Source organism: Pezoporus flaviventris, unplaced genomic scaffold (assembly GCF_033815535.1).
Source record: "Pezoporus flaviventris isolate CSIRO_AGI_PZ_B2104156 unplaced genomic scaffold, CSIRO_AGI_Pfla_v1 ptg000569l, whole genome shotgun sequence".
Lineage (NCBI taxonomy): Eukaryota > Metazoa > Chordata > Aves > Psittaciformes > Psittacidae > Pezoporus > Pezoporus flaviventris.
In genome coordinates, this window is record NW_026893116.1 from 102,180 (window position 1) to 170,090 (window position 67,911).

The 67,911-nt window shown below is 52.2% G+C and overlaps 1 long non-coding RNA gene across 1 annotated transcript; it reads left to right on the forward strand.

The window, feature by feature from the left end:
- The first annotated feature begins 32,097 nt into the window (after positions 1-32,097).
- Positions 32,098-53,625, forward strand: LOC133264030 (uncharacterized). The gene is made up of 3 exons (XR_009741593.1): positions 32,098-32,339; positions 52,139-52,255; positions 53,500-53,625. It is a non-coding gene; the product is annotated as an uncharacterized LOC133264030 (long non-coding RNA).
- The last annotated feature ends 14,286 nt before the right edge of the window (positions 53,626-67,911 follow it).

The window sequence follows — 67,911 nt, forward strand, 5'->3', positions numbered from 1 at the left end:
AAATATGCGCAGCATGCCCTGCCTCCAGACCACCCTTGTTTATTGAACAACATGAGAGACTCGGGATCTGCTGGTGGCTGAGGGCAGGAACCCATGGCCCGAGGGGAAGAAATTCCCAGGGGATCTGTGCTGCCTCCTTGGACAGGGTAAGGGCTGGGGTGTCCGGAGCAGCGGTGTCCCTGGCGAAGGGAAGCAGAGGGAAGGAGCAGCGCTGGGTTGCAAAGGGAGCCGAGGCCAATCCTGCCGCAGGGCAGATTCCCTACGAATGTGAGGAAGGGAAAGAGGAGTGTGGAAAAGAATGAGTGAGAAGGGTGGGGATAGGGCCCAGGGCATGAAGAGTCCCAAGCAATAATGTCTCAGGTGTGTATATATCTATTTATATAAATAGATGGGGACTGTTCTGGAGGTTGAACGAAGGTTCAGTGATTTCAGGGGGAGGGATGACCCCGAGGTTAGAGATTCCAGAAAACCTCCTCTCCTTCCATGGTTCTTGGTGCAGCTTTAATCAAGCCGTTGAGTTCTTTTCCCTTTCTATCATCCGTTCCTTGGAGGAAGGGTCTGCATCTTCCTTTGCATCGCAAACATTACCTGTCTTAGGGCTCCAGTGAGGTAACTCATCTGGAAACTGTTGTGACCCTGCAGGTAACGGGATATAATGGGAAACGTCCATACAATAGGAAGAAGAATGTTGAAGTGGAAATGGACAATGGAAGCTTCAGGCAACGGACTATGGAAGGTTCAGGCTTCCCACGTGGCCATCCTATATCAAAGCTGAAAACTCCAGTGGAGGTGGGGGAAGAAATGAATCTTTTGGGATCTGTTCTGTTTTGGTTAAGTTTTGCTTTGCATGTTTTCAGCCTGGAGAAAAATAATTGATCCTGCTGGTTCTAGGTTGGGTATTTCACTAACTCTGGAGCACCAAAGGAGGCCAGGAGCTGAGGTTCAGCCTAATCTACATCGGGAAGGCAGAAAGGTGTTAGTGATGTTTAACTTGTACGGTGACACAAGGGGCAAGGCTTTGATGGGGTCTTCTCAGCAGCAGCTGGTGGCAGAGGAGGAGGTGCTCCAAAGGCAAAGCAGCCACCTCCTCCAGACAGGAGATGAAAGGAACAGAGACAGGGCATTGGCAGCTGGATGGAGGTAATCATTGTTTCAGCAAGCCTTAAAAGCTTTGTAATCCCCATCTCCCTGCTTTTGTCCCCATGTCTTTGAGTCTTCGCTGGATGCCAAAGAAAGATTTCTTCGAGAGGCAATCCCAAGAAACGATGCCCCCGGTTTTCCTTGTGCTTTGGTACCTTTTCCATCGCTTACCCAGGACCCATGGCTCCACTTTTGCCAAAATGCCCATGCAATAGGGTTCCTTTTTGTGGCCATCCCCTCCTTGGCTTTACACAAGGCTGCCAGTAGTTGAGTTCAGTTTCCATGCCCATTCAACCCCTGGTCTAACCATAGAGCCTGCCAGCGAGGATGTTTCTACAGTTCCCATGAGCATAAAGCACATGTCAAGCCATGAACAGCACTGGCTTCCTGTTCTCCTGGCTGGCATTCAAACCAGGGAAGAGAAGAAACATCTTCAGGCTCATTCCCATTCTCTCTTAGCCATCTGGTCCTCTGTTGCTGGAGCCTTCCCTGCCTTAGAAGGAGGCTCGGATTGGCTCTTTGTGGTATCTCCCCTCCTGCCAGGCTCCGTCTCCACTTTCATCCTCGGTGCCATGCCCGCCTCCTCACCCCCTTTGATTCTAGGACCTGAAGAGAAGACTGCTTTAGGGAACGTCTTGTCAAGCCCACCTCCCCCCTCCTCTTCCTCCCCAAGGAGCATCGTCTCCCTGTGGTGCAGACGGAGCCCGGAGATCAAAGCCCAGACCGTCTTTTGCTTTTTAAGCCGGGGGAGGAATGCGCGATGCCTCCTGCTCTGGGAGCTGTCGCCAGCCCCAGCAGCGTGCTCCTCTCCGTAGTAACCCGAGCCTCGCATCCCTGGAGGCGGCTCCGGGATTGACGGGTGACACGGAGCCGCTCCGAGCAGGCAGAGCCCTCTGCAACAAGTCTGACTTTGCACCGAGAGCTCTCTGTCAGGGATTTGGAGATGTCTGTGGTTAAGATGGGATGTGCCTCCCAACAGGCAGCTTGGAAAGAACCTACCTGGATGGAATTAACCCTTTCCAGAGCTGTCTTTCTTTTCTGCTCCCAGTTGGAGCGATGCGTGGCTTACCCTCTGCTAGCTGCGAGCCGTTTTCTCTCTTCCTTACTCTTGCCCATCACACAACCCCCTTTCTCAAGGCTGCTATGCCATTGGGATCACTGAGGGGCAGGGCTGCTGAGGTGACACCCGCATGCAGGCTTTGTCAGCTGGGATCTCACTCATTAGAGCCATAAACTGCCATCACCTGAGCTGAAAAATGGCTCTGGCGTTTCCCAAGTAGCAGAAGAGCCTGTGAATCACCCCTTGGAAAAGTTCATGACCCGTTTTGACCTTGAGGAACCAATAACTTCTGCTGTGAATAGCACAGAGCATGGGAGATGTGTCTGGCATCCAGCTGGTACCTTCACTGGGACAGATTCAGGCTCACAGTCTCTATATGTGGCTTTTTCCCAACCCCAGCACTATTCTGGACAGGGATTGCTGGCATCCATAAGGCAGAAATGATGGGATTCCTAAACCCTGAAGCTTCAGGTAGGTTTTCTGGGCCTCTGTTCCTGATGGGGAATGCTGGGAGCAGCCAGTAAATCTCTGGTAAAGACTTTGCTCAAAGGGATTGTCCATTGAATAAAGGGAAAGGAAACAGCACGAGTAGATGGGGAGGAGGTGAATCCTCTGCCCTTATCGCACGCTGGTTGAGAGAGCTCAGCCAGAGGAGGTGTGTACAGTGAAGTGAAGCAGTCCTATGTGTTTGTGGGGTTTATGCAGATCCTGAGGGCGCTCTTGGACTGCTGGAGACAAGTCCCTCCTCTGGTACATTCCAGTCGGTATATCAGGCCAGTCATCTCCTCGCCCCAGACCCCTTTGTTCACATCGCTGTCTGTGTGGACTGGGACGCTCCTTAGACAAGGGCTGTCTTGCTCTGGGCATGTACTGAGCCTCAGGGGCACAGCACCACTGCTTTTGAAGCAAGGAATAAGCCTCAGAACTAGAAGGGTTTCCAGTCTCCATGCAAAGGATTCACTGAGCCTTCGAGATGCTCTAACCGGCTCCCCATGGCAGATCCTCAGCCTGATTTCCCCAGCTGGGGAAACTGAGGCACAGAACGGCACTCCAGGGTCATATGCTGATTCTGTGGCTGAGCAGGGAATGCAGACAAGGTTTCTTGCCTGCTGGGCCTGTGCTTTAGCCACAATCCATCTCCCTGCCCAAGGCCTTTTCTGTGTTCAAAGTGTTCCACAAACAATTGAGGTCTTTGAACTCCTCCTCATCCTGGTTAGTTTGAAAGTGGAGGCAGGGAAGGAAGCACCTTCCTAAACTTAGCCCCCAGCCAGCCAGTACTTTTGGGAGCTGTGTTTGATTAGGCCTGGGGAGCAGTAATTTGGTCTGAGGTTTGTAAAAGGTCCTTTCCTCTCTGGTTAGGAGGCTGCTGCTTAGGAACAGTAGGGTTAGGTACTGTCGTCTCCAAAGCACAGCTTGCTTACTGCTCAGGGAGAGTTACTCAGGCTTGCTCCATCGCAGCTCCTGTGCTTGTGAACGTGCTGCTCTCCATTACACCACTCTTTCCCCTGGTCTCCATCCCTGGTGTTTCTCTGTTAGATGCACAGGGGAGAGAGGAAAGCAGGGGCTGTGCTACCTTTTGGAGCTGCTGTCATCACGAAGCAGTGATGGAGAGAGGGTATGGGCAATAGGAAACAACTAAATCTGTCCCGAGGATGCTCCCTCATCACCGACTCCTGTGCAACAAGACAGCGAGGCCTGAGAAAGCTGGGGTTTTCATGGGGAAAATGAATCCCAAAAGGAAGTGTTGGTCAGGGTGCTGTTGAGGTTGAAGGAAGGGTGAACGCTTAACCAGCCATGCCTTCCCAGTCCAGCCTTTCCCAGCTTCTCCAGCACTTCCAAATGTCACGTCCTTCCAGCTTCCTGCCAGAGCTGAGAGGGAAAGGGCTGAAGCTTGATGAGAAAAGCTGAGCTCGAGGTATTTCCTGCTTGGACTGGATGCTCGCCACGCGTGAGGCTTTGCATGGGACTCACAGCCCAGGAAAACAAAGTGGGGTAGTTCAGGTGGAGAGCAGTGGAGTTCCTTCACGCTCTGCAGGCAGGCGAGGAGCCAGCCCCACACTGTCTGAAGTCCTTTGGGATCAGTGTGACAAGCCAGCACTGAAGGCAATTATACAGCGAGCAAAAGTGAACTTGAGTTCTGGGTTTCACTGCCCGGGGATCACTGCAGGGCTCTCAGCTGAGAAGTCTGGCTTTTTACCCAATTTGTGGTGTTATCACTACCAATGCAGTGCCAATCTTCCCTTGGGTCCTTTCCCAGGACCCACGTGCCAGGTGTCCAGATATTGGGCAAATGAAAATGCTCCAGGTTTGCCCACAAATCGATTGAGATGAGCTCTTAGGCAGAAGCTCTTCCCTGTGAGGGTGCTGAGGCGTTGGCACAGGGTGCCCAGAGAAGCTGTGGCTGCCCCATCCCTGGCAGTGTTCAAGGACACAGGGGCTTGGAGCAAGCTGCTCCAGTGGAAGGGATCCCTGCCCGTGGAACCGGATGAGCTTTAAGGTCCCTTCAACCCAAACCCCTCTTTGATTCTGTGACATCCAGCGGCTGTGCAAGTTCCTCATCGTCCTCACACACCTTCCTCTGCAGTCACTGCCAGCTCCTGAGTTCAGGGCTGCGATTCTGAGCAGGAGAGTGGCGAAATGGATGTCCCAGGACGGAGTCTGGGTCTTCTCTACGTGGGGAACTTGAGCTCTGCATGGAGCAAGGCACTGAACAAATCACTGACTCCCAGCGTGCCGCAGCACCTGACCACCAAGAAGGGCAGCAGCACTCATAGAGAAGAGCTGCATGGCTGGGACCAGAGCCCACCTCTCCCTGAACACCCTGGGAGCACCGACTGCAGTGTACACCAGACGTACACGTGGGGATGTCCCATCACAAGCACGTGTGTGAGTGACTTCCACCTTCAAAGTGACTCGAAAAACGCAACAAATCCGATCACGACAGGGAGCTGTTCCTGCTGGTTGGGAGTTCCAGCTGTGGGAGATGTGCATTCCCTTCCGTGCTTTGGGAAAGCTTAATAACGGATGGTCTTAGCAAAAGGAAACCGTGGACAAAAAGGTAAATCTGGCTTTGAAGTGATTCCTGATTAATTATGAAGCACCGAGTGCTTGCTTTTTGCAGATAGTTTTTCCATAGCAACACGAGCTTTATTAACGAAATCTGTCCGTATTATTTCATTATTTCCCTTCCAATGCCATATTCTGACCTGAAAACCAGGTTTTGAGCCTTTTTTTGCTTCCTCTTCGGAGCAGATGGAAACGCACATGACTGCATCTCCATGAATTCAGCTGTTGTTGGTTATGAGCAGCTGAGGTTCCGCTCCCATGTTTTTAAATAATAATAATAGTGATGCTTTCAAGATGCCCTCAGGCCCCTGAGCCTCATTTATCTTTTCATCTGTGTTTACACAGTTAGAACAACGTGATCTATAGCCTGATAAGGGCTTTTGGTCATTGCAATAATACTTACAAGTAATATGAGATGATTGGGAAGAAAAAGGGGAGCTTGCAGTAAAACAGTTGGAATGCCTTCACTTTTAATTAATGGCAAAGTCTGTAATATTAAGAGAGGTTTCAGGTCAGAAATTGCAGCTGGCTCTTACTTTGCCTGGTGACGCTCCCAGCCACAGCCTGGCTGCTGCTGTCCAGGCCACAGAGATGCCAATGAGACCAGAGGCAAGGAAAGCCAAGGATTTCATCGCTGGGCTACCAAAAAGTGCTAGAACCGGGCTACTGGCAGCTGTTGGGAGCGAGGGTTTGTAGGTTCGAGCATCTCAGGGCTTCTCACAATTGGTTCTGAACATTGTGCTGGGTCTTGCTGGCACAGAGCAGGATGAGAAAGCTTGTCTGCTGGTGCAAAAAGGGGAGCAGTTGGTGCCTTTAGCCTATCCTAACAGATTTTGGATGCTAAGCCTGTTCCCTAACCTCATCTCCTGTTATCCATTACCCCTTACACCGAAGATAAAGGCAGGCGTCCCAGGACAGCAGTGTGAAGGCAGGCTCTTGAAGGATACTGGTGCACCCGTGTCAGACAACGCAGCAATTCTGTGCTGCACAACATCCCGTACAACAGCAACAAGAGTTTGTTTGTGTAGGGACACAGGAGGGGAATTTTGCATGGGAATGAGTCACTGCAGCGCTGTGGGGAGGATATGGACTGCCCCAAGTCCAGCTTCTGGCTTGGTTGTGGGTTTTCTGGCTGGTTTGGATAGGGCTCATCCCTCCACAGCGCCTTAAAACCTCCCAGCCCCTTCCCATCATCTATGAGCTTAGGATCCTGGCTTTTCCTTGCCTGGCAAGGCACACAGGTCTGTAGGCACTGTAAACCCACATCACAGAAGCTGATTGTCGGTATCGACCCCATGAGTCTCCCGAGGAGCGCTGCAGCCTTTCCCACCACAGGTTGAGAGTCTTCCCCATCCAAGAGGTCTCTTTGCACTTCCAGCCCTAGGGAAGACTTCCCTTTTCCTCCCCATCACCGCAAGATGTCTCTGTTCAGCCGCTGCAAGCATTTTTGCAGAGGGATGGGTGGTGATGCTGGGGGGAGCTTCCGCCGGCGGAGGGAGATCTTGTTTGGCTTAGAGAGAGAATTAACGCGGAAAATCTCATCCGCTTCCCGAAGATCTCTCACTTGATCTCCCTGGCGTCCCCTTTCATGCGCTGTGCTAAGCTCTTCGGTGGGCCGCACCCTGCGGAGAGCTCTTCATCCCCTGGCACCGCAACCAGAGCCTCCCAGAGCTTCTGATTGCCTTCAGAAAGACTTTCTGGAAGCCCTCGAGCGAGCGGCTCTGCTGGGGGATCGCGCAGCTCCCGGCGCCTTTTGCATCTCCTCACATGCCTGAGACTTCAAAAGCTCCTGCCTGGATTTCAAGCATTGCTCAGCAGGGGTGCTCGGTGGGAAATAACAGGTCCTCAACCGGAGGGAGCGTCGAGGTCCCCGAGTCCTTGTCCTCTCCTCTGGATGGTGCAGTGCAAGCGATCCGGGGCATCCACCGGCTGCAGTTGTGTGGTCCCAACCAGAGCAGGGGACAGCAAAGGCTGTTCATGGAAGCAAACCTCTCCCATGAGTATTAGAAGGGGAAAAACAAGGGGAAGCTGTGGCTGCCCCATCCCTGGCAGTGCTCAAGGCCAGGTTGGACACAGGGGCTTGGAGCAAGCTGCTCCAGTGGAAGGGGTCCCGGCCCGTGGCAGGTGTTGGAGCTGGAGGAGCTTTAAGGTCCCTTCCAACCCAACCCATTCCAGCATTGTGTGAGTCTATGAAAAGCCATGAAGGTGGAAATTCTTGGTCACTCGCTTTGCTCTCCAGGAGGGCACCCTCCTGACCTTGCTCCACAGCCCTGCGGGCAGCCCCTGCTCTGTTCCTGTTTGTCAGCACTGCTCAATGAGTTTGGACCCTGGAGCCATCCCAAGGGATGGGGCCTGGCTCGGGTTAAAAGTCCATGGGGCATGATGCCATGTGGCTGTGTCATTCAGCTGGCTCCTGCCTCATCTGCTTGGGTGGGTGACAGGAGGAGGAGGTGCACAGCTGATGGGGATGCAGTGGGTTGCAGGACCCAGCTGATGAGGCCACAGGGAAAACCAGGGCATTGGGTTACTTGGCCACCTCTGTTGTGAGTGGGGAGCCTAGACTGAACGTCTTGCATCCAAAAGCATCCTTCTGCTGGTTCCTGAGGGGAGCAGAGAGGTGCAGAGCAATCACCGCCCTATCTCAGCCACTGCTGCTGGGGTGGACAGGAGATGGTGCTGTGACCCTTTAGTGGCTGCGCTGGGTCTAGCTTGGGGCTTGCATGTGTGTGGCTGGTCTCTGATTCTGTGGCACTGGTAGCAGCAATTCCCTGGTGGCAATTGCTACAGATCCCAAGCTGGTCGCTGTTCTGGAGTCCAATGGCATCCACCTCCTTCTGCTTCCTTAGGCATCCTCTTAGCAAAAGCCTAGAGAAAATATAGCCTCCACCTCTGCCTTCCATGGCTTTCAATTCCACTGCTGGGAACGGGAGATGCTTGAAAATGGGGGGTACCACTTTAACTTTGCCAATCTGTGCCCAGCAACCAGAGGGACCCAATCCATCTTAATCATGTAATTTGAACATCAGAGGAACTGGCTGGAGTGCAGCTGAGGCACGGAGATGGGACACGACCAGAACAAGGTCCCTCGCATCCATCTCAGCTCTAACACAGCATCACTCAGCGACAGGCTTCAAAGTGACTCTGAGAGGCCAGAGAATTGCAGCGGGTGAGGTGACACTGTGTATGACAGCCCAAATGGCACAGGTGAGTGCTGTAACCCCTGGGCAATACTGTCATGGTATATGTTCCCTGCTCTGAGCCTCAGTTTTCCCTCCTGGAAGTGATTTTGGCCTCCACTTGTAAAGAAAGGTAAGTTGGATGGAAAGCACAGACCCACGTGTGCTAAGGATTGTTGTTATAAAGAGTATGGCCAGTGCATGGTCCTATGGTGCCAGTTTGGTTCTTGCTGGGGATGGTGCCAGCTGCTGGCACATCTGGAGGCATGCTGGAGGCAGCCCCTTTGGGAAACGAGCCTCCCAGACTCTGGGATAAGGGGATGCAGGCAGAGGGTGCAGTTCAGGTCTGCGTCTGGAGCAGTGTTCTCATTCCTGCTCAGTGGAAGCGTACGTGGTAGGGGAGAACCTCAATAGGTGGCCTTGGTGGGGCGGAGGATGTTGCTGGAGCGAGGATGAGGTGCTGAGAGCTCCCAGGCAGCTCTCTGGGGACTGGAGCCAGGGAAAAGTCTCTGATCAGTGCACGTTAAAGGCGCCTGGTGCCGAACCCCTTATTAGCACATCCAATCCTAATTGTGTTGTTTGCATGTGCTGTTCTGTACTTGCCTTTCTAACAACAAGGGAACTGACAGGAAAAGCAATAGGGATGCTCACGGCAGTCTGGGCTTGGATCAGCTGCAGAGATGTTGATTTCTGATAAGGTGCAGCCGTGGTGATTTATATCCCTTCCACTTCCTTCCTCGTGGGGATGAAGACATCCCGGAGGAGTCCTCTTCTTCCCAACGCATTCTTGGGTGATCTCATCTCGCTCTGCCCCTGCCTGTGCTGGCACCAGCGAAACCAATGTTTGTGCTGTGCACATGATCCCAGCTTCACGGTGGCGGGGAAACCAAGTCGTGATGGGCATGGGGGTTACCCAGGGTGTACCAAAGAGACCTCATCCGGCATTAACTGAGCTCATGGAAGGACCCTGCCAGTGACTTGGACACAGTGGAGTCCCGCTGTTCCCCTCTTTTCCATCCCATCTTGTGGAGCAGGAGACAAAGGAGCTCCTTTTAGTTCGTGGCATCCTTTCAACCCCAACGAAATCATGACAGATTTGGCCACTTGGGAATTTAACCGTAGGCAATAGAGCCCAGGCTGGAGGTGGAAACCCTCTGTGACCCTCGGCTCTTCCCAGAGTCTTTCTGGACTGCTCCTCAAAGTGGGGTTGATGGGGATAAGAATATTCCCTTTGTTTAGTGAGGCTGGAAGCCTTGCAGGGCTGGGCTCTCTCTGCGAGCATGTCTGTGCAGTGCTCAGCACAGTGGGGCCTGGAACTGGGTGAAGGCCCCCAGGCATTATCCTCATATAAATAATAATGAAGCAGGGCTAAAGATAAAGTTTAACCCAGAACACCGAAAGGAAAACAATGCACAGGGCTCATTAGGAGGCACTGGAGCCGCAGAGAAGATGAGATTGACGGTGATCTTCCTGATTTCTGACTCATCTTTAAGTGCAGGGGGCCCCACAAAATACTTGGGATCCTGGATGCTCTTCCTGAGGAGCATTGCCTTAGAGTTGTACCCCCATCTGCGTCAAATTCCCTCTGAGTGCTTCTCTGTCTCTTGTGTGGATGCATGGGGAGCATCTGTCAGAGAAGAGACCTCATCTAGAGATAGACATGACCAAAACCCGTCACCAAACCTCTCCCAAAACCTGTGTCATGTGTTTCCTTTGAATCACAGAACCACAATGGTTTGGGTTGGAAGGGACCTTAAAGCTCATCCAGTCCCAGGGACACCTTCCACTAGAGCAGCTTGCTCCAAACCCCATCCAAGTGGGCTGTGGTTACCTGCCTTTGGGCTGCAGGCACTGGGTGGGATGGTCCATGTCAGCGCTCCATGGTGGGCCGTGTCAGGGTCCTTTTCTGCTGGAGATGCTGTTGGTACCATCCTCATCTCTGGCACAGGCAGAGCTGTTGGGTTTTTTTTTTCCAGAACTGAACAAAGCCTTTTTTGGTGAAAGCAAAGGCACCAGGAATGATGTTTCAGGGCACGATGATCAAAAGAGAACCCAAAACTCCTCATGAAGTTGGATTGAATTTGGCAGTTTAGTTTGGAGAGGGCAGGAGGGAAAACCTGGAGGAAGTTCAAATGTTTGCTTTGCTTTAAAAAGATCAGAAATGAAATTTAATTTTCGGGGTTCAAAGCAGGGTTTTCGTTTCAAATTCATCTGGGGTTTGTATTCTTCCAAGGGGAAAAAGACACTAAAATAACTTCAGGTGAAGGTTATGCTCCAGCTTGGAGCGCTTCTTCTTTTAGCTCAGCCAGCAAAGAGATGAATCCCGGACATGGATTGCTATGAGGAAAAGCGGAGGGGGTTCCTTGCCATCTTGTATCCAAAGATAAAGTAAGAAATTGCCAACTGCTTCATCAGACAGGAAAGGTGAAGTAATAGCGATGTCCTCATGGTACAACTGATCGCATCGTGCCCGAATACACAGCAAAGACCATCATGTCCATTCAAGGGAAGGAGCCTTTTGAGGGCGCAGGACACCTGGAGAAGCAGATAGGAGCGTGTGAAAGAGGCAGCTGCCCCTCGGGGAGCTCTGTAAGGACCCAGAATTGGACCAAAGAAGCACCTGACTCATACAATCAGTTCCCCTTCTAACGGAAACACCCTGGCAAGGCCCCAGAGCGGGGCTAACCACCGAGGCCAGAGCAGCATCACCCCAGACACTGCCACGGCTGGGAGGGAGCCGCTCGTTGGTGCTTTTCACATTTAATTACTGTTATGAAATGCTTTCAAGTGTGTTGGTAAAGGAATGGGAATCTTCTCTCTCCACAGCTACTGGCGTGCGGTGAGAGGCCGGCTGCTGGGATCATGCTGTGGAATGACTGTGGTGGGGCACAGGGGGTGGGATGAGGGTGCTGGGGTGGGGAACGATGGGCTCTGATTGTGGAGAAGGTGGGGCGGGAGGGAAGAGAGCTAAATCCTGCTTCTGAAGCTCGGGAAGGGACCCTTTATCCTCCCCAACGCTTCACTGTCCTACACAGAGACAGCCAAAGGGCTGAGGAGCCTGGTGTCTGCAGAATACCCTGTGGCAGCGCAGGTCTTAGGGCTGGGGAGTGGAATCAGAGCTGGGTTCACTCCTGGCGCTGACTTTCTCCTCTTCTAGCCTGTCTGAACCCCATTTCTGCCCAGGTTCATGCCTACATAGCCACTTCCCCAAGGCTCCAAGTCTGCCAGACACAAAGTCACCTCAGTCCCAAAGCCACACAAGTGGCTTAGCACGGTACCGAGACAGAACGAATACACTCAGGCCAGTTTGCCTGGGCTTAGCTCTGTGCTTAGCATCCCTGTGTGCCCCACCACTGCTGTCCCCATGGACCAGAGCACGGGTGTCCTCCTCCACCAAACATCACTCACCCTTCTCCCTCTCAAATCCCCATGGTTCCCCCCAGCTCCGCATTACCAGGGGATGGCTCAGGTGTGGAGGTGGCATCCCCGGTCCCAGTGCTCCCCTCGCCTCCTCCCTCCCACCCTCTCCCCTTTCTCAACCCGGAGCCGGTTGCTCTGTGCAGCCGTCCCCCTGCTCCCATTCGGGCGGCAGCCCGGACCTGTTCTTCCAACCCACACCACTCTGGCACCTTCAGGATTTAGGAGAGGTCTGGCCCGGGGCCTTCCCACTTCACAGGGCACCTCATGCCCTGGAATGCAGCTGATCTGGCTCTTGCCTCCCTGCGAGTGCTGGGGCAGGCTCCTCCGCGGAGCCAGCCGGGAGCCCAGGGCTCCTCTCCCCTGCCGCAGCCCTCCCAGGTAGACCGCATCCCTGCGGCGTGATGGGAGAGCACGGAGACAAAGAGGCACCGGGGGGGAGCCCGGCCATCCTCTCCTTGTTCTTTCCAGGGGGATGGAGCTCCGAGGCGGAGTGGAGCAAGCCCGGGGCTCGCAAGTGCTGACGCCGTGCGAACGCTGTGGGATGCGCAGCGCGGAGCAGAACCGGTCCCTTCCGCGCCAGGGCTGCTCCCGTGCTCATCTGTGCACGAAGGAAGAGCAGTTTCTATGTGGGCACATCAGCAGTGTGCCTCGCTGGCCCTGTAGATAGAGGGGTATGAACTGTACCGTCTATCAGGTTACCACCAGGGATTGATTTACTGCTCCCAGCAAAGCGCCCGAGAGAAATTCCCCGATGGTGATGCAAGGTCAGGCCATGGAAACTTGCAAGCCTCTTCATCCCGCTGGAATGAAGAGCAGCATGTCATCTCCCCCGGGCCAGGGTGGACGCAAGGTGCTTGTGGACACAAGGTGCTTGCACAGCTTGGAGCAGGCAGCAGGGCGGCTGGATGGGCTCCAAGCAGGGCGAAGGGTGGCTGGGGTCCATGGAGCAATATGGCCAGTGGCATCGCTGAGGCTGGGAGGGGACAAGGAGTGACTCTAACAAAGTTTAGTCAATGGTTTAGGTGGCATTAAAGCCTCTATAGTGGAGGGCTGAAGGACTGCTGGAGATTGGGTATCGTCCTGTAAAGAGCCAGAGTGAAGAATAACAACACAGCCCAGGATTGCCTGTGATTTCCATCCTGTGATTTCCATTCTGATAGGGAAATGGGGACAGAAAGCAGCAAGTCGTTCCCATCGCGATCATCTACCTACTGACAGGAGCTGGGAGGAGAGCCCAGCTCTCCCAAATCCTTATCCGTGGCTGTATTGCCCTGTCTGGGGAGGGGAGGAGCAGAGGCGGGATGGGAGGAAGGTGATGTGAAGAGCAAAGCAGGCTCTGCTCCGCAACCAGAGGCTGACACGGGCAGGTCTGTGCCTGGCAGCGGGCAGCGGAGCAGATGATGCTGCACAGGAAGGACTGGGGAGGCCAGGAGTGAATGGAAAGGGAGAAATCAGCCCTGCAGGGTCTGTGAGTTAGACCCTGGGCATCACCTGAGCTGGGGCTGAGCCTTGCCTGGCTCATGGGTTCCATGGGTTTGTAGCCAGCCGAGGGGACCGGTGAGGAGGTGACAGAACCCCTCAGCAGTGCCTGCAGGAATCAGACCTGTTTTTCTCTCTCCTCTCACCCACCCTTCACCGCTTTGCCACAATACAACAGCAGGAACCGGCAGGCAGCCCCAGGTCTGAGCCGATAGAGATCTTCTCTCCCTGTTACTCAGCAGCCCACAGATCCTAAGCCCCTGAGAAGCAGATACCCTGGGCTGCCTCTTCTCCCTATCCCATATCCTTGTCCTTGCTCTGGTGGGCAGCCCTGCAGCTGCCAGGGCTGATCCAGGCAGAGAGGTCCACGCTGTGGGGTCTGTAGCCACATTCCCAGGCACTGGAGGTACAGGTTGGTACAGTTTGGGTTCACTGTGCCCCTGCAAGGAGGGTTTATATGGGATGGGAAGAGATCAGAAGCAAAGCTCAAGCTAAACCGTGCAGCCCTGAGCTGTGAAAGCCAACACAAGGGTGAGAAGCCTGTAGCTGGATAACGTCTGTGAGTTTACAACTTCACCCGAGCTTTTGAGGTCAGAAACTGTGGAGCTGAGGGGACAGCTCCAATTCTGCCCTTACATTTCCCTGCCTTCCCCTGGCTGACATTCCCCTTCTGAGATTCCTTCTGTGCGGCCTGAAAGGGAAAGGTAATGTGAGGGCAATTAATGGCATTACCAACTGAATGCAGAGCTATTATTTCTGTGTGGGGTTAAGTATACACTGGCACAAAATCACTGCGAATCTCATGTGCATAGAAAGCGCCTTGGCACTAAGCCCAGCCTGAACGTAGAAAGGGACTAAAACCCAGACTGGGCTTCCAATTGCAGGACCCTGCCGTGTCAGTGGTGCTGACTGGGCAGAGATCTGCACAGGGAACGGTGCCCTCATCCCTCCCCTCCGTCATAGGGATTGGGAGCTGGTTCCTCATGACTTGGGTGTCAGAGCAGACCATGGGAGAGGTTTCACATCACAAACGCAGCTGGGGCTCATGTGGCTGCTGGCTCAGCAGAGCGCATGGGATAAAGTGACTGATGCTGCTTTAGAAGGAATGGAGCACGCTGGAGAAGTGTCCTAGGAGAAGACTTTCCAGCTCTTGCAAGTGTTCAGGACTGCCTCCCTGATACCTTTGAACCAGTTTGAGGTCTGGATTTCCAGGAGAGCTCCACATCCACCACCCCCAGGCTTTGCGTTTTCAAAGAGCTCCTTCCTGAAGCAGCTACACAAAGGCTTCCGAGTGAGCTCAGCATCAAGCGCCAGGCACTGGGCTCCTTGGGAACGCTTGGCTGAGCTCCTTGCGGAGCCGAGCAGGAGCATCTGGCCCCGCGGACCTTGCGCTGAGCTGCGTTATCTATTCCCTGTAGATGGCACCACCGCATCTCGGCTGTCCCTGCAGGGATGATTCCATCGCAGCTCAGGATGAGTACGGCAGATACTGGCACTGCCCCAGGATCAAACCCCACCGGGATGACCAGAGCAGCGTGAGCTGCAGCTCAGCCCAGCATCCTGAGGGTCCTTGGCAGCCTGCGCATCCCTGCTGGAGCCTGCAGCCTTCGTTAGCTGGATTACAGTTACCAGGCTACTGTACAGCTGGAATTGCAGCATGGATTTAACTGGCTCTGCTGGGAGAAAGCATTAAATTAGGGCTTGGTCCCAGTCCAGATCAAAACTCTTGATCGGTTTGGTTGGTGGACTTAAATTGCATCTTTGCTTCCTATAGCAGGGTTTGTCTACCTGGGGACATTGAGGAAGGTTAATCTGCATTCACTTTGAAAGCGGATAAATTAAACCACATTAAACATACTTATTGAGAATTAAAACAGCTTTAATGTGGTTTGGTTTAATTGACTTTGAGAGTGCGTTGAACTAGATTAAATTAAACCCATTTGAATTCTGAAATCTGAATCATGAGTTTAACGGGCTTTAACTGATCAACGTGAAATTCAGACTTTTAATGAATCTGGATTCATTTCCCGGAGTGGCTCCATGTCGACAAGCCTGGTAGTGAGGGAAAACCACAGAGACACGGCTGGGTTCTGTGTAATCACGTTTACTATCTGCAGGACTGCGTGCATTGTAGCTGCTGGGGCTGTAGAACGCTGGAGAGAGACCTGAAGGAGCTTTAAAGGACTTAGCTGGAGGTGAGGAGCCCATGTTTTAGGCTGCTGGAGGTCCTGGGCCAGCTCTGGTCCAGAGGGATGCAAACACCATGGAGCCTCTCCAGGCTGTTGGTTTGCTGGGATTTGGATCTGCCCCAGAACACAGAAAGTATTTAAGGAAACGCTGCCCTCTGATCCTCCTGTGGGCAGTGGTTGGCTAGGAGAAGCCCTGCAAGAACTCACTGGCAGCACGTTTTGGGAGCCTGTTTTGCCCATTTTGAGGGTTTTTTTTTCTGCTCTTTGTCCCTAAATCCAGAGGGGCTGCCCCACTTCGGGGCTGCTGGCGCTCGCTGCTCAGCCCCGGATGCCTGCTGCATTCCTTCCAGCTGATGGCTGGCTTGGGCTGGTCAGAGCCTGGGGTTTAACCACCCTCTAGACCACGCATCGCGTCTGACCAGGCTGCCACATGCGCCCGTGTGGCATGCGTGTGGAGGCTGGCTTCCAGTAAACAGCGCTTCCCTGGATTTCAACACGTTCCTCCAGCCGGAGGTGCCTCTGAAATCCAGGTCATGGCATTGGGGATGCAGGTAGGGAGCAGAACAGGGATACAGTGCAGGCAGGGACCAGAACAGGGATACGGTGCAGGTAGGGACCAGAACAGGGATACGGTGCAGGCAGGGACCAGAACAGGGATACGGTGCAGGTAGGGACCAGAACAGGGATACGGTGCAGGTAGGGACCAGAACAGGGATACGGTGCAGGTAGGGACCAGAACAGGGATACGGTGCAGGTAGGGACCAGAACAGGGATACGGTGCAGGTAGGGACCAGAACAGGGATACGGTGCAGGTAGGGAGCAGAACAGGGATACGGTGCAGGTAGGGACCCGAACAGGGATACAGTGCAGGTAGGGACCAGAACAGGGCTACGGTGCAGGCAGGGGCCAGCTTCGAAGGCAGAAGTCCTCAGGCTCTAGTTCTGCCCCTGCTCCTGCTGGGCTCTGGAGCCCTGGCAAACCTGTCAGTCTCCCCATCACCAGAGAGGAGATAACATTGAGATGGCCATTATCAGAATTAGTTGATGTGTGATTGGTTCTTTGGCATTATAAAGCACCAGATAACCATTAAGGATGATTATAACCTGATTTACCTTACCATTGCCTGTCACTTGGTACAATTTCTCAGCACTCCAGGTAAATACTGACATCTGGAGCAAAGACCGGAAAACTGATTGTTTTCAATGCAGCTCTCTGTGTCCCAAATGGGTAGAAACTCCCAAGGCTAGGAAAATTCTTTACTTTTTGGAAGAAATCTTTAGGGCTCTGTTTGTCTCAGGCCTTTAGCACTGATTACAGCATTGGTGAGCACACGCACACAGCACAGAGCGGACTTCTGTGATTTCTATGCTATCATTGAGAGGCAAAACAAGAGCAGAGGCCGGATAGAGCCGAGTCAGTGCCCAGAGGAGCAGCGCTGTTATTTCCAGATTTAAAATAAAGAGAAATGGATATTACTGAGATTTGCATAAGGCCAAAGAGAGAACGCGTGGAGGAAACCAACTCCTCTGTTGCTCACTCCGGTTCCCTTCTTGGCAAATTTGCTCTCCTGTGTTTTTATGACCATGTCACCACCTAACACGCAATAAAGAGCACGGGATCCTTGTTTGTTTTGCATTCACCACAGCATCATTGGGCAAGGATGTCCCAGAGGCAGCGTGTCACCCAGGGAGTGTTCCCCACGCTCAGCAGTGCCGGCCGGGACCAGGCGGGATGGAAGAACCGGGTGGGCAGGAGACGGGATCACCCCACCCTCGGTGGGCATTCCTATTGCCAAACCTCACCGAGCTTGATTGGGGTTCAAGAGCTGCCTTCCTCCTGCCCAGAGATCCCAGCTGTGTCTGGAGCAAGGCCAGGAATGAGGGAAGGCAATGGTGAGTTGTGTGGAGGAGAGGGAAGGGCTGGCATTGTAATCCAGCTCCGTATGCCCTTCCCTCAATGTGCCAAGCAGTCTCTCTGATCCTCTGGCAGCCTTCAGGAAAAATCCTTGTGTCCTTCTGCATCCCACAGGCTTCTGCAGAGCCTCAACGTCCCCTTTGCTCCACGAGCCATGGGCCAGAGGCACCGGGCATCGCTGCTGCCCTGTGTGCAGCCGGGTCTGGAGCAGAGGGGAGCAGAGGATTTGTGATGCTGCATTTACCCACAGAGAGTTAAGGGCACAAAGTGCTGCCCTGAGCATGGCCTTGGATGTAAAAATGCCCTGCAAAGAGGCAGCATCAGAGCTTCCATGGGGAGGTATTTGCATCACTACCTTATTTCCCAGATCTCGGCAGGTCCCATCTAACTGGTGCCCCTGCTTCACTCTTGCTTCTCTCCATCCTTCTGCTCGGAGGTATTTGCGTACAACATGACTCACAATGCACTTTATTTATGGTGTCTCAATCCTTTCCATCTCAGCTCTTTTCTATTGTCAATCTCCATGTCCTCTCTTTGTCTCATTTGGATGACAAGGCCTTCCAGGCAGGAACAGTATCTCTCTTAATCTCTCTAAAATGCCAGCCACTACTTACAACGCTAGATAAATATTTAATGATAATTATTGAACTTGACATTAACAATGCTCAGCCACACTTACGTTTTCTAAGCCCTTTCAGACACAGGCTAATTAATTAATTGCAAATTTACAAATAGGATAATTAAGGGATGCCCTGGCTGAGCAGGAAAGCGGGCTGAAAGCAGCACAGGGCTTTTAGAGGGATCACCATAAGTCATGGTGGGGAAGCTGCAAAGGGTGCACCCTTCTCCTCCAGCTGCGTTAAGCTCATGGAGTAGGAGGTCTGAGGACGTTCTCAACCATTTCATTGGTAAGACTGGATCCAGTTCACGATCCTACCCCTCTCCCCACCTCCCTCATATAATTGCATCATTTCTCCTCCCTCCCCTAAGGGAGAGTCAATTAAAATAGTTGGGTTTGATTTCTTTCCTTCTTCTTTGAAAGGCAACCAGTGCCCTTTATTTGATGTAAAAGTTGTCAGGTTTGGAATGGCAGAAACAAGCTCCTTTCATCCCCACTGGAACAGCAGAGCAGCCTCCCCCAGTCTGAGCTCTGCTTTGACCAGGGTACCCCAGCCAGGAACCAGCTTATCACAGCCCCAGCTCTGATGCTTGTCACCCAATGGGGTAGATGGGTTGCCCAGTACTGGGTCCCTTCTGCCAGCTCAGAGCTGGAGGAGCTCCCCACAAAGCAGGATTCTTCAGCAAGAATCCACCCAGGAATGGTCTGAAGTAGCCAGACCACAACAAGGAATCTTAATGTTTTCATTGCATCTTCTCTTTTCATTGCAGTGATTTTTCTCCTTCACTGGTTTAGCGTTTTTAGCCCTATTTCTCTGACTGTTTAGATGGGAAAACGCTTAGCCTCCGAGTATCCATGCCCATTCCTTTTCGTCTCCCTGACAATATGAATGAGTAGAAAATTGAGGCCCCCAGCAATTGCTGCAACATTTAAACCACCCCCTATTCACAAATATATTAGCAAATAAAAGAAGCAAATAAAAGAGACAAAAGCCGCTCTCGCTGAAGGTTGAGATCATTGTTGTGTTGTTTCTCAGTAGGATTTGGATGTCGATCAGGTATTTATGCAGATGTTCATAATCTGTGTCATTCTCCCTCATTTCAATGCTAGTGTTTGTTCACTTGGAAATAGATTTCCGGAAAGGAATGGGGGAAAGTGAGTTGCCCAGGGCCATGCTGAGAGTCGGTGGCAGAGCCAGGAACATATCGCTCGCTTCCCGCTCCGCTGTTTTAACCACAAGATAATCTTAATGAATAATAATAATTCATGTAAACACGGGGCCAAATTCATCCCGGGAGCAGCTCCGCTGCTGCAATTGGCGTGGTATCAGAAGCAAAAGGAGCTGGTGTGGCAACTCTCTGCGTGCTCCCTCCCACACAGGAGGAAGAAGGTGAATGTTTGCAGTGGATTTCCTCTTCCACCCTCCTCCTCCTCGTCCTGGTTGACAGGGAGAAGCGAGGCCCATGCCAGGCTGGGTAGGACGGTGGCTCCAGCCAAGCCGCTCCAACGTCAGCTGCTCTGAGCCCAGCATAATTAGGATTTATTATGGGTGTTGTGGCAGCACCAGGAAGCCTCAGTCACGGACCGGGGTCACGTTGCTTTCCGTGCTGTGCAAATCCGATGCAGATATCCCGAGGAGCATCCGACCAAAGCAGAAGAGGACAGGCGGCGGGTGGTGACGGGCAGCTGGGGAGCCTGGGATAACGTGGCAGCATCCACAGGGCTCCCACATAGGGCTCCCAACCACAGCAGGGCCGTGCTCCACCTCCAGCCTCTTTGGATGGGCACCTGCTCAAGGTGTTCATCACCAGCTGCTGGCTGACCCCTAGCAGAGCCCTGAGCCCTCTCCTTGTGGGCAGTGTGGGCCCAGTCTCCCACCACACTGATGGCAGCAGCAGGCTCCGAGGGGCTGATCCGTGTGGTTTTGGAAGCACAAAACCAGGAGCAGGGAACTCCAATGACCCGAACTGCAGGGCAGAAAGTGCTGAAGTCACCAGAAGAGCAAGGTGCGTGAGGAAAACTGGTTGTACCAGAGCTGCTGTGACTTCTTGAGCTGCCTGCCTTGCCACAGCCAGCAGAGCCATCCCTCCATGGCACCAGGAGGTTTTCCTTAGAGAGTGGGTGATGGGCCTGGACACGGGTGGGAATTGGGTTCTCTCCTTCATTCCCGCATTCCTGAGGTTCTGCAAAGCCAGGGAGATGAGCTGGCCAGCAGTAAATCATGGCTGATGGTGGGGTTGCTCACCCTCCAAGCACCGAGGTCTATCGGAGCATCCAAGTCCATATAGGAAGGAGTGAAACCCCAAAAGGATTACACAGCGGGTAACAAGGTGCTGTATCTACACACCTTGTAGGTACACCCTTCTCATGTGCCTGGGGGGCAGCTGGTTTCCTACCTTTCAGCTTTGCTCTTATTCTCATGGGACACTCACCTCCACCTCTGTCTTCCCATTTTCCCCTTGGATGTAACGTACGGATCATTTTAGCCAGGGAAGGGCAAGATTCCCAATGTGCATGTTTCCTCCTCCCTATTAAAATCTCTGGGGACACTCTGGGGAGCCAGAAGCCTCTGTACCAGGTGCAGGGTTGTGTAACTCTCTTGTAAAACACGTTCTCTGACTCCTCCTTTCATCCGCCCTGCACGGATCCTGTTCCTCATCCGCACTGCCGGCACCAGCGCCGCAGCTGGGATGCTTGAGTCAGCTTCAAGCTTCATTGCTTTATGAGGGTCCACGTGTGAGCAGGGATAAAGGTCTTATCAAGGAATTCCCTTTACGGTGTGGAAATGGCCCATGGAAACCTCCATGGAGGGCTGCTCTGGGACGCCAGTACACATCCATGAGCTGGAGGACCATGCTGACCTGGTCAGCCTGGCTGCTCCTGGAATAACAGCACAATTGCCTTGACCACTGCTGCACTGGGCTTTTCCCTTTGATACAGCCTTACCCATAGCTGCCTGCAACAGTTTTTGATGTGAAAAGTCTTTTCTTGGCTGTATTTGATGCCTGAATGAGCAAGAGCAATGACTAACGTGACCGGATCTCACACATCTCTGGGTGAAAGTGGCCCTGTCTGGCACATGTCCCATCCAGCAGCAGCTCTGCCAGCCCTGCTGGAGCTGCTCAGGTCTTTCTGCAGGTACAGAAGTGCCTGAGTCTCACACTGACCACGCCAGTGAAGGGCTGAGTTAGCTCAGGGTCTTGCAGGATCAGGCCCTGGGGTGACACGCAGCACATCCCGGTCCATGGGCTGCCAAAGCAGGGGCTCGGCAGTGGAGGGTGGCAAGCCAGGACTCGGAGCCAAGGAACCTTCCCTGGTTGTGAGCGATGCAGCGCTCGGCCTGAGCTTTGCAGACCTAATGGAAAAGCCAGGGCAGTCCATGGGAGTTTTTCCATGAGCATTGATGCATTTTGGGCCAAGCCTTTGATTCTGGAGCTGGCCTCAAACTTTTCCAGCTAGTTCAGGGGTTTGCAGATGGTATTTTGTTTCAGCTCCACTTCCAGCCTGAGCCACTGGGATAGCAATTCACAGGAGACAGACCCCTCCATCCACACTGCGCTGAGCTCAAGCTTTCATCCTCCAGGAAACATGTGTAGGGTGGCACATAACACTCAGCATCCAAACAGATACGGCATCCACGGCTGCCCCGATGGCCTGATCCACTTTGCAGTGTCCAGGACTGAACATTTTCCAGTGAAAGAGGGAATCACAGGCGTGTTGGGACACACACTTAGGCACAGACTCGTCTCTTTAGGTTATTGAGGATGCGCATTAGTCCAGAGGTGCTGTTGAACAACAATGATTAAGGGCTCAGAGGAAAAGCTGAGTCACCCCAAGGGCATGCTGTTACTCCTTACCAGCCAGGGAGCTGCGTGGGGAATTTGCCTGGCACTGCTTTACATCCTCATGTGACACGATGCAGCAAGCGTTGAGCCATTGATTGTGCTTTCTTCATGGCCTAGACCAAAGGAGAAGGCAAAAAGAGCCTGAGAATCCCTTTCTGGTGCTAGGCTGGGCTCTGTGCATCCTCAGGTAAGTCTGTGAGATCCTGCTCTGCAGCCCTGATGCAATCAGAAACACCCCGGTTTCTGTATCTATCCATCTCAGGGCCTTGGTTTGGGGTTCTCCCAAGGCATTTGTGTCCAAAGCCTTTTGGAGACCTCTTGCACAGCTTCTCGGTTGAGATGGACACCAGGGCTCGCCCCTTGAGCGCCGCACGTTACCCAACCACCGGCATCACTCCTCGCGGTGGAGCTGAGGCTCCGTCCTGGACATCTGAATGGCAGCTGCAGCTCCCACACCGTACATGTTCCTGCTGCATCTCAGCCCCGCTGAGCAGCAAACGAAGGTGGAAGAGAGGGAGGCAGGATTGATGCAATTACCTGCAGGAACCTTTCTGTCTCTGCACTGAGTGGAGAAACCAGAACGCAGCCAAGGTTTCTGCAAGCTGGGCAAACATCCCGACCAGAGAAGGCTTTCTTGAAACTCCACTCTTCCAGGCGGTGCCTTTCTTGGCTGTTGCTTTGGCAGCACCCGGCCACAATGTCTGGAGGCTGTTACAGGGCAGGACTGCTGCCTCCTCTGTTTTCTTATGAAATACACCCACAAAGCAACCTGCAGAGGCTCCAGTCTGCCAAATCAAAGGGATCGCAGTTGTCCCAGGGCTACACACTCAGCAGCATTCCAAGCAAAGCTGCGTTTCTAAAACCTGGGCTGCAGAAATTAAAGGCACAGGCGGCCTTTCCTCCTCCCAGCCCCACTGACTGGCTCCCGTCCCATCCTCCCTTTGCTCTCCTGTTCCCCACCTCCCTAGAACAACAGGAATTAAGCACATCCACAACTTTTCCAGCCCGCACCAAAATCCTGGCCCCTGCAGCCACAGTTGGTATCGATTCCCTGGCGCCGAGTCCCTTGTGATTATGTTCTCCCACACAATCAGATTAAGTCTGGCTCTTCTCCCTATCCAGGCTTATTAATGGGGAGATTTTGCTCTTTTTAAAGTACCCCTCTCTTCTCCTTGAAAATTTCCAGTATTATTTGCATGGATGAAGGGCCATGAGCCTGTGGTCCCTCTTGTCAGCAAAGAGATGTCCAACACGACCCTCCCTGGGCAAGGGTGTGCAGGCTGGTGTGGAGCATCTGCAGCCAGCTCTGCTGCAGGGCTGGGATGTCTCTGCCCTGGTTTGACAGCAGGATGGGACCAGAGGCTCACATCCCTTCTGCAAAACAGGTGGAAACCTCCCCTAAGCCAAAGGATTGGGAAAGAGGGGAAATACTCTCTCTGGAGTTCTATACCACAGGTTGGACTCGTTGCCATTTGAGATAACTGAATTAGGAGCACAACTTCTGTAGGCTTTTCCTAGCACCCATGGATGCAAAAGGAGACCTTGAAGAGTGGCTCATCCCACTTCACATCCTCTCCACTGGATGTTAGATGAAGCTAGAGCAAAGGGACCACTTCTCTCTAGGCATGTCTTCTTGGCTTCTTTCTCTAATCCTCTTGGGGGCTGCAGGCTAACTCAGGGCTGCTTTTCTGTCCCACCACTTCTGAACCTTCTTGGTAAGGCTGGACCATGTCAGCCCTCTCCATTTGGCAGGAGATTCTTCACTTTCTTGCACCTCTGCAACAATAGTGCTTTCAAGTCTCTTTGCCCAAGGCTAAATGGCAGTTTCTGGCATGAGGACACACAAAGTCTGTCCTCAGATATTGTGTTTTCTTAATCCTCTTTATTGTGTTGTCTTTTCAGGTTCACTTCTGGAGTCTCTTCAAGTGCAGTGCCCAGAAGAGGATAAAATGAGATTTAAGTAAGTGTTCCCCATCTTTGGAATTCAAACATTCTCTTGAAATCCATGTTTGCTGATGAAAGATGCTGGTATTGAGGGAAATGCATCACCTGGAGAAGCTTTTCCAGGTAAAAAGCATTGACCAACTCTCTGGTTTTCTGGTACTTCCATGTCTAAGCATTTTCTCTGCAAGAGTAGTGGGTCATAACCAGGTCCCTCCAGGACATTTTGGTCTGTTTTTCTTTCCTCTCTTGGCTCTTTCTTTTCTCTCCTATTCAAGGTGGAATAAGCTTATCTGAAGGGCAAGGAGACAGTATAGGGAAGCATCACAGAGAACGTGCCAAGCCTTGGCCCCTATGTAAAAGCTGTGGATTTCGAAAGAGCAGGAGGATGAGGGTGGAAGGAAAGGAAGGAATCTGGCAGAGAAGAAGATATCATATGATAGACCTTGTCCCAGAGAGTGCCTACTGCAAGCCTGAATGCAGACAGGGCATAGCAGAGCTGCCCTCCCAGCCATGAGCCTCAGCTTCAAACTCCACACGGATGGGGAGGTTCTCTAACCTGCAGTCCCTAGAGTCCTCAGGAAGGATGATGCAGCAGAGCCAGACTGTCCTTCCCTTCAAACTGTGAGGCCCTCCAGGCTTTACATCTTCCTGCATGCAGTGAGGCAGGAGTTATCCATACGGAGGGTGCCTCTGTTGTGGATCTCATCCGCACGCAAGCAAGGAGAAACCCTATCTCCTCCTTCACTTGTAGAACCTAAAGCACCTTGGCTGCTTTCTTAACTTGTTTCAGGTTTCTGGGGTGAGGAAGGTTGGGCAGGAGTGAGACAGAGACCCTCACTGCAGAGCCCTCAGAGACTGACTCACTGCTGGGCACCCAGCCTGAGGCTTTGCACGCTGTAGTCATTAAAAGTGTGCCCTGCTTTCTCCAAGCTTTCAGCTCCCACTGCACTGAGTTCTTCGGAAAACTCACTTCCCATTTTAGGTGCTCTTGAGCTGTTTTTTCCCTCCTAAGCTCTGGCCAGCCATGGTGAGAGATGTCACCTCCCTCGCGGTTGCAAGCGTGATGGCTTTGGCAGAATGACTCTGGAGCACATGAATGGTGATCTACTGGGAGATCGTTGTGTACAGCATTGAGTTGAAAGGACCTGAGCTGGCCATGGCTGGAGTTTAAAAGCCAAGGGTTATAAATCAAGGCAACACTCAGCATCTTGATCGCAAAGAAGGACGCAAGATGCTGGGTCTGCACTGGTACCTCTGCCCAGAACTTGACCCAGAGGGGTGACAGCTTGTTGGCCAGGAGGCTCAGTGGCTATCTATGATGTTACCTTGCTCTTGTTTGCAGCGGGACTTGCAGAGTCCTCAAAGGTTTGAGAGACAACAAGAAAGTTAAAAGGAAATCATCCAAGAGAGAAACCTTTCAGTGCCTTGGAGCAGCCACGAGTGGCGAATATCCCAGGAGAGCTGGACTGTAATTCCTGCCAGCTTAGCATCAAAGGATGCTCCGAAACTTTACCTTCCTGGTGACGTCTCTTCTTCCCAATGAAAGATGACCCAGGTGACCTTTGATTGAATGTCTTGATAGTCCAGAAGGCAGGGAGCGAGATAATTAGAGCCATAACATCTGATCACAGGCGAGAGGTGAAGGCAAGGTAGGGGCAGAACAATGCTGCTTTTCAATAGCGGGTGTGACGGTTGAGATGGTCACAGAGGGGCTGCGGAGGGGGTAGAGGTGCAGGGTTTAAAAGGAGGGTTAAGTAGCTTATTTTTGAATAGAGGGTGCAGGAAGCTGGCTGTTATCTTCCTGGTGCCTTTCAGGCTGCAGGTGTGACTTAATCTCCTGGCTGGGGCAGATGGGTGCTCTGGGACCATCTTCCTGAGGTCTGCAGGAGAGCGCAGCCTTTCCATCGGCTGAGCTGCTGTGTTTTAGAAGGGGCCTCCTTGCTTGGCCCAGGCTCACTCCATTGCCCTGACACAGAGGGGAATTTCAACCCCAATTTCTCAAGTTTCAGCAGTAGGCATTCAAAACCCTGTAAATCCTTTCTCTCTCCCCACAATGACAAGATCTGTTAAAACCCCACCTCTTTCAGGTGTGTTCCCAGAGTGTGCAACCAAGTTTTGGAGGTGCCAGAAAGAGAAATTCCCCTCAACAAGCATCTCCAGGAGCTGGAGCTCTAAGAGACAGCACAAGACTCCCAATACAACAGTCTGCCGCATACATCACTGTCCCAGCACGGATTCCTCACTGGATTCCTTGTGCCCATGAACTTTCTTCCTTAAGGATCGTTTTCCCCAGCATTCCTCATCTTATTCCCCTTCGCCTCAGCCTCCCCAGTTTGACATGGAGCTCTCATGGGTAGGGTCTCATTCTGCTGGCAGCAAAGCACAGTGTATTTCCAGTGCTAGATCAAGGCTACTATTAGCCATCACCTGGAACCTCACCGTCTCATTCATTCACATCCAATCTTTTTAGATCCGTGTCTTTTTTTTCCTCCTCAAGACAAGGAGCATTAAGTGAGAAATGATGAAAAGCCCCAGTTACACAGCTGAAAGCTCCTGCTTCCTCTTTGCTGCTTCTTCCCCCCCCCAGTTTTTTACTGGAGCCCCAGGAAGCATCCACACAAGTGCAAAATTATTTCCATGCAGGGCTCTGCTCATGTTCAAGCTCTGGGGCTGCTGATGAAGTCCCTCCACAGCTCTCCAACAAATTGGACCAATTTGGCGTGATTAGTGAAGAATTCACATATGGTACCCAGCCAGCACTGCGACCAATTGCCTCCTGCAGCCCATTAAGAGCCATTTACTGTGATGGGCCCATTTGTCTTTGTTGTTAGTTCTGGCAGGGCCAGTGACAGATCTTTGGCTGGCCACTGGGCCAACCTCTCCCTGACATCATCTCAGGGGTAAGAGGGCAATGTTGAGACACACATCGAGTCTGACACCAGCTGATGGATGTCCCAGAGAGCCCTGCCAGGCAGGGCTGTGGGGGCTTACCAAGGAATAGGAAGAGGAATTGCCATTTGGGGTTCCACATTGGGTACCAGTGACAGCACACAACCATGGCATGGATGTGAGGCCTTCTCTGCTGTTGGGTACCAACAGCTGTGCTGTGATAATGATGTGGTTGGGGATGCAGACAGAGACTGCTCCCTTGTGCTGTCTATGTAAGTTATCTTTCCAGCCTCTCCATGTAAGGCAGCTTGATCATGTTGGTTGCTCTTCTCAGGACCATTGGTAACTCTGCATCTTGAGCCATAGAATCATAGAATCATAGACTGGTTTGGGTTGGAAAGGACCTAAAGATCATCCAGTTCCAAGCCTCCTGCCATGGGCAGGGATGCCTCACACTGGACCATGTCACCCAAGGCTCTGTCCTGGCCTTGATATGATGGCCAGAGCCACACATGGTACTCCAAATGTGGACACATCAGGGTTTTAACTAGCTCCCTTTGTGCTGTATGTGTATGGAGACTTGGGTAGGGGAACAAAATTGAAGCCAATGGTCCCTGTGTACCAGTAATGGTCTGCTGGGTATACATTAGGGTTTACACCAGTACACTGATAACCGGACTAGGATTATAAGTACATAATCACAGAGGAAAAAATGGAACTGGCATGTATCAGAGCTCCAAACTCTCAAAAGGGTTGAGAAACACATCCAGCTCCAGGTTAAACACGAGTGCAGTTTACAGGTTTGGTTTTAGAGACCTGGAATATGCGGTGCGAAGAAGAATGAGCCAGCCTGGAGAAACCACTTCTAATTGGAGCTTTGCAAGTGTTTGGAGTTTCCATGCTCTGGCAGCTGAGGGATGTTGTTCCCCCTCTCTTTTGGGTTAACCCAAAGTGAATTTCCTGTGCGACCGAAAGGAAAAACCAAGTGAAAGTTTGGAAAGCAAATCTTTGGAAGAGCATTTCGCTTCTCCGTCCAATCAAAATCAAGCTTCGAATGGCACATGATCTGTGATCAGAAGGAAAGTGTAAGACCTTCATATCACAAACCAAGTATCTTCATTCTTTAAATGTCTCTTCTGCTGAAAGTAACCACCTGGAATCGCCGTGAAGCCCTGTGGTTGATGAGAATTCCCCATTGCTCCATCTCTTTGCCTCCTACCAGCGCACAGGTCTTCTTTAAAATGGCACTTGTGAAGTGTGACCTGGTTTTAACCTTTTTAGAAAGGAAAAAAAGAAACCCCAGCAATGCTATCCCCCTTCCCAGTAGTCAACTTTCTCTGGCAAAGCCGAGTGGTATTTTAACACTTGGGTCCCTTTGACAGTGCCAGCCTCTGGGCGGTTGTGCGCTGACAGCCTCTATTGTGTCTGTCCAGGGTAATTAAGAATTTGATCCAGAGCTTTTAAACTCCTTGGACTGACAGATACTCTCTGAAGTAAGGCACTGTCAGTGCTCTTTGGAGGGAAGACAGGGGTGCTAAAAGGTTTCTGTCCCAGGCCATAGGGCACCAGGACACCTGGGTCCATTCTGAGTGGATTTGGAGGCTGCTATTTAGCCATCTCCTCAGCAATTGGGGCTATTTGAGGAATTGGGGTCAATTATAACCAGCCTTCTCCTGTCTTGCTTCCACAGAGAACCGGAGCCAGATGGCAACCTGAAGGGCTGGCCTCTCCCATTCCCACTGGACAGATGAACTTGGAGCTTGCAGTGTTACAAACCACCATTCAACGCGAGTTTAAATACAATGATAGAGGCAGAATGAGAGAAAAAAAAAGGTCCCAAGTCTATCTGCTTAATAGCTTATGCAGCAATAATCTCAGTGGATGCTAAGAGCCTGACCCCAGGCATCCCAAAATCCCCTCTTGGTTGTTTCTGCCCAAATTACCAGGCTGGTAAATACATTTCAGTGATTTCAGGCTGGAATTTCATGACCACTTTGAGATTAAATCTGCTTTAAAGCTGGACACGTCCAGCCTGCAGCGGCTCAAAAGGGTTTTCCAGGTCTACAAGTGGATTTAAGGGTTTGCGTACGGGAGTTAGGCTCTGAAATGCCATTTCTGCTCTGGAGTGGAGTTAGAATGCATGCCCTCCTTTTGATCCAAAGCCATTGAGGAGGCAGAACTGCTGGTGATCCTCCAGCTGGTAAGAAAAGCAGGGCTGGTCTAGCTGTCTGTCCTCTTCTTCAGCTCTTTCCACGTATACATCACCCCAATAATTTCTTCCCGCTGCCAGGGTCTTAGTCTTTAGTGTCCCCTGTTCTTTCTCATGGGGTTGATGGGTGCAGTGCAACCCCAGTGCACCAGAGGCATCAGGTTTGTGCTGGTAATTTCAGAAGAGCCCAAATTTCACCTGGGTGTCTGATTTTCTCCTGCCCTCTTGTGTTGTCATTGCACCCTTTGCAAATACACTTAACCAGAGCAACGTTGTTTGGCACCTTCTGCCTTCTTTTCCCCTGCTGCCAAAAGTGCCATAAGATGCAGTGTGGCCTTACCTTTAGCCCAGACTCATCAGCTCTTGGATTTGCAAGTATGATTCAGCAGCAGGTCCCGCATTCACTGTGTCCTTCCAGGGTGATGCGCACAGCAAACAAGCACCCAGAGAGGCTGTCACCAGGAGCAGTTTTTGGTTAAAGAATGTGAGATGTTCTTTACAGCTTGCAAGACGTGTCAGTTCTGAGGAAATGGTCTTTCCTGCCTCTCCATGTAAGGCAGCTTCTCCATGCCCTTGGTCATGTTGCTTGCCCTTCTCTGGACCTTCTCTAAGTCCACGTCTTGAGACATGATAACCAGAACCACACGTGGCTCTCCAAATGCGGGCCCATCAAGGTTTAATAGAGCAGCAAAACACACTCTGGGTTATCCTCAATGCTACCTGCCTGCTGATACCCAGTTCTGGTGCTTTTTTGGCTGCCACCCTACATTGACATTTGCCAACGATGACTTCAAGATGACTCTCTTCTCTGAGCTGTATCGACCAGTTCTGACTGCAGCACTGTGTCAGCATGGTTTAGATTACTTTTTCCTAGATAGGAAATTAGTCCTCCTTGTACTTAGATAATTTGCCTGATTTTTACCCACTTATGGAGTTTTCTGAGTCCCTTCTGGAGCTCCTCACTATTAGGGCAGTGCTTAAAAAAGCACCTAGTGTCATTCTCAGACTCTCTTAGAATGAAGCATTTTGTTGGGCAAGAAGCCCTTTCCCTTTTTATTCCATTCTGTTGGACATTCTAAAGGTTTTTTGCCTTCATTCCATTTAGGAAATCTATTTCTTCAGTTTTCGTTTCACTGTTTTCCATTAAATCAGAAAGAAAAGAGTTGTTTGACTGCACTCCTGTAATACCAGGTCTTGACATGATTCAACAGAAACACATTTGGAGGTGAAATTTTGTGTTGGAATGTTTCCATTTTTCTTGTCACGTCCACATTGATCTGCAACGGGGAGCAGGGGCATGAAAGGGAAGAGCCCGTGCTCTTTGGGTTGTTTCCCAGCAAATGGTTTAATTTAGGAGCACAAAGCCAGCCTTGCTTCCCTTGACAGTGTCCAGACCTCACCAGGAATCACAGGTGTAGTTAAAAAGTAATTGGATAAAACTACTCTATAGTCCCCAGGAGTCCCTTTGGCAAAGTGTTTCCTATGGACATGAATGAACCGAGCTCTGAGGAGCGAAGGGAGCCGGGAGGAATGAGCATTTCTGTGTTAGCTGCGAAAGCCGGAACCAGCAATTTCAGCTGATTCTCTCCATCTGTCCGGGGTGCAGCCCTGAGATAGAATAAAGGTAGGAATTTGGTCCTGTGTTGGAGGGGGGGTCACAGCGCTCAGAGTGGTGAAAGCCTTTGGTGCGAGACCAAGTACATCAGATTTCCCCATCTGTGATGGGGTTAAAGCAGAGGACACTGCATGGGCAGAGCCGTAGAATCAACCAGGTTGGAAAAGACCTTGAAGACCATCAAGTCCAGCCGTTACCCCAGCAGTCCAGCACTAAACCACGGCACTAACCCAGCTCCTTACAGGGGGTCCTGCAGCGCTTCTTGAGCAGAAGATGCGTGAGGGAAGTCACGTATTAAAGGCTCAAGTCTTCTCTGGGACGGCTTTTCTTCAGCCCTGACCTCAAACCTCTGGGGCAGCCCTAGAGTTGTTCCTGCCTGGGATCGCAGTAGTCCAGGTCTCCCCATCTTCATTTCCTAGAACCCCCCTGAATCCGCAGACAGCCTTTAGCACTTTGAGGGGCTACTGCTTCCTTAATTCCCTGGTGGATGGAGGCAGAGCAAACAAGCCTGATGGGATCATAAGAGCCTAGCTTCCCGCAAGCTCCCGTACCAGACACATCCTTACGTGGCTGATACAGGGCCAGGGTTCAGCATCGTCCTGGCCAGACCCACACTGCATGATCCAGGACTGGAGCAGGTAGGGTTCCTTGCTGGTGGCAAGCTCAGGCAGCTTGGATTAGGGAAACCTGTCGAATCGCCTTGGAAGCATGGAGGGGGTTCTATTGTGTGTGTGAGGACATAAATGTGCTCACATCTATTGTGTATGTGAGGTCCTATAAATGGCAGGGACTGGTTATTTGAACACTGAATTTTCCTTTTGAGGTTCATGAGTTTGTTCTGCGCCAAGTGATGGGAGCTTGGTCCAAGGGAACAGAGAGGGTTGGGAAGTTGCTGGCGTCCTTAAAACCTCTTTATTCCTCCTGTGACCACCAAGCATGAAGAAACCCACCTACAAACACATTCACCTCATATAGAAAGCCTGCTGTCAGGACCCTAAGTGCACTAATAGACCTTAACGACCCTGGGTAGCCTCACCTGGGGTCTCCACCTTCTGCCCATATAGGCTGAGGAGCTCCATTTAAACCCAGTCCCTGGGCTTGCAGTTTTCCTCTGGGTTATGTTGCAGGTGTCTGTGGCTCTGGCTTTGTCTATTGGATGGCTCTGGGACCTGTGCTGGAGGTAGCCTTTCTTCTAGATGAACCTCTCAGTTGTACCTTGTGGGTTGGTCTTTATCTCCTGCTGCTCCTGGTTGGACCTGGGACCTGACTGATTGCTTTGCCATTTCCAGGGTTGCTGATGGATCCTCCTGCGGTCACCCTCAGCCTTGGCTTGAGCTTATTGCTGGAGCAGCCCTGCTTTTGGTCCTCCCTAGCATTCTCTCTGTGATAAATGATGCTCAGTAACAAGGAGGACTAATGCCACTGGAGCTGGTGGAGTGATACTGCATCATGTTAAAGAGCTTGGCACTGTTGTTATGGAAGCAGTTGCAAAGATCTGAGCAAACTAGTGCTCTGTGGATGAGATGTGAGTTTCTGTAAAGATGCTTCTGCTGGTTTTGGGGGCAGACAAAGAAGAAACCACTTCTGGGGTTGAAGCAGTTATGAAAAAGCTAGTTTGGAGGACCAAATAGGGTAGATTAGGACAGCCTTTTCTGTTCTGACTCTCAATGTGTTATAAGCTTAACTAGAAAATACAAAAGGCATGAAGAAGAAATATACTCTGGACTTCTGCTCCTCATCTGTGTAAATCCACCTCTTCTTCCACCGGGTGTAGGTAAGATGCTCCTGACCTGGAACTGAATGTGTATGGGATGTTTCCTACATGTGCAAGTGCCTGTGGATCTTGACCTTACCCTGCCAAGTTCTGCAGGAGTCCTTCTCCTGGCTCTAGCAGTACCAACTGCTGCTCTTCCCTCTGCTGGACCCTGTTTTGAGCTTGGGCAAGTGGCACTGGAGCAGCAGCTCTCGCACTGTTCTCCTTCCAGCTCCTCTTTGCAAACGGTGCCAGAAACGCTTTTACTAAGCAAAAGCAAGGACTGATGTCATCCCAAGTCTCTCCGAGCCAGGGAACTGAGCAAAGGCCTAGAGTGCCTATATCTTAATCCAACTGTGGTTGTTCCTGCTTTCAAGCCCTTATTACCTGCATAATTCTGCGCTAGGATATTGCTCAGACATCTAAGGAGATGCAAGCTGGCAATTTCAATCCGCTCCTAAACATCTCCAGCAAAACACCCGGAGCCGGTGCCAAGCCCTTGGCTCCTGGCTCCTTAACCTGTTTCTACTAAGTAAGGAGATTTCCAGGGCGAGTCTGACTTGGCCCTGCAGGAGGCATCTTTTCTCCTGCCAAGGCTTAGGTTGGAGCGAGCATCTCCGGAGCTGTCACTCAGGGAGCAGGAATGCAGGCGAGGCTGCCCTGTGGTTAGAAGGACTCCACCCCAGAGACAGTGGTAGGCACCCAGGTACCAACACCGGAGACTTGGGGCGCATCCATGGTGGTTGATGACAGGCACTGATCTGGTTCTTAACCCTTTGCCTGCCTGCTTTTGGCTTTCTCCTTTCTGGCTGTAACAGCATCCAGGCGGTGCTGGTATCATGTATTTGCCCTGTGCTGGGGTGCTGGCTGGTATGGGAGCAGCTGTTGGATGGGGTATGCTTAATGGGAAGCCAGTGATAAGTAGGGATCCAGTCCTCCCTTTTCTGTTTCCTGGGTCCAGGGGATGTTTCCCAGATGGAGATTTGGGTTTAGGGGAAGGGGTTGTGCTATATTTGTCCCAGAATGCTAGACAACAGTAGCGTGCTACAGCATCAGTCTGTGCTTTATTGTTTCCTCAACATTCGGGTTTCGTGTTGATTGTTCAGCTGAGGTCTCCCTGGAAGGCTTGGAACCAAAACACGGATGGTTAACCTTGGAGCTCTGTATTTTAATGGCATTGGTTGCCCATCAAATGGGCAAACCCAATGTGTGCCTTCCTCCTGGCTGAGCGTCCTTGCCCAGGAGTTTTGGAAAGTCTGACCAAGCAGATGCTTCCCTAGCGCTGAGTTTCAGTTGCACCTTCCTTGTGATGACAGCATCCCACTGGTACCCAGAGGAAACCTGTTGCTGGGCAAGGCTGAGGCTGGAGGGCTGCCAGGGTGCAGCTCCAGACACTGGGGATGACTCCCACTTCAACGCCAGGGTCTGAAGCTGGTGTGAGCCTGTGTGTTGCTCCTGTCACTAAACCTCAGCTCGACATCTCTAAAACAGGGATGGCTTTTGCCTGTCCTCCTTAGATGCAAAGCTGTAGCCAATGTCATAACACAGCAAGTCCTCAGCTAGGGCCTGGAGACTTTACTGGGATCCAAGTCCCATTACCTGTCATGTAGCTTCTGTGTGCTCAGGAATGTGGGAAGATAAACATGACCAGGAAGCAGGGCAGGTGTCCTCCTTGTTTCTTCCCCCTGCAGATCCTGACTATTTGGAGAGCCAAGTTCCAGGTCTTGGCCTGTATCCCTCATTGTTCTCCTTATGTATTTGCTAACCTATCCTCACTGCAATATTTAAATCCATGCAGTACAGCTAAGGAGTTGTGATTGGTCTTTGAAGCTGCCTTGTGTGCTCTGAGGTGATGAATCCTGTCTAGACCATGGCACATAAATACCTTTAAAAGCACACCACTGGATGTTTAAGGGAAGGCTGCAGATTGTGCTTGTTCCTTGCTTCTCCCGTGCCAAGTTTACAAGCCACATCCCTAAAGGGGCTTGTTCTCCCCTGCCTGTTGATCCTCCCTCCCCTGCTGAGAAGGTAGGACATCAGCTGGTCTTCATGTGGGTTGTGAAGCTGTTTCTGCTTGTGTTTATGGAGCATTTTGCAATCTGTAGAAGCAAAGTGATGCAGAAAGGGGAAATGATGTTATTAAGGAATTTGCAGCCATACATTCTGGGGCTCGTTTCTCCTGGGGAGATGCTCCAGTGTGTCTTAACCTGGTGCTGTATCCTAAGGTGCCCTTTGGAGGGTTTTCTGTGTTGCTCGAAACAAAGCACCAGCCAAGGGATGCCTGTATCCTGCTTGCAGAAGACAGCACAATGCATTGACATCCCCTCCTTGTGCCTGCGAGCGAGTGGCCTACAGAGAGTCCCTGACCTTGAAGAGATGGTGAAGAGCTGGGCAATGGGCTCCTTGCTTCAGTTTGCAATCAAAGCTCAAAGCCCCGTGCCCACCTTGCTGACCCCTCTGTTGCCCCAGGGTCAACGTCTATAGGTCAAGAAAGCCCTCTGGAGACAAAGGGGAATTCACCTCTGCACAATGTACAGTGGCACGGTTGCTGTTTGGCTTATCCAAGTGTCTGCTGCCAGAGGACCGGGGCCCCAGTGCAGGCAAGATTGATTTCCTTGGGGCTGGTGCAGGTGATGGAGTCTCAGTTCACATGTGGTTGCAGCTCTCCTGCATCTCGGCCCTTTTGGTCCGCTGTTGCCTTTCCATCGGTGTCCTGAGGATGTTCACCACGTGCTGAGCTGCTGTGCTCAGGACCCAAGGGACAATCCTAGCAGAGACCCCCCTCTTTTTGTTCAAGGCAGCTTTAATGAGGATAAGGACAAGGCTTCCTCCATTCCTAGTGTGTTATCAGCCTGCTTATCTGCAAGGATGCACGCTGCAGTGAGAAAAATCAAGCCTAACAAAACCCCAGCACAACAGGCCAAATCCAGGCCATTAGAAAAGGGGAGGTCCCAGTCCATGGATGGGTTGTTGGAGGGAATTTTGTCTTGGCTTTCCAGTGCTGCCTCCGACACAAGCACCAGCAGGGCCTGAGAGCTCCTGTTTTAAGGAAGAACAAAAGCTACTGAGGTCAGTGTGGGTAAAGGGTTAATTTGGAATGAACCAGGGATGTCTGTCCCACTCCATAGATCCTTAACATCTCCAAGGATGTCTGAGCTGGGTGGCACTGCCCCTGTTTGGATGGGGACCGTCCTATTGCCGCTGCCCTTGTTTCCGTGGCCATGTCAGGGTGACCCTGGCCCGGGTCCAGTGCTGGTGGTGATGTTGTAACCCCTGTAACTCACGGCACGACCTGCTCCGTGGGCTCAGCCACAAGCCCTCGGCCCCGGGGGGTGAAGTCATGGAGGACATGGCAATGTCGTCTCAGGCTGCAACACGCTCGTGCTGACACAGCTCGGCATCACGTGGGCACCGGGATGTGCTGGGCACAGCCGGGATGAAGGCTCTGCCCTGTGCTGGAAGCGCTCTGTCAGCCCCAGGTCCTGCCAATGCAGGGCAGCAAAGCCTGCCTTCGCATCACCAGCGCCTTTCGGCTTGCTCGGTGCTGACGCACCGCTTTGACAAGTGCCTGATGATTTGTGCTGCTGCTCTTCGGGTTTCGCTTTTATTCCTCACAACCTGGAAGCTTTGTCGAGGGCTTAGGCCTGGGTTTGGCTACAGGGTAGAACCACAGAATCAAATGGGTAGGGAAAGACCTTTGAGATGGAGTTCAGCCTTTACCCCAGCACTGCCAAGGCACTGAGGATGTGTGTGAGCACTTGCAGGGATGGTGACTCCAGCCCTGCCCTGGGCAGCCTGTTCCAATGCCTGAGCACCCTCTGGGGCAGGAATTGCTCCTCAGCTCCATCTAAACCTGCCCTGGTGCAGCTTGAGGCCGGTTCCTCTTGCCTATCACTTGTTACTGGGGCTGGAGCAAGGGCAGCTGAATTTGCTCAATAGGAGTCCTTTGCATCACTTGCGGTTCTGCAGGCAGGAGCTTCGCTCAGGCTCAGTGATTCCTCGTGCGGTGAGGCCAGCCTGGCGCCTTCTGCCACTGCTTGACTGGTGGTGGTCCCATCATGGACAGCTTTGGCTGATCCTTCTGGTCCTTCTCCATGTCCCATCATAGACAGCTTTGTCTCATCCTTCAACTTGCTCTGTTGTTGCTCCTGGTTTGCAAGCCTGAGGCTCGTGTCAAGGGAATCCCAGTTCTTGATGCTGAATCAAGCGGAACTTGAAGCAGATCTCCAGGGGTCACCGACTCTCATCAAAGGGTTCTCCAAAGAGCTCTGAATGTTTGCGTCAAGGGACTCGGGGATTCTTCATGGCAAAGAGCCTCTGCTCGGTCCCTCAGCTTGGTGCTGCGCATCCTTGTCACGGCAGTCGGATGAGTCTCCCTGCTTAGACCCGCTCCCGGGAGCATCCCAGTGCCTATGGCTCCCACTGTACTTCGTGGGGTATCCGTGTCCTGCTCAGGTAATCACAAGGAGCTCTTTCTCCTCTCTGCACTCTTTCCTTTTGTTCCATTTACCTCAGGAACAAGCAGCCCGTTCATCCCATGGGAGGCCAGCTGTGCACCACCTACAAACCCCACGTCTGCAGGAGTGACCACGTCCCATCAGCCTCCTCCAGTCAGCAAGGGACCATAACATCACCCTGGGCTTTCCTCTTGCCTTGTGCTGCGCAGAGCTGATCACCAGCTGCAGCCTCACAAGGCCCCTGGGTTGCCAGGAGGAGTAATGAGGACATGGGTGTTCTACTCTTGCAGCAGGCTTTATTGGCTCCTGGGGTTTTTCTGTACACTCAATAGGGTTCAGCTGGGTTTTTATTCACCTGCCTTGCCTTGTGTTGGCAGCTGTGTGCCATGCACCACTGCTTTCTGCTGATACATCAAGTTCCCCAGGTCTGGGAGCTGCTCTCTGCTTTGGTGTGGTCCCAGCACAGCTTCAACCACCATGCCCAGTCACTCAGCCACCCCGGTGTCCTCTGCTGCTTCGAGGATCCCAATGACTTCATTCACCCATGGCCCCTCATTTTCACATCTTTTTCAAGAGGGGGATGTTTGACTTTGAGTATGAGGAACCTGTGCCTCCATGTGTGGGCTGTGTGGATGTACCAGCCTCCTTGGAGCTAGCTTGGGGCTCATTGTGTGGTATAGACTTGTCTTGCATCTAATTAGAGGCTCATTTCTCCCCTTCTTGCCTGCCACTCATTCCTCTCTTCTTTTGCCTTCAGAAATGCTGCTCAGCTTAATCAGCCTGGTGAGGACAGGCTGCAATGCTGGTTTCCTTGGTCATTTTTCAGGTCCTGTGGTGCTAAGCCTTACCTATAAAATAAATTGGACCAGGGTTTGCAGAAGACCAACTAATGTCTCTCTGGAGGTGGGTTTGGCACTGGAGACCTCACATTGAAGAGAGAAGTGAGCTAAATGAGTGGCTATCCCTTTCTTTTTGGAGTTTGAGAAACTCAAATGGACTAAGATAAGGGAGCTTATAAGTGCTTCTCTGTCATGTTCCCCTAGTGCTGAGCATCAAGTCACTCCTCTCTTGCTGCCATCCCTGGATGATCCCTCCTATGCAAGGGGGGAATGGAAGTGGTCCTCAGTGATAATACCGTGATGATGTCGGAGCATCTTGCAGTGATACCTGCATTCTGCAGGTAATGGTGTTCTCTGTCTGACCCGGACACCAGAGCACGGGCTGGATAAACTGGGCAAGGATTTTGTCTTCCTTGGGTGGTGTCATGACCTGGCGTTGTCTAAAAAGTGATTCTGTGATTATTACCTGTATAAAGTTACAGGTAATGATCTACCACTAATGAGGGTGAATAATTCCAGAAAGAGTGTATTTAAACATTTAGAAAGCTAAATGCTATGGATAAGACAGAGCCCAAGGGCTCAGGGCTGCTGGGTTTTAGTTCCAGCTTTGCCACTGCTCTCTGCAGGGCTGTGGCACTCAACAGATGTGGCTTCTGCAAATAGCTTGACTTTAGGGGAAAGGAGTTTTACTCTCTACCATCAAATAAGCCGAAATTATACTGCCGAGATTGAAAGAAGCTTGGATGGTGCTTCACTGCCCCAATAATGCACTGGAACCATCCCAAAGGATCAGTTCTCGGGTGTTAGTTTCTTCTTTATAATAAGGGAGCACTGTAAAACGCAACTCAAAGCCACTTATTTCCAAATCAGCTCCGCTGTATCTCTTCCTTTACCAGCTCCCAGCCTAAGAGAGCGCTTGGGGAATGCACAGACGTTGGTGCTGAAAGCCTGGGGAAAAATTTGCATGGGGACTTCTTTGTGTGTTTGAAGCTGGGCAGAGTTTGTCTGACAGAAAGAAAGAAAGAAATCAAGGATGAAACAGTCACCAGAAAATTAATAGACGTGCCTGGAAATGCCTTTAACCCTTATTTACTGTAGGGCTTGTGGTTTGAAAAGCCTCGAGTCTCATTTGGACTCTTTGGTCCCCACTAAAATTACAGAGGTGGGGAGAAACCACTCTCTGAACCGTGCGGGCTCTGCCAAACAAGCCCAGAGGAAAGGGGCTCGTTCCTGGGCAAATTAAAAGCAGGTTTAGAGCCAGAGCTGATGCTTGCTCCTGCGGGGATTGCGGTGGGCAAAGGCAAGACGAGCACCACTGGTGTCTCCAGTGCCCATGGGAACGTGCCAGGCTCTGCTTCCATGGCACTGCCTTGCTGTAACCGCTGTGGGTGTGGAGTCCTACTTCTTTTATCACAGGGACTGATTACAACTTCCCTGGCACCGGAGTAAGGAGGAATAAGTGGAGATGATGGCGTTGCAGCCCGGGAAGAGTGGAGCCAAGCTCGCTGGTGAAAGCTCTCTTGAGTCCTGGCCTCTTGAGGTGCCCCCGCAGCGCAGAGCAGGGGAAAGAGCCCCGTGCATCTGTATCCGTGCAGGAAACGGAGGAATAAGAAGCATCTTGCACAAGATTGCACAACGTGGAGGAGCTGGCCATAACACGCAGGTCTCTGGCTCCCCAGCCTTCCTCGAGGCAGGTTACTCATATGTTGTAGAGGGAGCCTGGTCTTGCTTGACACCGAAATCCACAGGAGCAGGAGAAAAAGTAGGTGATCTGTCAGCAAGAAGCACCACCACAGGGATGACCCTTGTCTTAGAAGCCATGTGGATAAGACCTTGGGGCTGAATATATTCCCCACCTCCGAGTGCATGAGATCATGGTATTTTGTAGTTGGGAAAATAACGCATCAGCCTATTGTTTGGTTTTGTTCTTTTAACCATGAGCAAAATCCTCTGGGTTTTGCTGTCGTGGTGCTTTTAAGCAGCAAAGCAGAGCAAAAACCATGAACTGCAACCCATGAAGGCTTCTCATTGTGGTGTCCACGTGTGCTGGAATGTGTGCACAGCCTCTTTCATGTCAGGGAAGCGCAGGAGCCATCCAGGACAAGTAACAGCTCCCCAACTTCAGTCTCCACATCTGATACTGCTTTGGGGTCCTTCTTATTGCACCCGGCCTGTATGCAACCAAACCCACCCCTCCTGAAGCATCTCGGTGTCCTTCTGGTGTCACAGCCCTCTAGAATAGCTGCGAAGTAGCTGTTCCCTCTCCTTTTGGGGACTGGGGAGAGGAAAGAGGCTTGGAGCAACACAGCTCCCTTGTGGTGGCCTCCTGGGGTGGAGCAGGTTTTAACAACGTGCCAGAATATGTGGCTGTCCTTGGACATGTTTAGTTTCCCATTCTCAGCCCAGGGAATGTTTCAATCACCCTTTAGCGGTTGGGCACAGAAGGGGAAAAGATCATTAACATACAAAGGGCTCCTCTTTCAACACCAGCGTTGTGAACTTCCATGAGTTTACTTCTGTCTCATCACATTTGTTCTGTGTTGCGCTTGGGCTTGGGGGGGGTTGGGTTTGTTTTCTTAAAAAAAAAACAAACAATCCCAGTTCTTGGAATTGGGATAAACCCATCAGGATCTCAGCTTTCATTAAAGGCTCCTTTAAAGGGAAATCCCAGCGTCTAAAGATGCTGCAAGTGGTGATTCAGCATGAACACTGCATCCTTTAGCTTATTCTTGATTCTTGCTATATTCAGACAAATCTCTTTGTGAGGGGGAGTGGGGGAAAGTTGCCACTTCTGATTCCTTAGGACTGGCAGACGTTAACAGAGCGCAAGCTGCTGGGATTTCCACTTCAGCAGCACAGGTGGAAAGGAGAATGGTCCCTCTTTTTGTCTCCCTCTTCCATCTTAATGTATTAGGTTAGAGCTTTGTGGCCCCTCCTGGGAACATACGTAAGGGTTGGATTGATTTGGGGGATTACTGCCTTCCCCTCTTCATTCATACTCTGCTGGGTATAAAGGAACTTCCTTGGCTGCCTTGGTTTCCGAAGTGGGATTTGTTTATGGCAATGGGAAATGTGAGGAATTTGAATCTCATTTTGTGTTGGCAACGAGGCAACTGGGTTGAAGGTCCTGATACGGACCCATTCCATGTTTCTGCTGAAGATGCGACCCACTTAAGATCAGGTGTCCTGTGGGTATTGCCAAAGCTATTCAGGTTAAACATTTTCATTGGTTCTTAAGGTGCTTGTGACAATGGGCCTAAGGGGAAATAGGTCAGGTACTTGGAGATCTGTGTCACTGTGTTGGCTTGAAACATTCCTCAATGCAATCTGTGAGGAGATGCCAGAGAGCTGACCCATCACCGGCCGCTACTGCCGGCTTCTCCTCCAGATGGGTTGTGCTTTCTATCTGCAGAACAACGCAGGAGCTCGGTGGTGAGGAGGGAAATGGGGGAAAAGGACTGTGCTCATCCCATAACATCCATCTGAAGCCCTGGGAGCCTGACTCACCTCTTTAGGAATCTGGTTTAATCATTTATGCAGCTTCTGAAGGGACAGGCAGGAGACAGCAGGAAAGCAGAATGCCTTTGAAAAGCATTGCCTTGAAAGCATTTGCCTTCCAGGGGATGCTGTAGTAGCTGCTGCAGGGCTGTAATGATAAACGACACCGAAGTTTGCTCTAATTCCCTGTGGTTTTGCCTCTCGCTGGGCTGTTGGGATCCTGGCAGCGTTTCTGTCTTTGCTGGAAGTCCTCTTCTTCTTGGCATCATGGGAATCATAACGTTCTGTGGGAATATCCTCCTTCCCTCCCCTCTCCCCCACCAAGTCAATGTTAGTGTTAGGAGTGAAGACAAGAATGGTGCCTTGGATATGATCCTTGCACCCAAAAGGCTTTAAAATTGATTATTTTCCACAGAAAAAGGCAATTTATTTGTTTAATATATATATATATATGTAACTTAGCTATTTAAATTGAAGCTGGATATTTTATTACTGGTGGTTGATGCCTCTTTGCTGTTCCTACTCTCCTGTTTCTCATCTTTGCCACCACTTCAATGATAAAATGGAACTAGAACAAGAGAGCCAAAGTTGAGTGATGAGAATTTTGGGTTTATTCAGCAGAAATTTCAACCAAAAATGGTAATGATTTTTTTATTTTTCCCAGCTTTTCTTTATCCCAAGGTTTTGAACCAGACATCCCAGCCAGCTTGGTTCAGCTGTGCTGAGCACACAGGGCGTCCTTCATCAGGTGAGTCTTGTGGTTCTCCTCCCACATGGACCTGTAGAGCTTGTGCTGCCCCGTGTCTCCACACAGGGTCTCCCTAGCCTTGGACAAGGCAACCATTGGAGAGACATTGATTAATCTCCGTTCAGATCCGATGCTTTGGCTTTGGTTCTACAGCTGTTGTCAGTAGATGTTTTGCTGTCAGCTCCAGTCGGAAGGGGATTAGTAAGTGCTTCATAAACTGCAGAACCCAATGGTTTTCCAGCGCATGGACTTGCACTGCTGTGAGGTTTTTTCCATAGCAAGGGTTCTAAAAGCATCACAGAAACCAGTTTTCACTGTGGCAGTGTAAGAGATGCATTAGGACACAATTGCCAGGGCTAACCGTTAGGACTCAAAAGCAAGGAGCTTTACAGGGCTCCATTCCCCCTTTGGAACCTGTAAACCCATCCCTTGAGGTGGAGCACCAGCTTCTTCCAAAATACTTTGGATCCACATGAAAACTGAGCTCTCTGGAAGAGCTGGTCACCCTTGAGGACACAAATTGGAGCTGAGCTACCTTCAAGCTCCAATCCTGGGACAGGACACGGAAGCAGGAATGGAAACGGAGATTAAGGAAAGCATTGGAGCATGTAAAGGAGGGTCAGATATGAAGGCATTTGCCATTCCTGCACTGGGAGGAGCAAAGGAGACTAAATGTACTCTTTGAAAGGATCAGCATCATAGAACAGTTGGGGTTGGAAGGGAGCTTAAGATCATCCAGTTCCAACCCGCTGCCATATGTACCTCTTTGGGAGCAGGAAACATGTGCTTCTAATTTTGCTTTCTGCTGTGTGCCAAGGGGATCTGTTTCCCATTGACTCTTGACCCTTCCGAAGGGGAAAAACAAAAGAGAAAGAGCTGGCCAGACTAGAGTTGTTGAGGTCCATGGCAAAAGTCCCACCAGCTTCAACAGGACCATGGTTCAACCTAGAGAAGGAAATAACAAAGCTCTCTGAGATAGAACAATCAAAAAAGGCAGAGAATCACTTGTCTTGGTTTGGGACACTGGCTGGACTGGAACACTGGAACTCATCGAATTCCCAGCTTATGACTGTAGTGAACAAGGCCCATGTGGAACTGCCTTTTACGAAGGTGGGAAGTTCTCTTGGGGGTGTGTAGTACGGAGGACAGCAGACATGATCTTGGAGAGGACCTCCGTGGGAAATGGATTTGTTGTCCAAGTCGTATTCCTAGATAAAAGAAAAACAAAGATTAGAAATTGGGGGGGGGGGGATGGGGGGTGTAAGACAAAAGTGCAGAGAAGAACAACGCTTGGTTCTGTGAAAGTGGCTTTTATTCAAGAAACTTGAAATGTGTCATTTGGGCTGCTCCTTTATAAAGCGTTCTAAATGGGAAAATCATAGAACCATAGAATAGTTTGGGTTGGAAAGGACCTGAAGATCATCTAGTTCCAACCCCCGTGCTGTGGGCAGGGACACCTCACACTAAACCATCTCACCCAAGGCCTCATCCAACCTGGTCTTGAACATTGCCAGGGATGGAGCATTCACAACCTCCCTGGGCAACCCATTCCAGTGCCTCAGCACCCTAACAGGGAAGAATTTCCTCCTTATATCCAATCTAAACTTCCCCTGTTTCAGTTTGAACCCGTTACCCCTTTCTCATCAACCAACACCCCCAAGTCCTTCTCCGCAGGGCTGCTCTGAATCTCTTCTCTGCCCAACCTGTAGCTGTGCCTGGGATTGCTCTGACCCAGGTGTAGGACCTTGCCCTTGGCATGGTTAAACTCCATAAGGTTGGCATCAGCCCACCTCACAAGTGTGTCAAGGTCCCTCTGGATGGCATTCCTTCCCTCCAGGGTATCAACTGAACCACACAGCTCGGTGTCATCGGCAAACTTGCTGAGGGCACACTCAAACCCACTGTCCATGGGAGCGATGAAGATGTTGAACAAGACCGGTCCCAACCCCGATCCCTGAGGGACCCCACTCGTTACTGGTCTCCAGCCGGACATTGAGCCATTGACCACAACTCTGTGTGCGGCCATCCAACCAGTTCTTTATCCACCGAGTGGTCCATCCATCAAATTGATGTCTTTCCAATTTAGAGACAAGGATGTCATGTGGGACAGTGAAAAAATAAGGAATTGTGTTGAAAGGAAATAAAAAAACAACTCTTTCTGTCCTACATTCGGGCCATTATTTCCTGACCACTCCTTCGCATCCTTTTCAGCCTCACGTGAAAGTCTCTGGGGTAATGGAGACTTTCCCCATGTTCGTTTCCAAAACCTCCACAACAGAGAAGCTGTGACTTGCACCTTGGCTTGGCTTAACCTCCTGCCTCTTCTCATTGCGTTAAATAATCCCCTCTTTGAGCACCTTCACCCTCCGAATCTTTGACCTGCCTTTCACTTTATTTGTGCCAGCAAACCCCACTGTTCTTCCCTTGTCCTGAAACCAGGGCAGCAGTGAAGTCCCTGTGGTCCTTCTCTACCTGCCCTGGTCTGAGCGATGATCTCTGGCACATTGAGCTCATCCTAGAGCATACCATGATGCCACCAGCAAGCTGCATTTCCATCTCTGTCAGTACCATTAGCGACTGTATTGGAGAGCATTTGTCTCGAGGTGTTTTCCTGCAGAGCTCAGTGGCAAATCCTCTTCAACCTGAGGCTCCTCTTTCCCCCCAACACTCATCATTGCCTCACTTTTGGCACTTCCAGGCCCACAGCAGGTTTCCTGTGTTAATCCCCATCTCGGAGCCAAATGGCAATTACTGCTGTGTTCATTGCCGTCCAGATGATTCCCTGTTTCCTTTGCCTGGAGTTGGAGACTTCCATAGGAGCTTTTTGGCAAGGCTGGCACCATCTACCCCTGTTGCATTTCATTCCAGTTTCCATTTCCTATGCTGGTTTGGATTACTCTTACAATGTAGGCTAGTATTTGCCTCCACGAATGGATGTTATTCTTTCTGAAATGAGTTGCAAACCATGCATTGCTTCCATTTCCATGCAATTGATAGGACCCTCCCTTCCTAAAATACCTAAAATACAATGGCCAATGTAATAAGAAGAGTTTGAGCAAAAAACCAACCCTAAAGCAGCCAAGGTAGCACTAAGGTTCGGTACTCTGCTGAATCCTACACAGGCATTAAACCCTCAGTGGTTTGCCATGCTTGGTACACAGAAATAGGAGTAGGAGGATGCCATGAACTGGAAGCTTCTTGGGTGTTCCTCATCAATCCCAGGTACGTTCTGCCCTCTTGTAACCTGTGTATTGTATTATTTCAGGCAACAAACCCCTTGGATTGCTTTGGTACGGATTGCATGCTCCTTCCAGTCCCATGCAGTGGTTTCTTTTGCCTCCCTATGAGTCTGTTTCCTCAGCGAGGACTCTTCCACCCGTGGAGCTGGATGGCTGCATGACACTGGTGTCAGGTGGACCATGAGGTGCTTTTTTGCCAGGTTCCTGCCTGATGACAAGTGACTCAGTGCCTCAAGGCTCGTAAGGAAGCCAGCGAGCCAGCATCTGATGAAAGAGCCCAGCGAAGAGAGGTGCAAGGGGAGAGAGAGAAGAGGAGAAACCTCTCGGGAGGTGATGGAAATGAGTCATCTGACAGGTACTGCCACCAGGCCACTCTGTAATTAAAGCTCACCTCGCCTGCTGTCTCCACCGGAGCCTGTGCCAATCATTCCCCGTGGCATTTTCACACTCCTTATCTGTCAGCCTAGAAATTGCTTTTTTAGATCAACTTTGAACGCTTCATTCCGGCCGGGAGACGGTGGGGACCAGACAGTCTGCTTCGCCACTGAGCGCCTTGCAAGGGGGAGAAGCGATGGTTGCTTTGTGGGGACCAGATTTTCCAGAGATGGGAGCTGGTTTTTCAAGGTGGGACCAGGTTTTCCAAAGTGCTTGGGTCCTGGCAACTCCCAGCATGTTTCTCAAACTGCACTGGATGAATTGCAGCTACTTCTATAAAGCCTTGGTGGGAGCCAAGTGTTCACACTTTTGGGGGGTCATGAATGGGATGGGAGCAAGTGCATGGATGTAACACTCACCACCAGGCTTCACAGGCTGGTGATGAGCTCTCTGCTCCACCACAGCCAGTTATTTTCTGTCTTAGAATAGAATCCTAGAATGGTTTGGGTTGGAAAGGACCTTAAGATCATCCAGTTCCAACCCCTCTGCCATGGGCAGGGACATCACACACTAAACCATGGCACCCAAGGCTCTGTCCAACCTGGCCTTGAAGTCTTGTGCGGGCTTTCAGCATCCTACCCTCTGCAGATGGCTTTAGATGGATCAAGTGTGCTGTTGTTAACGAAAGTGATTAGTGAAGATCGAGTTGTGCTCCAAAAAAGCAGCTGTTGGATTGGTTTCAGCTCTTTGGCAGTGGTACCTGGGGGTACAGCTTCAATAACATCTGTGGGAGTTATCCCTGAGTTGGCACGAATTTAGGGATTGTATACAGGTTCTTATGTACACAGTGATGCTTTAAGATCAACTGGATGCCTCCTGCTCTTTCAAAACCTGTGAGATCAATGAAATAGCTTTCTGATTTCCTATAATTGACTATAGAAAGGGTTTTGAAGCAGGCAAGCAAGCCCATGGCCCACTTCCCAGATGAGGTGCACACATCTGGGCTCTCCCAAGGATTCCAGACCAAGGCTGTTCCCCGCTAGCCGAAGCCTTCCTCCCAGTCCCTTTCTCCCAAGAGGGAGGATGCTATGGATCCAACTGCAGGTGCGTGTGATGCACATGCAAGAACCCCCTCCCTTGCAGGCACTTGCTCCTGCAAGCACACGAGGCACCCACGCCGAGTGCCCTCTCCCAATGGCCTTGCATGAGCACCCCGTGACTCTGTGCCCAGGAATGCTGCCATGGACTGATCGCCTGCTGGGGATTGCATCAGGCCCATAAACTTGTTCTGCACAGGAGGAAGCGGCTGGGTGACACCTGCCTGTGTGCAATGTGGCACCTCTCTGGTCACCGTGGGCTTGGGAAAAGGGAGATGAGGGGTTCGTTCATCAGCCTGGCACCAAGCAGCATGGGGTGATGTCCTGCCGGCCCCTATAAGGTTTTGGGGCCTTTTCCATTTCTCCTGGAAAGGGTTGGAAGAAACTTTCCCCAGTGTATAAAGGGTCTGCAATATTTCTAGTTCTCCAGGTAGGAAGATGGGATGGGGATGGGTCTGCTGAGCTATAACAACCCATATGCCTTCAGATTTCTTGTCCTTGCAACTCCAAGCCCTTCCTTTTTCTCCTTAAAAAGCTAATAGAACCCATTCTGTTTCTGCTCAACATCACCAGGCTGGGACCTCGAAGCGATGCTTGTCCTGGGCCAGAGGTGTCTCCCAAGGACATCCCAGCCATGTGCAATCAGACACAGCAGTTTATGCTGCTTCCCACTTCTGCTTTGTGTGCACGTAGCATTGCCCGGAGATGTGTGGTGTGGGATATCAGGCCTGGATTCACCTCTCTTCTTTTGCACATCTCTCCCTGTCTCCTGCCTGCCTTTGTAGTCAACGGGGAGAGATCAGCAATTCCAGGATTTCGGCTCTCACCGAGCGCGGCGCCTGCATTAGGCTGCGTGCATTACCAGAGCCCATTTCTCTGTGGACTGTAGACAGAGCCCCAGGTGCTCTGCTCTCAGATGCAGACATCCTTCCTCTGAACATCTAAAGCTGGGTGAAACAGCCACCACCCTTCACATTTCTCACATACATTAAAGGCTGATAAGGAGCCTGCTACGTTCTAGCCTGAATTCCTTAATGTCCAAGTTATACAACCCTGTCCTTGTAGCGACATTGTCCTGCAACTTTATGCTTGCTTTTCCACCCTGTAGGTACTTGGGCTGTGCCTCTCTTTTGGCAGAACAAGACCATTCCCTTTTATCTCCCTGTGAAAGCCAAGGTCCTCCAGCATTTTCCTTGTAAGAAGGGCTCTCCATTCCCTTCATTGCCGTATCAGTTCTCTTCCACCACGGGTTTCTTGATCAAGGGTGATTAAAAGAGGACACTATATTCCAGATGAGATCCCTCAAGGCCATATTGAGGGAATTCTCCTCTATTTCCACTGGAAACATTGAGCCTGGTGATCCCAGGATTACATTACCCCAGTGTGCTGCACCACATTGGCAACTCAGGGTCATCCCGAAGCTGACTAATGCACGTGGATGTTCCTTTCTTCTGGAAGCAACTACAGTCTGCTTCAATCTGGAATGTTCAGTCTTTTTCTGACCTAAGCGTTATACCCGGACAACTTATCACCAAGTGGAAAGTCTTATCTCAAGGGTTACCCAACGACCTGTGGAAAACCAGCAGGATTGAGCCAGCTCCCGGTCTGTCTTCAAGAACTTCCCGATGCAAAAAAAGGGCTGGGAAGAAAATAGTTTTCAAAGCTGTGACTTATGAGAAGAAATAAGTCCAGAAAAGAAACTGTTATAGAGTGAAACAGGCGCTGCATTTGGCCAGACTTTGCTGAAACAGAATACTCTGACAGCCCTTGAGTAACTGGGTTTCTGCATGGGGCTGGGAAAGGGATTTGTTCGTTGCTGTTTATTCAGCTTTGGATTTTGGGAGACATCAACATCACTTTTTGTTGTTGTTTTCGTTCCTTTCCGAACCAGTTAGAAATTTCAAAATCCTGAAACTCTTCCCAAAACGAAAGAGCTGGGTATTGCCCAACTCCTCCTGTTCCTACCTCCGCCCTCCCGATGAGTTATACACAGGGTGTGACATTCTGGGATCGCGCTGATCCCCAGGTGCTGGAAAGGGCCACTTCCAGCAGCTTCTCCCTAAGTAGGGCTCAATCCTGCTGTCGGTAAACCTGTCCCTGCAGAAAAGAACACCCAATTCCCTTGGCTCAGCCACTTAAAGGTGCAGTTGCCAGCAGCATCCCAGAGCCAGCTGCTAAAGCTGCTCCTGACCCTACAGTTCTTTATCTGCATGGACCTCGGGGCAGTTGTTTCTCATTCACACCGCTGTAAATAAGAGCCGAATCAAGCTATTAGTGTCTCACACCTCAAGCATTGGGGCTTTCTCTGCATTTGTAGAAAAGGTTGAGGTTATTACCAAAGAGGTGAGAATGAGATAATAGCTGATGTCTCAAGGGTGCCAGGCATCCCGGTCTGAAGTGATTCTTTACTTCAAGCGCATCATAATTCCCTGGTGACTGCTAACTGGAGCCTGGTGCCTTCCTCGCATTTATGGGCTGCTAGCAGATGATTATAGAAAATACGGTAATTAAATAAGTACTTCAGCTGGGGAGGTTTGGCCTGGGAAGGAGTAAAATTAGACAGGGCAGTGTGAGCTGTTCCAAAGCGTGAACTCTGATTGATTTCACTTTCTGTTCTTGTAACGTGTCCAGTAATATTCAGGAGGAGGAGCAGGAGGGGTCACCCGGGAAGGTCTGTGACTGGTGAATTGGAGCCAGTAGGCTAAAACACCCAGCATGTCACAGCCCCATTCCATAAGGTACAATACAAGCAGGGGACACGCAAGCTTTGAGAGCCAAAAGGTCCCAAGTCCTATTCGCAAGGGGGATGTTTGAGCAGAGCTGTGCAGCAGATCAGTGGGAAGCTATGGGTTGTCCTCAGACCTGGCTCCAGAAGCTGCCTTTTCTGCCCTGCTGCCTGTTCCCTTGGCCGGGCAACTGCTGGGATTCCAGAATAAAAGTGGTTCTTGGGGCCTCCTATTCATGCTATATTTATGATAGCATCTCTTTGGGGGAGCCCGGGGAAGCTCACAGCTCTTCCCCCTCACTGTGTTTTGCATACGTTGCTCCTCTCCAGCATAACAATTCCCAGCAAAGCCAAGGCCAGGGGTTGAACTGGCTCCAACCAGTAGGAACCTACAATTAGCCAAGCATCTCTGGGATGCCATCAACGCAGGATTCCCTTTGATGAAGCGTCGTATCCAGGTAACCTGTTCCTAATCAAATAAGACACCTTGGTGTGCAGGAAAGGGCACTGCCGGCCATTCCGGGTGCTCCAGGAGTGTGCTGTGGGCAGAGCAAACAGGAAGCTGAGGGATGGACCACTGAGAGCCACTCCACCTTTGCCCAGGGGTGTTGGGCAGGTGACGAGTCACTTAGAGCTGCTCCGGCTCCAGCTCCGGCTCCGGCAGTGACGCATTGTTTTGAACGAGAAATTCCAAGAGCGTTGATGGTCCTTTTGCTTTAGGGGCAGCGTCATTGCTTGAGGTTTTTGGGGTTAAGTCCACAAAGATGCTGACCTTCCTTGCTCTCAGGAACCCCACAGGATTTGGGGCCAGGGCTCACCCTAGGAGCACCCTTGGAGGTGCCAAAGGAAGGAGGAATGTCAACCAGAGCTTTCCTCTTGAGTAGATGGAGAGAGCACCCATTCCAAACCGTGAGTCATTGAGGCTCTGAACCACCCTCTTTGGGGGAGGCCACCTCTCTTTTCTTGCTGCAGCCCATAGAGGGAGCTGATGGTGCTTTGAATCACCTGGCACGAAATCTGTCCTCGGTGCTTACATAAGAGTGGGATGCCGAAATACCTGTATGGCTTGGGATTTTTGGAGCCACCCATGAGGCCTTTGGTCTCTCCTTGCCATGCGGCTCTTGCAGCACCTCGTGATGCTGGTGCAGAGGGTTAGATAAGGTAACTGACGGCATTAAAGAGAAGCCAACGTCTGCTCAGACTGCCCTCTCTGGGGTTCTCTTCTCTGTTTGGGTTTCCGTCCTCTTCTGATTAAAGAGGTGAACTCTAGACTGAACCTCTTGGAGCACTTGGATCTAAGAGGAGGACCTATTCTAGACCCCAGCAGTGGAAAGATGAGTTGTATTTTGAATTCCATCTCTGCTGGAGCGTGGTGAGATTCCCTCAGATGTGAATAGCTGCTGAAAACACTCAGGTTGAGACATGATGCAACAATCCTAGGAGCTCTTCCAAGACATTGCCTCTTGGGCCAGTGTGCAGGGAGTGGAGTTGGGGCCATCAGAGCTGGCAGCAGAACTTGAATCAAACCAGTTGCAGCTGTTTCTGGGGACTGATGGGCTCTACATCACACACACGGACAAGAGCCTTCCACTGTCTCCTTGGGGACTGGTGCTCTAGACCTCTAGACTCTTTCACTTGACGCTTTGCTGTTCTCAGTGCCTCGCGCGTAGGGAAGGGCAAGACATCAAAAGCTCAATGGGAGCATCCAAAAGTTCATCTGAAGCATGCAGACCTTTAGCATTTGTAACGGGAAGTTGGAGAGATTTCAAGCACTCTCATCCCACCTCCTGGCGCTTCTGTTTCTGGTTAGGGCCAGACATAACCACAAGAACAAGCTTTCTCACGGTGTTTCAGCACATTTCCTGTTGGTCCTGGAAGAACATTTGAAATTAAGAGGACATGTAGCCTTTGTAGAGCCACAAAGGCTCTGTTTTGGAAACAGGCACAGGCGCCCTGGCTGTTGGTAAGGAGTGAGTTTATTTTCTTGAGCCAGGATGGATGTGTCCCCCCCCCAAAAAAGCCAGTAGAGTTAATTCTATCTTATGGAGAAATGAGTCAAGGTCCTGCAGGGCTCTAATGCGATGGGAGCATCCCCGGATGCTTCAGGAGATTCAGATGGAGCAGCCTTGTGCAATGGGTAATCTTGGAGCCCGCAGAGGGTCAGAGGTGGGTGTGAGGATGGAATAACAGTGCTGTGGAGGGAACGTCCTCCGTGGTGCTCTCACACCGGCCACTGTTTCCAGGGAGGTTTTGTCTGTCTCTTTCATCAGAGGCCGTTGGGCTGTGGGAAACGAAAGGGCCATGGGCAGAGCTGGCTGGAAACTTGTGTGCGTGGTGGTGGGGAGGGAGCTACAGGGAATTATTTCACCTGGGGAAAGGGGAAGACAGTTGAAAATGGTTTCATCAAAGAGTTTGTCAGAGAACAAGCAGGGTTTATTCCAACGCAAGCTGGGGTTTGCTGCATCTTCCTGGGATCGTTTTTGTCGTGACGGACATTTGTCACCGAATGAAATCAAAGCACATGAAAAACAGCCAAGAGAAAAGCCCAGATCGCCCCTTGGTCTCAAAAGCCCTTGGAGAGTTCTTCTCCATTGTCCTGGTTGCAGACTGGAGCATGAGAAAGCAGCTTTGGGCTGGGAAAAGGCAAACGAAGGGCCCACCAAGCCTTGCTGCTACCATAAGAGGTGAACTGTGTCCATTGAGACATCCAGCCACATTGCTTTGGTTCCTTCAAGTGCATGCTTGGGTTTAGTTTGGGGCTCATGAAAGAGCCAGTGCTTGGGTTTGATGTATCTTGTTTCAGATGTGAATCCTCACAATCTAACTTATTTTCTTTATCAAGATTAAAGAGCATCGCACCAGAGAAATTTAGACAGGCAGCAAGAGAGTTCTGAGGCACGGAAGGGTTGAAACCACAGAGCTGGGCTGGGATTTACCATCATCTCCCTACGAGGCACAGGTATAGTTTACTTTCCCTGTTTTATCTTTGCTAAGTCTTAATCACGGAGTTGCTGCAATTCCTTCAAGCAGGTTAAGTCAAGGGAAATTCCCAGGTCAGGTCATCCATCCTCTGCCCTCAGTTCTGATCCTGTGCTTTGCTAAACCCAGAAAGATGTGGATTTGGCTCAGCAGCAGGATTTGAACTGGAGGCTGGAGTGAGAGCACTGGGGGGGTTGACCTCTGTCTTGCCTCAAGCATGGCAAGCCAGTGAAGGTAGAAAGATGTCCAGGTCTGTGTTACTTCAGACAGAGTTTCCACATCCCACCTCTGCCTCGTGAGGAACTGTGTTTAACAACTTCCAAGCCCTGCATTTGACTTCAGCTGGGAACCTGGGTCTGATTTGTTTTGAGAGTGTCAACTCCATCGCTGGCAACGTGGGAGGGTTTGGAGAGACCCCTGACAAGGGTGACACAGGCAGAGCTGTCCCTTCTTCAGGGGGTGTGATGAGCAAGGTGACCTCTTGCCTTCTTCCTGCCTAGCTCCATCCCTTTCCTACCTTGCCTCTGCTCCTCTACGTGGTGAGGCAATGCAGCATCCTCAGCTTGCCTGCTGTAACCCCCAGCTCCATGAGGACGAAAGCCCACCTGATGATACATCATGCTCCCCTTTTGCAGCCAGACTCACTGAGGGCTGACATCCAGCCACAAAGACCTTGTGGAAGCAGTGGGACAGGGGAAGAGGACTTGACAGAGACCACACAGGGGCTACCAGCCTTGCTTGGAGTCGATCCCAAATCCCTAGGCTTAGTTTGCCACCCGCGGGGCCACGCTACCTCCCTTGGGCAAGGGGAAGACTGCTGGGACAACTCTTTTCTTGTCAGCTTTTTTTTTTTATTTATTATTATTATTATTTAATTAAATGAAATTAAATTTCTGTAGCATCTTTTCTTTTGTATTATTATTACGGTGATGTACCTTAGGCATTGCTCTGAGTCCATCGGGGTGAGCTGTAGAACACACTGCGTAGACGGGTTGACTATCTGCCCGCTGCTCCTCCCTTCCCTCCTGCTCCTCTCCTCCAGCCACCCTAGAGCTACGCTGCACTAAACGTGCTTCAGTTTCAGCCATCCCCAAGCTGCACATCAAAGGCTGCCTCTGCTTCCCTGGCAGGCTTCAGGGATTAATCACACCCGGGCCTGCGTGGAAAGCGTGACCGTGTCACACTTGTTTGTCTCGGATGGGAGCTCTCCTGGTTATCTTGCAGGGAAAGAATCATGGAATCAAAGCAAAAGACCTCGAAGCTCATCCAGTCCAACCAGCACTGCCAAGGCCACCACTAACCCATGGCACTGAGGGCCTTGGCTACACGGTGTGTGAACGCTTCCAGGGATGGTGACTCCAGCGCTGCCTGCTCACCAACCAACTTGTTGGCCTTCATGGATGGGCTGTTTCCATTTTGATGTCTTTGGGTTACCAGCCGCAGCCAAGTTTGGCTGTGGGTACCATGTGAGTGTAGTAGAAGATGCTGTTACATGGAGTTAATGAACATCCTTGATTTGCGTTGCTGTAGCAGCCAGGAGCCCTTGGTGCAAACCTAGTGAAAGGAAGTGATTTCTGCCCCTAGAGCTCTGTAGCTTCCTCCTAGGGAGCCTGAGAAAACATTGCTGGTTGAATGGTCAGTGTCTGTATCCATACACCCACCGAACAGGAGCTGTCAGAGGCTTTTTGGCCACCGTAAGGAGGTCTAAAGCAGCATTTGGAGAAGCAAAGCCTCTGTGGAGAGTGCTGGCAACCTGGAGATGACACCTGGGAGTTGCCTGTGTGCTGGTGACATCCCTGCACTGCCACAGGTTCACAGGGGCTGTGTTTGTACCCTTAGAGAATGGGAATCGGGAGGCAAAACTGCAGCTGGATGGGAGCAAGGATCCTTTCATGAGCTTCAGCTGCTGCCTGGGTATGGGCTGGCATTGAGCTATGGGAAGGAGGCAAGGAGTCTGCTCTGCTTTGCTTGCCTTGCTCTGCCTTCCCCCCTAAACCAAGTGGCCTTTTCTGCAGCTGCCTGTGACAGCAGCAGTGCTACAGGGTGGAGGAAGCTGGAGCTCACCCAGGGTGTGCAACTTGGTCAGGGTTTTCCTGGAGGTTGCCCCTGCCCATGCAGAGCAGCTCAGGGAGATCAGCAGGAGCATCCTGGTTTGCGTGGCGTTACAGCCTGGTTATTTTAATCTTGGGCATCATCTCTGGCTAAAAACATTAGCTCACAGTTGCAGAAACAAACCCCAAGAGAGAGCAGGGCCCTGTATTGAGAAACAGGCACTGCCCCAAGGAGCTTGCAAAAAACCTGGGAGGGGAAGTCAACACCCCAGAGCAGGGCTGGGATTGCAGCACACTCCCCATGGCCCCAGCCAGCAGCCTACACATGGGGCCCCAGTGTCCTCCTGGCTGCTTAACACCGAGCTCTGACCTGTGCTGCTTCTGGGGGCTCAGGTTGCCAGTAGGAAATGAAGATGCCATGGATGTGAGGCTGAGCAGATGGGATGATCTCCAGTGGCTCAAGGCAGTCTGAGGATGGAGAAGACCTGCTTGTAGCAGGGACTGGGCAGAGTTGATCATTTCCAGCCTGCCTGCTGTGCTGGGGAGCTGGAGCAGTCAGCTTGCAAAGTCTGAGGGATGTGTGGCACACATTCCTTGAGCCCAAAACTCGGGGACTATGCAGTGGTGCTGGGGGACATGAAACTCCTGGATCTCTTACAGGGATGTGGCTTTGGACCAGCGTAGTCTGAGGTGTCTGCAGCATCCCCAGGAGGATGCCTGGGTACCTCCAGGCAGGATCAGGAGAGCTCCTGTAGGATGCAGGCAGGGGAGGATTATGGCAGATGAAGTGATACCTTTGGCCACTGGAAGCTGTGTGGGATGATCCTGTTCCCTAGCTAATTTCCAGCTCCCAATTTAAATCCTCTGGGCTTCCTCTCGCCCTTGACAAGATCAAGATCCTGGGCACCCAAGGGTGAACACCCTGCCATTGCATCCTCTTCCACAACCAAACCAGGCACGGAGGGATGCCTCTCCCTGCGTGCGCCATGGGGAAGAGGGAGATCGCTGATGGGGGAAAGAGGAGGTGGCTGCCTTCCTGTGGGTGTGTTTTCCAGAGCAGGACAGAAACCAAGACAGCTCAGGCACCAGCCAAACAAGGTGACTACATTGTGAGGAATGCAGGCACAGGCTCTGTGCATATGGGAGATGTGGAGAAGAGATAGAGGGGCAGCTGCGAAAGGCTTTTGCCATCACAGCGAGGGCACAGGCTCCTGAAAGGCAAGAGGAAGGGTCGGTCTCAGCACCTCCATCCAGAATGAAGTAACGTGAAAGTGGTACAAACCTCAGTGCCACCAGCCACTATGGCTACTGATGGCGGAGCAGGGTGAATCAAGCTTTTGGAGAGGTGTTGGGATAGGGAGAACCGTGAGGATTTTAAAACAGTTGTATAAAGATAAAGGGGTGGGATACAGATAAAATCCTGGCGCTTGAGCAGTGCAAGAGATGAAGGGACAGGCAGGAGCCATTCCAGAGCAGGTAATCCCTAAACCACTTCCTTTAGGATTCCCAGAGGAGGAAAAGGAGGAATGCCAGGTCTCATCCTAGAGCAGTTCTCCTCCTTTGTGAGGTTTTCCTGTGCTAATATTGGGTTTACTCATCTGGAGTAAGGATCCATCTATCTGCTTCTCTAGGATGAAACGAGTCTTGGTACCAACATGGTCAAGAATGATTTCGTCTGGGGCTGGAAAAGGCAATGGCAGGGAGTTTGTTGTCAGCCCCTGTCAGCTGAGGGTGAGGCTGGCTGACGAGCCTGCAGGTCCTGCAAGGGAGCAGGCCAGAGGGAACACATGAGATTCCAGGCTAACAAACTGGTTGTGTCCCCAGCCTGCAGAGCCAGCGGCATGAGGGCAGGAGACGGCCCCGTTCCTCCCAGACAGGAGCTTTGGAGCTGGAGCTTTCCTCTCCTGGCATCAAACAAGCCCTGCTCTTATGGTCTGGGATGGAGGGATGAGCAGAGCAGTGGGTGCTGCCAGCACGGGAGAGGTGATGGGGAGGAGAAGCTCCCCAAGGAGTGCTGGGTGGTGGCCCAGGCAGGACCCTAAATCAGGGGGAAGGATTCTTTATTTCCCTGGCTCCAAGTGCAGCCAAGGAGCCTGGGGAAACCTTCCCGTGTTTATCAGGAGCGAGCAGTTCGTTGTGCCCTGGGTTATGGGAGCATTTACACCTCTGTGCACGTCCCCGTGCTCAGTTCCCTGCTGGGGACCGGCTGGAGCCATTCTGGATCTGGCTCCGACGCAGCCCATGCAGAGCCGAGCCGCGCATGTATTCATCCCCATCCGCCTTTGATCTTAAGCTCTGTCAAGAAAGATGCTTTGGCAGGAATCTTGCCCATCAAGTACCATCCATAGGCGGCTGCAATGTCACAGCTGTGACCAGGCCCTGACAGCTCCAGGAGCTGAGCTGTTGCCAAGTTTAAGCCAAGCCTCCACCTTCTGCCCTCGGGCTGGAGGCAGCTCCTTTCTGCGCTGTGCAAAGGCTCAGAGCTCCCTGCTCCTGTGCCTGCTGAATTCAGGGGGGCAGCAGCTTTCAGGTATTGTCACAGGTTGGAGGAGCTGCCACTGATTCCCTTCCCCCTGAGCCTTTGGTCTCGCTGTACAGACACTGACCTGCTGGGGGTAGGAGCTGCTGCGTGGTCCAAGTGGCTGAGGAAGAGGATGGGGAGCTCTTCATCAGGCACTGCAGCGATAGGACAAGGGGTAATGGGTTAAAACTGAAACAGGGGAAGTTCAGGTTAGATATACGGAAGATGTTCTTCCCTATGAGGGTGCTGAGGCGCTGGAACAGGTTGCCCAAGGAAGTTGTGAACGCTCCATCCCTGGCAGTGTTCAAGGACAGGTTAGACGGGGCCTTGAGGGACATGGTCTAGAGCGAGGTGTCCCTGCCCACGGCAGGGGTTGGAACTGGATGTCTTAAGGTCCTTTCCAACCCAAACCACTCTGGGGTTCTGTGCTGCTGCCTGAGTGAAGAGCACATCACACGAGAGTGAAACTTGCTCACTGCATCCTCAGATGAGCCAAGCCCTTGCTGCTCCCTGTGCCACAGGCTGGGTACCGCTGGGATGTCACCGGGTACCACTTGGGTACCAGCGCAGCTGAGCTCCCTCACTCCCCCCTCCTCTTCCCAAATAGTCCCAAAGCTGTTTCCTTCCCCCGGCTCGGGGTGGGGAAGCCACTAGATGGCAACGTTACCTGCAGTGCGGCCCCGTCTCCTGGGGTCGGGGATGCTCGGGGGTGGCCGGGACCCCGCAGTGATGCCCGGGCTCAGCCCGGTGGGTCCGGTTAGCTGCACCTCAGCTGTGTGTGCTGAGGGCATTGCTGCGGCTGGGAGCACTGGGAGGGCTTTTAGGCACGACCAAACCAAGCTGATTTGGAGCCGGCCAGCACAGGAATGCACAGGAGCGTGTAACCTGCGGGAAACACCCCGTGTCTGCCCCTGCTCCCCTCACTGCCCGTGTTACATCAGTGCCATAGTCAAGCCTTGTTGTGCGAAGGGCTTTCGTCCTGGTGAGGTGGATGGGTCAGGTGTGAAAAGCCATCTCCTGTTAATCTGGGCTTGGAAAGGCAGGAGAAAGGCTGCTGAGAGCTGGTGGTGCTTTGGGCATGGCGCTCGTGTCTTGCTGGGCTACATCCGACTGGTGAGTTCCTGCAAGCAGAGAAGTTACTGACCTCGACTTTGTAGTGCTTCCCAGGTGCTGATTCTTCCCTGCTTCCCCTAATACAAGGCAGAGGAGTGGGATGGAGAAGCATGGTGGCACACTTCTCCAAGGCAGTCAGCTGGCCTGAATGGAGATGTTAATTAACTCTCCATCCCACTGGGGCCACAGTGCATGAGGAAATGAAACTACAGCCCTGAACAGAGAAGGGATGTGCTGTTCACCCAGGGAAGGACTTATGGGAGCTCCAAGCTGGAGCTTATAGTGATACAACAGGTAATATTATAAACAAGAGGCATCACTGTCTTTCCCTTGTGAGGCTGGAGAGAGTGGATCATGATGGATGGGGATGGGGATGGAGGCAGGAGTACAGTCCTGCCAATAGCTCTGCCCTTCCTCACTCCTTCACTCCTCCACTCTCTGTTGCAGTGCCTCCGGGTGCTCAGTATTACTTTTTCCTCCTCTTATTTAGAGCTTTTCTTGGTCTCTATCCATAGCCCTGCGCTGAGCCAGCCCCACGACAGATGTCACCACCACAGCATGGGAAAGGTGAGATTGGCCCAAGGGGAAGGAGCAGAGGCTGAGAGGTCTCAAGTCCCAGGTTCCTCCTCACGGCTCCTTTGCAGTAGAGAGCGATGGTGCTCATCCACGAGGTCCTGCTCTGCCCTCTCCAGTGCCCTGGCAGGGCTGCGGGTTGTCTCTGCCTCCCTGTGTGACCAACGGAGCTGGCCAGCACCCAGGGGTGTCAGTGCGGGACCCCAAGCAACCAAGAGGAGCAGGAAAGCCCAGAGTCTCCTTCCTCCTCCTCCTCCTCGCTGCCTGCCAACCACCTTGCCCGGTCCAAGGGGTGGCCCTGGGTGGCCCCATCTCCCGCTGGTCCAGATGGGAACGGCCGCTCCCAATTACTCATGGGGATGATGCGGGGTGGGGGGGGATGCAGGGGTGGAAAGTTGAAGTCAATGGAAAGCGGGCGCTTGGCTCTGTCCTCGTCCTCCCAGCGCTGCAGCTGGAGCTGAGCTCAGCCAGGACTGAGGCCACGGGTGGCGGGCGGCTGGCGAAGGGACACGATGCTCAGCCATCAGCATCTCTGGCCTGAGCTGGGACAGGCTGCAGGGAGACACAGAGGTGGGAGCGAGCACACAGACACCGGCCACACGGCCACCCATAGCCCACAGTGATGGGCACCCACTCCGAGCTTCCTGAAATTGGGATGATTATCCATATTTATCCATATTTCCCAACAGAGAGGGTTTCTGGCGTGATGGCTGGATTGTAAAGGCGAATTCTCAGGTTGTCTTGCCACGCTTTGGAATTACTTCACACTGTAGCTCCTGTGGGCTGCAGGAAGACTCACTTCCCACCTCAAAGGCTTTCTGGAGCATTCGACTCGATTATTGTTCGTATTCAAAAGTCCTTCTTTGCCAGGTTTTCCTGCCTAAGCTGAGGTTCCATGAGGACATCCATAGAGCCCACCGGGAAGGACCAGAGACACCTCTGCAGTGTTTTGATGAGCAGATGCATTCCTGGCAAAACTCGTTATTTCCAATGAATCAGCATTTTCCCATTCAAAACAAACCCAAACTTCTTCCAATCCCTCCCTCAGCCGCTTTTACTGCTCAGGGCGAGGTGGCAGCTGGACCAAACCCCACAGGCACATTTGGGAATACAAAGTGGCTGAAATGGGACCCCTGGAAAAGCCTGACCGCAACCAGGTGGAATTTTCCAAGCGGATGGAGAGACAAAAGCTCGGCCAATCCCTGCACCAGCAAAACTCTACTGGGGGATGTTCAAAGGGAGCGGAGCTGCTCACCCTGCCGGGACCAGGAGGAGCTGAGATCCAACTGGTGCTTCACGTCGGCGATGCCTCCCCGGCTTTGTGCCGAGTGGGATTGGGTTACGGGGCTGGGGCTGGGAAAGCTCCTCCCCAGGTCGCAGGTGGATTAAGGAATTCCAGTCCCCATTCAGTGCCCAGTGAAGCACAACTAATATGGGAGCTGTAAAGAGCAGGGGCAGGCAAGGTGGGAGGCGTTGAATGGGAAAGGCACCTGCTAGGGAGGGTGATGGAATTCGGCAGGCGGTGAGGAAACAGGGTGATTTACTGGCCACAACCTGCTTGGTTTTGCCTTTGAATGGGGGCATCAAGGGGTGAGGGTGGCAGTGGAGGTTCAGGTGTCACCTCCGTAATGGGGATGCTTCTAGGGAGAGGAAAACCCATCACCCAGCGCGGGTGGGTCAGAGCCAGGCTGCATCCCGGACACGGGCACAGAGCCTGAGTGAAGGGAACACGGTGCCAGGGAGCATGGTGGGACGTGGGCAGGTCTCTGAGGGTGACAAGGACCTCCCAGTGAGGACCTGATAACACCAAAAAGGCTGAGAGATGGAGAGAGAGTCACCAGGGTGTAGGAGATGGTGCAACCCTGAGGCCGTGATGGTGCTAACGTGAATCAGGCGATAGCAACTCCCTCTTTTTTGCCTATTAAAATGCCTGTCTCCTGCAACACATCTGCTGAGCCACGTGGCTCCAGGTATCACCCTGCTAAGCCCAGGGTGCAGACTGGGCTCTGTTTGTCTGAGGTCCCCTTATTCCAGCCCAATCCAAGGGGGGTTTGCATTTAAGGAGCACCCTGCACCCAGCCCACCGGTATGGGGATGCGTGGCTGTTACGGGAGCTAGCAATGGGGCCGACGCTTGCTCTGAAGCCAGAACAAGGCTGCAGGGGATGGAATGGGCTGGGACAGGTTGGGATGGGATGCTCCAGCCACACCACCGCCTGACCTAGCGATGGGATACCCCAGTGCCATAGAGCCCCCGATGATGCCCCATCCCCAGGGCAGGTCCCCCTCAGCCCTCCTGGCTGTGTCTGGGGAGCCTCCTGCACCCAAGAGCCGTTGGGGAGGCAGCGCTCTCATACACCCTGCTCCCCGGGAGACTCCCCGGCGCCTCCTAATAGGACTTTAATTATACATTCACCAGCCCCATTTTGCCCTCCCTCCTTCCCTCTCCAGTTCAGCTTCCCCAGAGATGTAAATCCCCGGCGCGTGCTGCGGGGATTGTCAGCTCCACTAATGACCACCTATGAGCGTGCTGGGGTGGGAGGGCAGCGGCGTGGGGACATGGTAGGTGACACCACCCTGACTGGCTTGGCAATGCCACCCCCCCCCCCGGCTCGGTAGGGGTGTCCCTTGGGTCCCCCTCTGCCTCCAGCTGTGGAGGGAAGGAACACATTGGGATTCGGGGTTGTTGCAGGTCAGAAGAGGAAGGCTGAGGTCCTGCAAGGGGATCAGGATGCAGCGTTGCTCCCATGGTCGCTTCGTGCAGCAGGACGATGCTACCAAGGGGCTGTTAGCCCCAGGCATTAGATGGGAGCAGGCACCTCGGGGGGGATCAGAGCTCCACGTGTCCCACCGACAGCTCTGCCAGCATCCAACCTTGTGGCATCCCTGAGCCATCCCGCCTGCCTCAGACAGTGTCTGATGCCCACGGCGCCGTCAGGCTGCTTTTCAAAGGCTTTCCCTTGGAGCCCTGTGCAGAGACGAGCGCGATTTGGCAGGGACTGGATCCTCCTTTGCAGAGGGGAGAGGCTGGGCTGAGCTGAGCATCGCATCGCCTTGGACCGCTCTGCTCCGTGAGTGGGTATCACGGGCTCAGTGCTTTAAAGCGAAGCAAAGGGTTGGCTCCTGCCTTTTCCTGCTTCTGGGCAAGCCCCTGACTCCTTCGTTCAGGCAAAAACTCACACTGAGGATTTTGCTTAAGTTGAGCCTGGGAATTGGGCCCTCGAGGCTTAAATAACTCTTTGTGCATGGTACATGCCAAGAACAAAAGCAACCCAAACCAGACCCAGCCATGTAAGACCACTAATTTTCTCTCTGTTAATGAGCAGGAATGTGGGGTCACTGATTATAATGCTCTTTAACACCTCGCCAAACCCTCGCAGCCCAGCTGGGAACAGCAAGTGACCACACGGTGCTGAGCCTCCCTGTGTTCCCTGGAATCACGAGGGGCAGGAGGAAGCCTTCCCTGGGAATCCGACATGGATACCTGGGGCTGCTACCCCTTCTAGATAGAGGGCTTTCAGATGGTACCATTGTCCAAGGCTTAATCTGATTCTGCAAAGGAGGAGCCAGGCCTGGGACTGCCATCACAGAGGGTTTCATCAGAGCTGGAATAGGGCGAAAGTGGTGGATCCAATGCAGGGATCTTCTCCCCGCTCCCCTAACGCTGTGCCTGGACCAAGGAACAAGCTGGCAACCTTCATTCCCCCAAGTGCACACGCAGCCACTGTCCTTGGCACCTTCCAGCAGCAAACCCATAGGAGCAAGTCACTGGGATGAGCTGGAAAACACCTGTTTCTCCAGAGATGTTGAAGCTTTTCCAGTTTATTGCTCCTGAAATATGGTGGTTTTTTTTCCAGAGGAAAGGACTCTTTGGGATGCTGCTTTCTGTTAGCGGGATGCTGTGCACGTGTTGGGGGTTTGGGATTTCACCCCACGTGGGAGATGCCAACAGTTTCTCTCCGAGTGCTTGATGAAAACTGTTCCATCAGGGAAACATTGCAGTGATTTCCTCCCTCCCCACCTTCTGTTCACCTGCTCACGGGCTTTTGCCATGAGACTCTGATGTGGGCCCTTGCGAGCCACACTTGGCTCACCCACAGCATCCCCGATGCGTCCGTCCGGAGCTTGCTCTGACACAGGGCTTCCCCAAAAGCACTTCCTGATGAATATTCATGACGAAATCACATCTATGTTTGGCAAAGAGGAGGTGCAGGGGAGGCCCGGGCTCCCCCTCCTTCTTTGCCAATGGGAGCACGGAATTCCCATCTCTCAATGGTCACAACCTGGGCAGCAAAGCCATTTTTTTGCCATCAATGGGGCAAAGAGCTCCCTGGCAAGGACAGAACGTGCAGTCAGCTGCAAGCTCAAGCCCTTCCTGTCGGCTCTTTAGAGGCTTGGCAAATTCCTCCCCCAACCTGCAAGCCCTGACAGGTCCCTGCGGCACGAGACGGGCACCGTGCATCCCATGCGGAGGATGTGGGGTTGTCCACGCTTTCCCCTTCCCATGCATGTGTCCAACTGCAAATGCAGCTGCTCAGTGCTTGGAGAGGCTGGGGGTGACCTGGGGGATCCCACATGCTCCTGAATGGGGGGATCAGAGGAGCCCAGACGCGTTTGGGTTGAAGGGAGCTGAAAGCTCATCCAGGAGGTGCTCCAGGCACATAAACCCCTGCAAGCAGCTGACATGAGGAGGATGAGGGGTAGGAAGCACCTTCATGGGGAGCAGGCATGGTTGGAAGCATTAAACCCCCATTCCCCACCCTGGTTTGGCACTGGGGCAGTTATTCAGCTGGTAAAAGAGATGCTGCTCATTTCAGTCGTAATCCCAAAGTTCATCAAGTTTCTCCCTTCACAATGTGTGCCTGCAAGAGGTTGCTTTAAGCCAAAATAATCAGCTTTATTGAATCAAATGCTTCACTGAGAGGCCAGTACTTGATGTTCTCTTTGTTTAAGTGCTGCATCTAACCATTACCAATCACCTTGTTATGTTATTAAAGTTGCAAGCCCTTAATGGGTCTCTCCAAAAGGCAAATAACAGCTTCCCAAATGAAGAGCCTGCAACAGGAAGGGAAAAGACCATTTACACAAGGAAACCATGCAGGAAACCTGGGTGAGATCTCAGGCTCGCCCTGAAGGGAAAATCAGCCTCCAAAGTGTTATCTGCAACACCCAATCCAAACCAATACTGGTCATTATTTAAATGCACAATGGATTCAAGTTATCTGAAGAAAAAGGAAGAATCCAGACCGCTATTCCCCATTATTGAACTGCCCCATTTCCTGCACAATTTTCTATCAGAAACAGGCAATTTTGCACCACTCCAGCAAAGAAGGGGCAGGCATCAAGTGAAATCCCAGCATGAAATCCACAGAGCTTCATGTGAACAGAAAGAGATGGAATTTCACTCAGGTTTTAATACCTTTTTGGAATACCCCAAAGGATTTTCTGGGCTTGCAAACAGCAAACCCAATGCTTTCACTGAGCCAGCATCCTTACTGGCCAGGGCAGAGCTTTATTAGTGATGACCGAAGGGAAGATGAAGGGTCTGGGGCTGTGACATGCCACCATCCCTGCAGGACAGGTCTCAGCTTACTTCCAGCTGCACTGCTCTCCAGCTCTCTGCATTCAGGGTGATGGGAAGTGAATGAGGGTTAAAAAGCCTCTTTAACTGGTGCTCCTGTCAAATTAGCAGGGCAAGGCGCTGAGGCTGGGGCTAATGAATGGAATAATTGATGAAATATGTCAGGTTTCAGGCGAGCAGGTTCACACCTTCCCCAAAGGTTTCCAGATGGGGCATAATTATCCCCAAACGAGGGGAGGAACGGTGACGAGGGGAATTTAGAGGGCAGAAAATTACTGCCACAATTAATCCCAGGCACTTAATAAACTCACCAAAGAACAGCAGGGATGGGGAGAGACCCCCTGAGGATTTTGGTCACGTTTTGGTGATGCTGGTGGAAGTTTTCGCCTCTGTGCATCGGTGGGGAAGCAAAGGCGGCACCGGTTTTGCTTCTCTCCAAAGCAAGATGGCACAAAGGGGAGCTTTCTCCTCTCCTCTGCCTCAGTAGGGTTCAAGGGTTGAATCATAGAATCATGGTTTGGGTTGGAAGGGACCTTAAAGCGCATCCAGCTCCAACCTCTGCCACGGGAGCAGCTTGCTCCAAGCCCCTGTGTCCTTGAACACTGCCAGGGATGGGGCAGCCACAGCTTCTCTGGGCACCCTGTGCCAGTGCCTCAGCACCCTCACAGGGAAGAGCTTCTGCCTAGGAGCTCATCTCAGTCTCCCCTCTGGCAGGGTCAAGCCATTCCCCTTGTCCTAGTGATGTAAACCAGGGGTGGTCTATGTGCCCCTCAGTGGATCACTGCTAATGTACATCAGGGTCCTTTTATTCCTTGGATTTCCAGCTGGCAGTCCCCAGTCCCCGTGAAAACCAAACCCGGAGCAGCTCGGTGTCCTGGGGAATATTGTAAGGTCTAAAACAAACTATTTGCTTTATTGAGGGGGGGATGAAGTGGGGAGGGCAGGGGGGATGATCACTGGTTGTAAGGATTTTAATGTCCCTGTGATTTCAACTCAAAGCGGTGATGAAGCAGGGCACAGAGCCTGGGCGACCCAGTGGCTCTGAGCACAGCCATGCTGGAGGGAAGAGATGCTGATCTAATGGCACCAGTGTCAGCTATACCCACGAAACCCACCCGAGCCCAGGCCAGGGAGCTGGGCTTCAACCAGGCTTCCTGCTGAGGCTGCAGCGCTTGGGACAAACCCTTTTTGAGCATCCTTTTTGCAGAGCCCCCCTTTCAAATCCCTCCCGGAGAAGCTGGAGCTCTGCAAAGCTAAAGGGGAGGAACCAATACTGATGTGAACCTTCCCTTCCCTTGTGTCCCTCTAAAAGCTCCCTGTCGAAGCCAGATCCAAGATCCCCCCCCCCATGACAGCCACCCATGTCTGCGTGTCCCCTGGGCCACCTCTGCACCTTCAGGTCACCTCCCCATCAGTAGCTCCTGTCTTGCCTTGCTCATGCTGTGATTCATGCCACGGGGAAACAGGTCCTGAGTGCTCCGGGGGTGTCTGACACCATCCAGGGGACAAATCCTGCTCCCACTCGTGGTGGTGCTCCCCTATAGGGTAGGATTGGGAAAGAGGGTGCAATGGAGCAAAGCCTTTCCCCTGCACTGTTACCTTCTCTGGCAGGTCTCCAGCCCCCTCCCAGGCGATGCTCCCGACAGCCCCTCATCCTTTTTTCCCTAGGGATGGTTTCTGCTCCTGCCAACCAGCCGGAATTCCCAGGGGAGAAGCGCAGGGAGCAGCCAGCACCGCAGCATCCCGCTCCCTGCGCTCCGGCGAGATTCCTGACGGGCTGGAGATAGCAGGGATGTTCGTTAGTGTGGCAGCGGTGGCGTGTGGGAGGGCAGACGCCAGGCTGTCTGCTCCCACTTTGTTGGGCTTGTTATTAACTTCTCCTTGGGCTGCCATTAACCCAGAATTCCTGTACTTGGCTTCAGGCTTTCCCCGCGCCGGCTCTATCTCCAGCGTGTAATTACAGCTGTTGGGATCTCCCTTTATCTTGCATCTTGGAGGTTTGTTACCTGGCACATGCTTCCCTGTACCCTCCCCAACACAGCCTTCCCTGCTCCCCTTCCTGCTTCCATCCGCCTCGCCCAGTGCAAGCGGGCAGGGGAAGGATCCGGAGCTTCTCTGCATTGAGCAGCTCTGCATTGATGAAGCCGCATCCCGAGCTCCTGCATCCCGAGCATCACCGGGCTGGTGAACGCATCCCGCACGTCCCGGCTGGAAGCTCCCTGCCACCGTGTGGGTCTCGGCGTGTTGTCAGCACCTTCCAGCCCCGAGACGGAGACTTTTGAGTCGGCTCCAAGCGCGGCCGTGATTTATTTGTTTAATTTAATGACTCGTCTCGAGGTGTTTGCTTTGGCAGCAGGTTCCCCCCCCCCCCAAACCCCAAACCCTGCTCCAACAGCGCGTTCCGTCCCTGCCAGCCCACGCCGACACAAACAAGAGGGCTGGGACCTGACCCCGTGCCTGGGCGGCATCAATTCCTGCCCTGGAGCTGCTGAAGCCGCTGGGAACCAGACCCCCCCCTTCCCCCGCCCCCGGGTGAGCGGTGCCTGGGAGCTGGGAGGTTTTCCACAGCCTGAAGGGTTGGTGCCAGTTTCTTACCCCGGCTCCCAAGGGGATGCAGAGCAGGTGGAGCGGTCCCTGTGCTGCCGTAGTGGGATCAGGGATGGGGCGTCCCCTTGGCACAGGGATGCTGAGGGTGGCACCTGCAGACCCCCGACCCAAAACTCGGCTTGTACGGAGCTGAGGAGGAGGAGATGGGATCCCTTTCATCTGGTGTCATCGCTGCTTGCTATGGGCTGCCCCATGGGGCTTGCTTGGAAATTCCCACATAGGGGTATCCACTCCCTCTCTAGCCCCACAGTATGGAGGGGTGGGATCCCCTTGGCATCACCAATGACACAGAGCTGTGACACCTTGCCCAATGAGAGGGGATTTGACCCTGAGAATCCTCCTTCTCCTTGCCAGAAGTCAAACCTAAACCACCCATGGGGACTCCAGCATCCGCCGCAGGGACCCTGGCTCCTCTGGTACATGGTGGATATTTGGGATACTTCTATTTACGTGTAATTATGGGTATTTATTACATCCATCACATAGCAAAGGGCTGGGAGCATTTGAACCCATCAGATCCAGCCCGGGATCTGGTGCCACCACTGGCAGCCACTGCAGTGGCGGGGATGCAGCCCTCAGTCCCAGCATCTCCCTCCCACCCTCAGCACCGGGGTGAGGAGCACCGGAGGGAGCAGAGGTGCCGGGAGCTCATCCCTGCAAGCCAGCACCCGTCCTGAAGCAGGGGAGAGCTGAGTCACCCCGGCAGGGAAAGTGAGGAGCCGGGATAAAAGCAGATCAGTGGAGGTTTCCTTTGATACTCCAGCAGCCGTGCTTTGGCCTTGGTGCCAGCCAAGCCGGGCTCCCTGGGGATGCCTTGGCCAGTGCTGGAGAGCATCCGGATTTCTCCCTGTTGCCTCTATTTGATGCTTTACCCCTGTTTTTCCTGGGTGGGGTTGGGGAAGTTTTCACTTTGGCCCCTGCAGTTTGGTGCCCTGGGCACTTTGGGCTTCTCTCCGTGGCCACATTTACGGTTTACATTGGATTTTGAGCCCTGAGGACAGACACTGGTGCTTTGCCCAGCTCCCTGCTGGGATGAAGGGACGTGGGCATCCCAGAGCCTGCGCCCAGCACCGAGGGGCCAGTCTGTGGGTCTGGCTATGCTGGAAATGATCCTTATGGAGGTTGGGATGGGGAGAGAGAGCAGAAGGCACCAGTTACAGGGGGTCAGAGGGGGGTCAGGGTTGTTGTACT